A 72,089-nucleotide genomic window follows, 5' to 3' on the forward strand; every position below is an offset into this window, starting at 1 on the left:
AATGTTTCTCTTCCTCTCTCTCTCCCAGCCCCTCTCTCTAAAAATAAATAAATAAAGTTAAAAAAAAAGAAGAGCAATGCCTTGCACTTGGGAAATACTCAATAAAGCATATTTTGATGAGTAATTGCTTACTAAAATATTTTAATAATAGTAAAATTTGAAGGCCATTAGCATTCATAAATAGATTAGATTAATAAAATGCAGTATATTCACATGGAATATTAAAAAGCCAGTAATATGAATGAACCATACTTATACATCTCAATATCAAGAGATCTTCTAAAACAAAACATTGAGTGAAAAAAATCAAGCTGAAAAATAATGTGCAGTGTTAGATTTCCTTTATATAAGACATACATGCTAGGCAAACCACTATGATGCATGTTTTATGAGTGTGAATGTGCCCATAATCTGCTACATATAAAACTCCTGAAGTTAATGATCAAATGGGACTTCAGCTTTACCTGTAAAGTTTTTGGCTTTGTTTTTAAAGAATACACTTATGTGTTACTGACCACAGGATGTAGTTGCAAATTAAAACATATCTTGAAGACAAAAAGACACCTCTGGCTTGTGTATGAGAAATAAATTTAAGTGAGAGTGAGATGGGACAAAAGTTAATGTGACTTCATGACTTTCTCTTTTCTGCAGCCTGGAAAATGACCTGAGGGTATTAAATTCAAAGGGGGAGGAGACAGATACCACTGCCCTCAAAGTGAAAGGCACCTGAGTCAGAGCAGATATGTGGTCAGTCACACATTAGTGGATCCTTCTCCAACTTTTCCTGCCCATACTGATCACTTCCCCTTCGAGATTCCTGAACATACTGTAGATCTCTCTTTTTTTTTTTTTCAAACGAGTGGCTTTATTTATTACAACAGAGAACACCAACAGGTTTAGTGCAATGCAAAGTCACCGTCAATAAATACTGTTGCTCAGACAGTTTCAAGTTTGTACAGAAACCGGGGGCCAGACTAGACCTTGGTGCGGGGGGCGCTGGGCCCTGTGGGCAGTCACGAATCTGAGGGCTTCATCGATCATTTTGTTGGGGTTATCACTGCTTTTTACACGAACGCCATGTAAACAGGTTGCAGTTTTCTCTCGGGGACGTGTACCAGTTGTGTGTGGCCCCTGGCCGGCCCGGTGTTACCGCGCGGCGCCCATTTCCGAGGTTCGCGGTCACTGCCAGATGGGCCGCTGGGAACCCACGAGGAGACCACCTTCTCAGCAGCTGGTGGAGGACGCGCGGGGACAGGTGACCAGGTGCTGCCACTGAGGACGCAGGGGGAGGGGGCAGGCCAGCAAGGCTGTGGACGTGGCGTGGCCTTAGCAACGGGCGCTGCAGAGCCCAGCACTTCAGCCAGCGTCACTTGCTGCCTGGGTTGTGTCTTAGGAGCTTCTGGGACCCGACTTCTCCCCGCCCCCGCCCATCACTGCTCCTTGGCAGGCCGCGGTGTCACAGATGCCGGGGGTCCCCTGCGCGCCAACAGCTCCGGGAAGGCCCGCGTCTCCGGGCGGCCCGGGCTCGCCGTGGGCCCCGTCTTGGCCATCTTTGCCAACGCCAGGCACGCCTTGCGGTCCTTGCAGGCCCTGGTCTCCGTCAGGCCCGTCCAGACCCACACCGACCGCGCCCTTGTCTCCTCTGTCCCCCGGGTTTCCTCTGGGTCCGGGCTCTCCCAGCTCACCGGTGGGGCCGCGGAAGCCAGGGGGCCCCCGAGCGCCAGGGTGACCGATGGAACCAGGGGGCCCGGGGCGCCCGTGGGGGGCCAGCAGGGCCAGGCCGCCCGATGGCTCCCGGCGCTAACGGCTTCCGCAGGTGAGCAGCCAACTGCGCGATTTGTTCACTGATCATGCCCCCACACAGCTCCCTGATGTGCTGCTCACTGGCTTCTTTTCCCGGGACCCCGGGTTTTCCGGTGATGCCAGGCACGCCCTGCACGCCCTGTAAGCCCACAGGCCCGGGGGGGGGGGGGCCTGGCACACCCTCCACGCCGCTGGTGCCGTTGGGACCCTGGATGCCTCTCGGGCCCAGTTCCCCTCGACTGCCAGGCTCTCCTTTGGGTCCAACGGGGCCGCGGGGTCCCGGCTCGCCTTTGTCCCCGGGAAGACCATCGGAACCGGCGATGCCCTGGTCTCCCTTGGGACCCGTGGCTCCTTCCGGGCCCCGGTCGCCCCCGCCGCCTCGGAGGCCCTGGGGGCCTGGCAGGCCAGTGTCCCCGATGCTGCCCTTCGGGCCCTGGAAGCCTCGGATACCAGGGGCCCCAGGAGGGCCTTGCGGACCGAGCGCCCCCGCTGAGCCTCTGTGGCCCGCCTCGCCGCGCTCGCCCGGCACGCCCATGTCCCCTGGGACCCCGGGCTCTCCCAAGGGGCCGGCCTCACCCAGCTCTCCAGCTTTGCCCAGCTCTCCTTTCTCACCCTTGGACCCTGCTCGTCCAGGCAGGCCCGGCAGCCCGTTGGGACCCTTCTCTCCTGGGGCGCCAGTGCGACCCGCCTCTCCCTTCTCACCATCCAGTCCTAGCAAGCCGTCCCGGCCGTCCTTGCCCGGCATGCCCGGCTCTCCAAGTGGCCCGGCCACTCTGGGGGCTCCTTTGGGACCCGGTTTGCCCAGGTCGCCCTTGGGGCCCCGGAACCCGTCTGGGCCCCCCTCGCCTCTGTCACCCGCTTTCCCGGGGGCTCCTGGGATCCCGAGGGGTCCTCGGAAGCCAATGGGACCCCGATCCCCGGGAGGCCCAAGCGGCCCTGGCAGTCCTCGCAGCCCCCGCGGGCCCTGCAGCCCCACGGTGCCGGGGAGACCGGGGGGGGGGCCCAGGCGGGCCGGGGTCACCCTTCTCGCCGTCCTTGCCGACCTCTCCTTGCTCCCCTTTGTAGCCAGTGGGTCCCTTGAAGCCCGGCATTCCTGGGGGGCCGGGGGGCCCTGGCGGACAGACGGCCGGGCACTGAAGGTCAGCCGCGCCTTCGGGAAGGACTCCTGGGTGACCAGGGGGTCCAGGAGGTCCGGGAGGGCCAGGCAGGCCCGGGAGTCCAGAGGGTCCCGGGGGACCCCGGAGGCCGAGTCCGCCTGGGAGCCCACTGACCCCTGCTTCTCCGGGGGGTCCGGGGAGTCCTTTGCCCCCAAGCCCAGGTGGCCCCGGGGGGCCCAGACTTCCCCGTTCTCCGGGAGTGCCCTTGAGTCCAGGCGGTCCTTCTCTCCCGGTCAGGCCGTCCACGCCGGGCAGCCCTGGCAGCCCGGCCTCTCCTGGCTTCCCTGGCTTCCCCGAAGCCCCTTTCAGTCCCGGGGGCCCAGGCAGACCCGGAGGACCAGCTTCTCCATCGATGCCGTCCTTGCCCGGCTTCCCAGGGGGCCCTGGGGGGCCAGGGGGGCCTCGAGGCCCCATTTTCTGCGCCTCGGTCACCAGCGCCACGGCCAGGAGCTGCCCGAGCAGGAGCGGGAGCAGGGTCCGGGCTCCGGCCATGGCTGCGCGCGCTCTGAGCGGCGCTGGCGGCGGCGGCCGGGCTGGGGCTCGGGGCTCGGTAGATCTCTTTTTGTGTATCCCCATAATATCCAGCATCTTGTTGAATACACGTTAAAAATTCTGTACAGATAAGATTGGGTGTGTTCAGGGTGGTAAAAAAATAAAATAAAACAAGAAAGAAAGAAAAAGAAAAGAAAAGAAAGAAAGAAATACCCTTGGAAAATACTTTGCATTTACACTTTATTATATTTGTGTTTTTATAACATATTTAAATAGGTGTTACACTCTACATATTTAAAAATGTAGCTCCCCCCACATAATTATCAACTAGATGTGTTAAATTAACACTAGTTATTTATACCCTCCTCTTACCTCGGGTCTTTTCAAGAACATGTCTATTATCTGTTTTACGGTAGGGTTGATGGTTAAAGATACAAATTCATAAATTTCTTCAAACAAGAAAGGGACAGAGACACTGAAAAAGAGATCAGAAGGAAGATTGAGGTGACAGGAAGAGGGAAGAGAATCTGAAGGGTTTCAAAGAAAGAGGAAAAGGGTCAGGGGTTAGAGGGAACAAATTTTAAAGATTTGTTGTGTTATCTATTATGTAACTCTTCTCTTAGCTGCCCCACAAAACCAGAAGTAAAACTCGGTTTTTGGTCAGAAAAAAACTCTGTGCAGTAAATGCTTGTTAAAAAGAGAGACAGTGAGGATGGAAGATGGAATGTGTGGAAGAAAAAGAAGAGAAGAAAAAGAAATCAGTTTAAGCTAACACATCCCCTACTCTAGTCTCTGTACAGTTGTGAATACCTAGTGCTTTTTTTCCCCTCTAAGTAATAAAATCCCATCATTTATGTTGGCAAAGGAGCTCAAACAAATATTAAAATTTAGATGTATCAAACTAAAGGCAATTAGATTCTTGACAGGCATGGGAATGTTATTTGTACATCTTAAGTATCCTTCAAGCTTCTCTTCCTCCCATTTGGAATTTATTTTATATAGAACTGACAGGTTACTCTTCCTAATTATTGCTATCTTTGGGCCACTGCCACCTTTCTGCACAAGGACTTTATAGCATTAATTCTCTACTTCTACTTCTGAATTTATGGTCTACTCTTTAGTCTAACAATATCTTAACAATAATCTAAACTTACTCCCAAATAATATTTTTTCTACAGCTCCCTTAATAAATATCCACTTTGTTCAGAGAGTTTTAACTTTGTCCCTTGTTCTGTTTATGTCTACAGGCTCAGGATAATGCTGCTTTATCTTCCCATAATGCATTATCCCCTCACCCCACCCCCCCACTTAAATCTATACTAGTGTAAGGACTTTTCCTTCTTAGTGACTATTGGCCTTTGCAGTGGTGGGATAAATAAAGACAAGGCAGAGATAGGTTTGGTTTCTAGGATTTCAGTAATGTAGTTGTTCTCATGATGACTGTCACCGTCAAGTGCTGTTGTAATGCATTTGGTGCTAGGGCCTAACTATAGCTCAAATACACCCTTATAAGATACATAAAATTAATTTTTCCTCATTGCCATTACAAGTGACACAAGTGAGCCCTCTGTAATTGCCACCAGCATGTCTCATCTATTACAGAGTCAGCATTAGTCATTCAAAGCATTTATATTCATCGACATATTTTATATGTCAGGTGATCTTCAAGGTACAAAGATTTAATGGTAATCAAGATAAACTTGATTCCTGCCCTTTTAGAGCATAAATTTCAGTGGAAAGAAACAAAAAAACCAATACATAAAGAAGATAATTTCAAGGCTATAAGTGCTATCACATAAACAGAATGATATGGCAGTAAATTGTAAAAAAAAGAAACAACTATAGATTGAGTCATCAGGGCAGATTTTCTGATGTTGTGCGATGTGAATTAAACCCTGATAAAGGTGCAGTATTTCAAGAGCGTGGGAAAGAGTATTCCAGGTAGTGGGATCAACAGAAACAAGTTTGGAAGGACATTGGTATCTGGATAATCAGAGGGTTCAGTGAGGTTGCAGTGTAGTGAGGAAGGGGGAAAATGGTACAAGTTGATGTAGAAAAGAAGACAGAAACCAATCATTCAGGACCCCGTGGATCAAGGTATGGAATTTTCATTCTATTGAAAGTAAAATAGGAGGCCATTGGAGGATTTTAGTAGGGGCTTAACATCTGATTTCCATGCCAAGACTGATCTTTTTTCTCAATGGAAAAGGAAGAAGGAAGAAGATGGCATATCAATTCCACTGTTGCTCCTACTTCAGAGATAGGTTCTGGAAAAACATTATGCATTCTGGATAAAGGGGCTTGTAGTATCTGCTAATAATCATTAAAATGATTCTAGGTAGACCTCTGTTCCCCTGACATATTACCACTAAAGGTCTTGCCTGCAGAGTATTCCACATCTGACATCAGTAGATCAAATGACTACCAAACATTCCAAAGTTCTACAAAACAGTAGGTAAAGCTGAAAGGAAAAAAATCTAAGATAGAGGAAGTTCCAATTACTACTGGGTGAACCAGCTTACTGAACAAGACAATAAAAAGGCTAAGAAAAGTAAAAAAGGCCTAAAAGCCTGATTAAAAAGATACTAACCAGAGCAACTCTGTATTTAAGTAGAGAAATTAGCATAGCTTCCCCAATTCTGATTTACCCTCTTTCAATAATAGAGATCTCCTTTGTTCTTTAAGATTAAAGTTAAGTTCCACATCTTATATGAATATTTATCTTATGTTTACCAACACTTTCATAGAGTGTAATGTTGTGTTATTCTTAAAGTGTGTTGCACTATTGCTAAAAACTATAGCTATTGCAATAACTGAGGAAGTAAAATTGATCATTTTGACAATTTATTTTTGGAAACTATTTGCTCATATAATGTACTTCTACCAAAAGCTTATAGCATTCAATAAAAGAAGTGAGTGAGGTTCCATTCAATCTGTTCAAATATTTTCAGAAAGTTACATAATCCTAAGTAGGTTATAAATTGAAAATACTGAATGGCTGTATTTGGCAAGCTCTGAGCACAAGAAAGGAGAAAGTTCTGATAAGAAGAGTATGTCAGAAATATGTACAATAAGTACTAATGCAAATGGGAGGAGGGGTAAATTAAAAAGAGGCAGGGAAAATATCCTCTACCATCAATCATTATTAAACTCAGCTGAAAGGAATATAGGTCAACCCAATGACCACCCTTGATGGAGCCCATAGCAGATGTCTGACATTGTTTTTGTTGCTGTTGTTGTTAGCACCCAAGTTCCTACTTCCTATTAGCATCTTATCTCCCTGTTGTTAAAATTCCCTTTCTATGTATTGTTTATGAAAGGTAATGCCCAGCTCCATAAATATCAAAGGGGAGGGTGTTTCTCATTCCATATCTGCATAGACAGGAGATAACATATAACATGGAAATGGCCAGTTGACATTGTGGCTCCTGAGACTGAATTTTGATGATGTCATTCACTAGTTAGAGTCGGTATTCTCTGAAGTGGCAGACTGGACCAGCCTCTTATTGCTACATAAACATTGTCATACATTAACTAACCTTCCAGAGCAGACTTGGTTTTTCCCAATTTTTCAAATCAAATTCTCCAGGCTATCATGAATTTTGTAAGGTTCCAGTAAAATTGCTTTTTTGGCTTAGGAGAGCCAGAGCTTGATTCTAATGCTTGAGAGGAATAAATGTGGTTAGTACTGACCCAGGCATTGTTTAATCATTTTTTTTCCCCCTCGGTGTCCAAACTCCCTCCAAGCCAACACTGCCTAATTCTACTTCCCCATTTAGCGAAACTATCTTCTATGTTCCCAGTGTGCGTTCCTCCCCCAACCACAGCCCCAAGAACCGCAATGCCTTATGTCTCTGTTTTTCCAACTGAGAACCTACCCCTAAAATACAAAAATTATTAGGAGAAAATTTAAGCCAAAGCTAGAGCAGCTATTCTTTTTTTATTTTTAATGAAGGCTTTTTAATTTTTTAAAAGATTTTATTTATTCATTTTTAGATAGAGTAGAAGGGAGGGACAAAGAAAGGGATAGAAACATCAATATGTGAGAGAGCCAACTGGTTGCCTCTCACAGGCCCCCAGCTGGAGACCTGGCCCACAACCTAGCCATGTGCCCTGACTGGGAATCAAACCAGTGACCTTTCAGTTCACAGGCCGACACTCAACCCACTGAGCCACTCCAGTCAGGGCTAGAGCAGCTATTCTTAAACTTAGTATCCTTAGAGTCTGAAATGGTATATGTTAAAAGTGTGGTCTCAGAGACCACACTAGGTCAAAATTAAAGCATGAGAGAAGCCTAGAAATTAGCATTTTTTACAAACTAAATAGATTTCTGCTCAACAGGATCAAGGAACCATTGGACTATGAAGGAAAAGAGCCATATATGAATGGGTCTCTGTCTCATAATGTATGTCATATTTCATTCATATTTACCTCACCCATTGATTTCTTCAGCAATATGAGATTTCTTTGGCATTCAATATACAGTTTGCTCTGATTTGCCCGTGCTTTCTGGTGAATTTCTTGTTACTATTTAAAGCTTGTTTATTTATTTTGTCAACAGGTCTAGCTTCTTATAATCAACTTTAGAGCATTTTGCAAAGGTCAGTTTCTCTACAGAGACAACTTAAATTCTGCCCCTCAAAGGAATCCTTCCTCTAAGCATGGGAAATGGTAAACATTTGTCATTAGCAACCACTTGCCAAGGAATCCTAAGATAAGCTGAAAATAAATGCTTACTGCTTCAGCATCTCAGAGAACACATAAACCTGTGTTTCCTTTTAATATATCAAAAATAAAGATTACTGGGAGTGAAAATTTTTCATACCAAATTGAAATCAAATTAAATTTTTCTCTTTTGAAAATTATTATATATTTACTATTCTGAGAATAATTTCTGTGTAGAAGGTGAAAAAACCAAAACATTTTTTCTAAACTCTATATAGTTTTAATTATAGCTATATAATAAAAATAATTCTGGTTGGAAGTTGAAAACACAAGTTTTAATCTCAAATCTGACTTTTAAAAATCTTATAATTTCTTATTTTATTTTTTTATATATTAAATTGATATAATTCTACCTCTCTTGATTATAGTATTACAAGACAGGATTAAGTCTGTAAACTATAAAAGCATTTCACAAACAGGAAATACTGGAAATACTAAGTTAATATTGTCACAGAATAAGTAATTTAATTTAAATAGTATTGAAAAAATTGGTCTGTGGGGTTCACTTTAAAACTGGTTTCTCTTTTCTATCCTAATGGCTTGGACAGAAGGAGCCCAGAGGTCGGGGGTGGGGCGGGGCGGGGGCACCTAAACTATTTCCCTCAGCCCCAACTAAGTATAATGGGCAAAAGGGTTTTGGACAGGTGAGACGTGCCTGGCACACCTTCCTCCAAAGAAGCCCTTCTTTTCCCTAATGTGGGACATTGAAAAATTAATACCTGCCTTTTTTCTTCTAGTGGTTATGGACTGAATGATGTCTTTTAACCCCGTTGCCAAATCTGTTGCCCCAGAATACAACAAGGATGCCAGCCTGTTAAACCAAGCACGCTGCTGTCCAGGGACAGCCAACTGACCTGGAGTCTGCACAGTCCTTCCCCGTGTGGGAAGGCAACCCTCCCCTCCACACCCCCACTCTTATTAGGGATTTCTGGACCCAAGGGTAGGTAGGACAACAACCATGCCCAGCCTGAAGCATCTAGAGGAGCTCAAGACCTTTGCTCATTGTCCTTTATAAGGTTATAAAGGGTCTTAAGTCTGAGAGGGAGGGATTGTTATTTTTTATTGTTAAAATAATTAATTAATTATTTTAAAAAAAGAAGAATATATGAAAGGGTGAAGCAGGAGAGCTTTGTATGTATGACCCATGGGCATGAACTTGAGGGGGGGGGATTGCTGGAGGAGGGGTGGTTCTGGGCGGAGGGGAGCAAAGGGGAAAAAATTGGAACTATTGTAACAATAAAATCAATAAAATATACTTTAAAATAAATAAATAAATAAATAGTATTAAAAAATAACAGCAATAGTTTATATAGTTTTATGTGTTTGGGACTATTCTAAACAGTGTGTGTGGGGGGGGAGAGAAAGAGATTGAGAAAAGGGGGGAGAGCCTCAATTAATACTCAAAAAACCCTATGATATCATGATCCCATGTCTCAGATGAAAAAGCTGAGTCACGGAGAAGTTAAATAACATGTCAAAGACCCCATAGTATTTCACAGGCACTTTGCATAAATGCATCAAGAACAAAATATTTTTTTAATATTCATACCAATATCCACAAATATTTTGGAATTCATCCTAGAATCTTGATAGTTCCATGACATAAATATACATTTTTTCTCCTTATGAAGCTTAACAAAATAAATGCATTATATTTAATTAAGAGGAGTTTGTACTGTGCTCACTTCCCTTCCAAATCCTGTGTCTCTAAGATGATTGCCTGCTTTTACACAGATAGCAAAAATAGCCAACGGGAATGCCATGTAATTGCTGGAATTTTAATTGCCTGGGAGAGAGGAGCATAAAATAGTATTACAGTCAGAGCCAGGGTGAACTTAAAGTTAGTGACTATTCAAGTTTGTGATTTATGAGGCTCCTCTGCAATGTATGCTCATTCCTCAGAATCTTCACCAGAGAACGAGTCCTATATATTTTCTTACATAATCTAAATTCCCATCCCTAATATCACTTCTATGTACATCACTTCATTTATTTATCAAATATATTCTGATAAAAGACATAGAAGTCATTATGCTCATTGTGCAACACTATGAATTTGATCAATAGTAACCATGAACTTACAATACCAAAGATTTTATGCCAAATGAGATACCATTGCTCACTAGATCATGACGCATACTTAGCAGTTTCAAGAAAAAAAGTTAAAAGTATAAAATTTGATTTATCAGATTCATTTGCTTCTTAAAATTAGAAAAATTTACCACTATTGGATAATTCAAGTAATTCTCAAGTTCAATGGGATAGTTTTACATTCCCAGTATAGATGTAGACTGTTTGGAATGGGGAAAGAAGAGATTCTTGTTATTTCTCTCTTTAGTGAAAAGACATCTACAGTTATTGCTTTACCTATTTTATAAGTTTTCACTCATGGAAGCATGGAGAAGCTGGCCTCAAGATCATGAGATTCAATAGGTTGGTACACAAGTTAACAGAACAGAAAATGGGATTTAGGCAGTAACCTAAGGGTCAGCTGGGCATAGAATGAAGACCTCTGGGTCTTGATTCAGCCCAGGGGCACAATGTGAGAAAGGAGGGCCAGATGCTGGAAAATGCACTGAATGGGATGTGTTAGGAAAACCAAATAATTGTCACTTTTTGGTAACTATATATAAGACATTTATTTTATGCCAGATTTTTGTTAAGGACCTCATTTTTCTGACCTATCTTTCAATGTGGAAGCATTTTTGTTGGAGTAGCCCTCCTAATTTCCTTCTACCCATTAGATAAGCATAGCTTATATGATTAGTGAGTTTATGAGGAAGACATGTTCATCCCATAATACAAGAGGTGCCCGCGGGAGGAGCGGCTCACGGCTGCGGGCTCCGGGCGGGGGGCGTCGAGGGGCGCGGAGGGCGGGGTGCCGGAGCCCGAAGGCCCGGGGCGGGGCGCGGGGCGGGGTGGGGCGGGGCGCGGGGCGGGGCGGGGCTCGGCGCGTGGCGGAGCGGGCGCGGCGCGGGGCGGAGCAGGGCGCGGTCAGGCCCGCGGCGGAGAAGGCGGCGGCCATTGTCTGGGGCGCCATCCGGGGCCTGCTCGGCGCCGCTCGCTCGCTTGTCCGCCCTCCCTGAAGGCAGCAGCATGGCGGAGGTGAGTGTGGCCGGCGGGAGGTGGCCGAGCGGCCCGGCGTCCCCTCCGGCCCGGGCGTCCCGGTCCTCCCGCGTCTCCGGCTGCGGCAGCGGGCGCGCGCGGGCCCCCGGCGGGACCAGGCCGCAGCGGGCGGGCGGCGAGCCCCGGGACGGGAACGGCGCCGAGTCGGGGCCGCGGGCGGACTGCGGTGCGGCGTCGGGGCCACGACGGTGCCCGCGGGAGGAGCGGCTCCCGGCTGCGGGGTCCGGGCGGCGGGCGCCGAGGGGCGCGGAAGCCCTAAGGCCCGTGGCGTGGCGCCGGGCGCGGCGGGGCTCGGCGCGGGGCCGAGCGGGCGCGGCGCGGGGCGGAGCAAGGCGCGGTCAGGCCCACGGCGGAGAAGGCGGCGGGCATTGTCTGGGGCGCCATCCGGGGCCTGCTCGGCGCCGCTCGCTCGCTCGTCCGGCCGACCTGAAGGCAGCAGGATGGCGGAGGTGAGCGTGGTCGGCGGGAGGTGGCCGTGCGGCCCGGCGTCCCCTCCGGCCTGGTTTTCCTGGGCGTCCCGGGCCTCCCGCGTCTCCGGCTGCGGCAGCGGGCGTGCGCGTGCCCCCGGCGGGACCAGGCCGTAGCGGGCAGGCGGCGAGCGCCGGGCCGGGGACGGCGCCGAGTCGGGGACGCCGGCGGACTGCGGAGCGGCGGCGGGGCCACGACGGTGCCCGCGGGAGGAGCGGCTCCCGCCTGCGGGGTCCGGGCGGCGGGCGCCCGAAGGCCCGGGGCGGGGCGCGGGGCGGGCCGGGGCTCGGCTCGTGGCGTAGCTGGCGCGGCGCGGGGCGAAGCAGGGCGCGGTCAGGCCCGCGGCGGAGAAGGCGGCGGCCATTGGCTGGGGCGCCATCCGGGGCTTGCTCGGCGCCGCTCGCACGCTTGTCCGCCCGCCCTGCAGGCAGCAGCATGGCGGAGGTGAGTGTGGCCGGCGGGAGGTGGCCGAGCGGCCAGGCGTCCCCTCCGACCTGGTCTTCCTGGGCGTCCCGGGCCTCCCGCGTCTCCGGCTGTGGCAGCGGGCGCGCGCGGGCCCCCGGCGGGACCAGGCCGCAGCGGGCGGGTGGCGAGCCCCGGGCCGGGGATGGCGCCGAGTCGGGGCCGCGGGCGGACTGCGGTGCGGCGGCGGGGCCACGACGGTGCCCGCGGGAGGAGCTGCTCCCGTCTGCGGGGTCCGGGCGACGGGCGCCGAGGGGCGCGGAGGGCCGGGTGCGGGAGCCCCAAGGCACGGGGCTTGGCGCCGGGCGTGGCGGGGCTCGGCGCGTGGCGGAGCAGGGCGCGGTCAGGCCCACGGCGGAGAAGGCGGCGGCCATTGGCTGGGGCGCCATCCGGGACCTGCTCGGCGCCGCTCGCTCGTTCGTTCGGCCGACCTGAAGGCAGCAGGATGGCGGAGGTGAGCGTGGTCGGCGGGTGGTGGCCGTGCGGCCCGGCGTCCCCTCCGGCCTGGTTTTCCTGGGCGTCCCGGGCCTTCCGCGTCTCCGGCTTCGTCAGCGTGCGCGCGCGGGCCCCCGGCGGGACCAGGCCGCAGCGTGCGGGCGGCGAGCTCCGGGCCGGGGACGGCGCTGAGTCAGCGCCGTGGGCGGACTGCGGTGCGGCGTCGGGGCCACGACGGTTCCGCGGGAGGAGCGGCTCCCTCCTGCGGGGTCCGGGCGGCGGGCGCCCGAAGGCCCGGGCGTGGCGCGAGGCGGGCCGTGGCTCGGCTCGTGACGTAGCGGGCGCGGCGCGGGGCAAAGCAGGGCGCGGTCAGGCCCGCGGCGGAGAAGGCGGCGGCCATTGGCTGGGGCGCCATCCGGGGCCTGCTTGGCGCCGCTCGCTCGCTTGTCCGCCCTCCCTGAAGGCAGCAGCATGGCGGAGGTGAGTGTGGCCGGCGGGAGGTGGCCGAGCGGCCCGGCGTCCCCTCCGACCTGGTCTTCCTGGGCGTCCCGGGCCTCCCGCGTCTCCGGCTGTGGCAGCGGGCGCGCGCGGGCCCCCAGCGTGACCAGGCCGCAGCGGGCGGGTGCGAGCCCCGGGCCGGGGACGGCGCCGAGTCGGGGCCGCGGGCGGACTGCGGTGCGGCGGCGGGGCCACGACGGTGCCCGCGGGAGGAGCGGCTCCCGGCTGCGGGGTCCGGGCGGCGGGCGCCGAGGGGCGCGGTTGGCGGGGTGCGGGAGCCCGAAGGCGCGGGGCGGGCGGACACTCTGCACGCTGCGCCCCGTGGCCCTGGGCGGCCCTGTCCCCCGGTACCCGTGAGCCCCGGTGAGCCGCGGTGGGGGGCGTCGGGTCGGGACGGGACGCGCGGGAGTGACCAGCGTCTCGGCACTCCGCTCGGGGGATGCGTTCGCTCCTGTCTGGGAAGACGGGCTAGCTGCGCTCTGGCCTCCGCTCGGCCCGGACGTGGGACCCGGGCGCGGGGTGCGCAGGTGCTGGGGGACGAGCGAGGACCATACAGGGGAGCCGGGGGTTCGGGGCCCTGAGATGCAGGGTGGCGCCGGGGTTGCGGACCCCCCTGCTCCGGCGGTGATTCCTTGAGCGCCCTGGCCGGCAGCACCCGCCTGTTCTGATTATGTTATCTTATTTTTAGAGAAGGGGAAGGGAGGGACCGCAATGTGAGAGAGAGACATTGATCAACTGCTCTTCATAGGCACCCTGACTGGGGGCTCAACCCACAGTCCAGGCATGTGCCCTGACTGGGAATCGAACTAACGACCCTTCGGTTTGCAAAAACAGGCCCAACCAACTGAACCACCCAGTCTTATATGCCTCATATGAGTTTAATCATACAGTAGTTGTCCTTTTGTGACTGGCATATTTCACTTATGATGTTCTCAAGGTTCATTCATGTGGTAGGATGTAACAGGATTTCCTTTTTTAAGGTCGCATAATATTCCATTGTATGTATATACCACCTTTTCTATATCCATTCATCTGTTGATGGAGTTTGGGTTGCTTCTACCTCTTGGCTGATGCTATAATGAACATGGGTGTGCAGATATCTTTTGGGGATCCTGCTTTGAATTTTTTTTTTTTTTTTTAGATTTTACTTACTTTTAGAGAGAAAGGAAGGGAGGGAGAAAGAGAGGGAGGGAGGGAAACATTGATGTATGAGAGAAACAGCAATCGGTTGCCTTTTGCACAGCCCCAACTGGGGACCTGGCTCACAACCTAGGCATGTGCCCTGACTGGGAATCGAACTGGTGACCTTTCGGTTCACAGACCAGTGCTTAGTCCACTGAGCCGCACCAACCAGGGCCTGCTTTGAATTCTTTTGCACGTATACTCAGCAGTGAGATTTGTGGATTATAGATGTATCCTAGGAGTTTTTGAGTTTCACGAATTTGTATATCCACTACTATTCTCAGATATTGGGAAGCTTTTGGCCATTATTTTTTCAATTAGGCTCTCTCTTCTTCCTCTGCCTCCTCCTCCTCCTCCTCCTCCTCCTCACCCTTCTGTAGTACATATGTTGTTCGGCTTGATGGTGTCTCACAAATTCCTTAGTTGTCTTCATTTTTCTTCAGTCATTTTGCTTGTTCCTCTGCCTCAGGTACTTGGAAGTACTGTATTTGAGTTCACTGAATCTTCTTCCTAGTCAGATTTGATATTGAGTCCTTCTAGTGAATTTTTTAGTTCAGTTATTGTTGTTTTCATTTCAGAATTTCTGTTTGGTTCTTCTTTATAGTTTCTGTCTCTTTATTGATATTCTTATTTTGGTCATGTATTGTTTTCCTAATTGTGTTTAGTTGTCTGTACTCTTTTTAATTCATTAACCATCCTTATGATGGCTATTTTGAATTTTTGGTCTGGCAACTCATATGTCTCTTGCTTTAGGGCTGGTTTCAGGAGATTTAAATGGGTCATCTTTGCTTGTTTGTATGTTTTGTTATCTTTTATTGAGATTACAGCATTTGAAAAATCAGCCACGTCTCCCAGACTTTGCAATCCCGTTTCATACAGGGATGACATTCTCTATTCAGCCCTGCTGGAGATTCTGGAGACCTCTCAAACCTACGCTGGGGATGAGTCCTGCCTGGGCGTGTGTGGACTATCCTAATGGAATAGGTTTTGCGATTTGTACCGTGGCGCCGCTGCTGTTACCGTGTGCCATGGTCCTGGAGACCCAGCTAGTGCCTGTCTGTGGTACTGCAGATTCTCGTGCACGTGGCTTGCTTTTGTTCACCGAGACCAAGCTCCCAACCTGGCTCCTGGTTCTTGGCAGTACTTAGTTAGATTCAGGCCAGATTGATACCCACCCCACTGGGCAGCCTACCTAAAAGTCGGAATGTTGGATGTACATTCCTCCGCAGGGAGAAGACGGGGATTGGGTGTTTCCCACAGTCGCACCACACGGAGCCAGGGAGAGGGGCTCTGGAGAGAGAGAACCACGAGTTTTCCTGCCAGGCTGTGATGGGTTTGGTTTTGCGTTAGCCTGGAGTATAAGCACCTCTTAACTGGGTTCCAGATTTTTCACAGAGGCAGTTGGTCCATATATTGCTATTAAATCCAAGTGTCCATGGGGAAAGGAGGGTTGAGGGTTTCCTATTCTTTATTCTTGCACCTCGCTGATATCACCTCCAATAGCTCTAGTTTGAATGAGCTTTGGCTCTGCGTCAGACAATGACTTACCGCTTTACATCTATTACTACTTTAATCTTCACAACACTGACTTAGGTACTGTCATGATCCTCATTTTCTAAGTGAGGAAACCAAAATCTAGAACTAGATTATGGGTTTGGAGTTGTTTGTTTGTTTTTGCTTATCAGCGTTTTCTGCAATACACATGCATTACCATTGTAACACATGTAGCTCCCATTTTTCCTTATACACATGTAATTTGTGGGATAAAGCATAATAGGATAGAGCGTAACCATTTTAGATGGCAAAGACTTAATTTGGGCAGAATTCTTGACTTAAGTGAAATTCATTCCCCTAGGAATCCAGAAGTACTCAAGAAAGATACAGAGCTCTTACCCCTCTGCCCCTGAGCTTCCGGCTCCTTCTCCCTCACTCAGCTAGGGAAGAGTGCAGAAACAAGAGCAGACGTTCTTCCCGCTGGCTCGTGGTAGCTGCTTCGCTCTGCTCCCTTCCAGGGCCATCCTTTCAGTTCTGCCTTTTCCACTTTTATTTCCAGCACTTTAAAAAGGAAGAGTTGAAAGCCTTGCAAATATGAGGGAATCTTCCAAGAAGGATGCTTTAAAGAATGAAATGGGTATATGAGACATTTTACTTGCCCCAAATATTAGTTTATGTTGATAATTATTATTGAAGAAGAAACTGCAATAGTACTCATGAAAGGCTGATTAATATAACAAGATACCACTTGATGCCTATTAAATGGGCAAAAATTAAAATCCAACAATAACAGACATTGAAGTTATAATGTAGAGACTTGTGAGCTGTTGCTAGGAGTGTGGGTTGGTGTGAGCATGTAAGAGAGCCATCTGGCAACATCTAGCAACGTCAAAGATGCACACCCTTACAGCCTAGCAGCTCCGCTCCTCCGCAGAACCCTCGCTCTTCAAAGTGTGGTCGTGGGACCAGCAGCGGCAACGCCACCTGTGAGCTGAATACAAACGCAGACCCTCAGGCCCCGTTTCAGACCTACTGAATCATAGACTGCATTTTAACAAGATCCACCGGATGACTGTACATGAACACAGGGGTGCGCAAAAGGAGGATTACAGTTGGGAGTACGAGAAAGAGTTCATTCTTGTTTGTTTATTATTGTATTACTTACTATTACTGTTAGCCTACTTTTGCCCACCCCTGTATATGAGAAACTGTTGCATTTGGAAGAAAGAGACCAGTATAAAACTACATAGTATTGTTTGTAATAGCATTTCTCACAGCCTCTCACTGGCTCTGATCAGGGCTGCGTACCCATCCTGGATCAGTCACGGAATACGCAAAGCCTCTTCTGATATCCTGACCAAACTGATTCAAAGAGCTACCTCCTTTTAACAGCTGTGTAGTATTCCATTGTACCAATGTATCGTAATTTACCTAACCTCTCCTTTGCTGACGGTCATTCAGGTTTCCCCAGCGATTTACTAACACAACCGGTGCAGGATGCCCTTTTTTGGACCTTGCCCACCACACACCCACACACAGTTCTTTCTTTACCAACCTCAACGAGCACATGACTGCTGAATTGTGCCTTTTGTGTTTTTAAGGAACTTTCCATCTCACCACCAACATGTCACATTGAATATCCCTGTGACTGCTTTGAGGAAGAGGAGTGGGGAGGGGACTGGAGGCTGCAATGTCTAGACTTTTTCTTCATTGTCTTCTGTTCACCCAATGCAGTCCACCTGTCACTAGAGAGGCTCTATGAAACTTCCCCTAAATTAGGGGGAAAGCTTCAGATGTCCATGGAGGCCCCACTTGCCTACTAATTTCTCTGGATCTCCTGGGGACAGGGGCACCTGTCCCCTAACCTCTTCTGCCTGTAGCTTCCGCTTTCACCACAACAGTGCAGAACTGGTAAAAACCTTGCCGTTTCCAATTGCCCTTCTCTTGCTATTGTCTAAGGGCCACTATAACTCAGGCCACGAAGAAAGCTACTTCCACAGCCCACAACCTCTACCCTCAAAGAGGTGATGTTACCCCAGGCCAATGCCTGGCTCCTCAGTCCTTGTCTCAGTCCTCTGGCTTTGTGGTGGTCTTGCCTCTCCCACAATGCCCTTATCCTGCCAACCCATCACCCTGAAGCCATGAATCTGCACTTCAGACAAACTGCAGCATCTCTCAGAAGTATGTCCTATGTCCTTTCTGCTTCTGGTGTCTGATTTGTTTTTTTTTTTTTTTTTTTTTTTTTTTATATCACTTTACAATTGTCTCTGGGCTAGCCTCAGTTTTGAAGTCCTAGAACTTAGCTCTAACATGGTCCAGATCTTGACTTAATACCCAATAACATTTCCCATCCTTGTTTTATTGCTGGTAAACAAGCTCTCTCTCCCTTGGCCTGGCAGAAATTTTATTTTTCTCTTTCGCCTTCACATGCTCAGTTGTGCCATAGTAAAACAACACCAATCCCATTTTTAACCCTTACAACAGAGGCCTTCCTCCTCCTCCTCTTCCTCCTCCTCCCTGCCCCCCACGACCAGCACAGGGTGAAAAGAAACTGAAATATTCTCTCTCCAGCCCCTTTTGGATGGGATCCCCACCCTCTCCATCACCATTCTTAGTTCCACAGGGGTCCCCAGTGAAACTCCCAGCCCACTTTGGAATACAGTCTTCCCTCAGACCACAACATTTGCTGATCTTTTAGAAAAAAAAAAAAACATTCCTTTACTGGCACTTGATAAACTGAATGAACTTATAACTTCAGCATTGCTTCTAAAGGACTTTGTAAATGCTGTACTATTGGCATTAGTAAACGTAATTGTTTTAGAGACTCCGTTTTACCAGCAGCAGCCTCGAAACAGAAGCAAGAATGGCCTACAAGTTATACTCATACACCCTAACCTTCTGATTATTTTGGTTCTCCAAAACCTAATTTTTTCCCTAGATGTGTGTACATTATTAATCCTTTATCCTGTGACAGTAGCACTTTATTTCAGCACAGCTCCCTAAATCCCATTTAAGCAAGCGATTTAGATGAAAGCAGTGCACAAGGAAACTTGAAGCAAAATTACTAAGTAATGTTTGAAGCAGAAGAGACACCAGCTGGCCTCCTTACCAAATTTAGAAGGTGGAACTGATATACAAGAGTCTGCTGATTGCATTGATTTGGGGGGGTCAATTACATTTATGGCATTCAATGACAGGAATGACAGAAGCCAGGAAGACCCTGCTCTCGCTCATGCTGGTGAAAGCATCATGGTGGTTCATCACAGTTCAGTCATGGGATGTCTAATCCTCACCCATTCTTCTTCCTGCAATATTTCAAATAATGTGCCACAGGCGAAGTAAGTTAACTTAGTGGCTGGCTTTCTGGGCTCCCTGTTTCCTGCATAATTGGTGGACTAGTTATGTTTCATTTGGGTATCAGAGAAGACTGTAGGACATTTATCTGCTCAGTAGACAGTGAGTTGATTTGGATTTGTTTCCCTGTCAAGAAAGCCGGTAGTTAATGGGCGTCCCGAAAGGGGCTGGGCACAGCCCAGCCCACGGTCTCCTTCTGCCATTTTCTCCTGCGTGTGAGGCGCTGGGCTGGTGTCTGATGAGCGAACAAAGGCAGAAGGGGCTTGGTTCTGGTGTTGCCAAGCAACGAGTTTCAGGTAGAACTTAACGTGTCAAAGCTACAGTGTCTGTGAGTGGCAGTGGTTGGGAGACTTGCTGTAGGGCGACCCAGACGCCGCCTTGCTTTTGTACACTCCTATGAGTAGTTGTTTTTTTGGCCCTTGACTCAAATATAATTTTTACTCAACGTTGCTTCCAGGGAGAGGCTAGCAACCAGGGTCCGAGTCAGGGCTCCTAATTCTGGGGAAGTCGCGAACTTCTTTGGAAATATAGTAAAAGCGTACAGAGCCATTGCTCAGACGCACATGTTCCTAAAATTTGGGGTAAAATTGGGAGGATAGGATACCCAATGAAGACCTCTGGGCGCCGAGGGAACGGGGCGTGGAAGGGCACGTCGACTTGCTCCCCGGGCCTAAGCCCTTTCCGAAGGGTTCAGAATATTTCATTAAATCAGTTATGGATGGTGCGAAAAGCGCTGTCTTCGAAGAAAGGTAAGACACGAAAACACAATACAAGACTTTAAAGGTAAGATGTATTTTTCTTTTCTTAGAATTGGAACTTGGTCCTGAAAGGTGTCGCAGGATGCTGGCTCCCCCCGACGCACTCTCCCGCCCTTTCAGCCTTGGGATAGTCGCATTGTGGCTTTCACACCTGCTGCCTCTTCTTGAGGACAGTCTGTGTGCATTACCACAATAGGTCTAATGAAATATCCCAAACCAAAAATGAGGGCTCGGGGTCGGGTAAATGTGAATGGACTTCCACTAACCACGGGATGTCATAGTTGACATTCTGTGGAGACTCACTAAATGTAGTGATTAGAAAATAAACGATGAGTGGATAGGTTAATTGAGGGAAAAATGTGTAATGAACTGTGTCAAAGAAACAGTTATTTAGCTACCTGCAGCAAGTGAATGCTTCTGGCATTAATAAGTGTGAAGGCCCAAAGCTGTCTTCAAAAGATGACTTGAATTTCTTGAGCTGTGTCATTCCCCAACGGATTTAAAGCTTTAGAATAAGAGAATGCTATTAATCCCTACTTGAGGGATCTGGTTCAGCTATCTGCTGCCTTTTCTCTTTGGTTTTATTAAGTAGTTTTAGAGTTGGGAGATCAGTTTTCATAAGGAGTATATTTCCCATCACTCCACTTGTTATTACACTTAATGGAATATCTCCAATTCAGTGAGAAACAAGGTGAATTATCTTAGACCCCACTAGAAAATGATGAGTAGTTGAGACAGTTCAAGTGATAACTGGAGACAGAAAGGATAGTCTTGTTGGCTCATTTTGGTGGTTATGAAACATTAGTAATATGCTCGTAATAGAGAAACTCAAATGCATTATTCCCATGTGAATTCCCTTTATAATCTCCCCCTGAAAGATCCATGGGTATGTGTTTTCCGAAAGGGAAGACTGAAATAGATTTCAGCATCTATTCAAGGACAGGAGGTGGAATCTAATTGTTTATGCTCAACAGACTTTTTCATACACTCCCCATCTTTCAGAGGTTATTACTATATCGGGCCCAGTGGGAAAGCCAAGACTGAGAAAGAGAGCTTTTGATCCTGAAGGAATTCATGATTTAGGATATATGCCTTCCATCCACTCCACCATCAAGCAGTTATTCACTTAATAAGCCTATGTCAGCTGAACTTAGCAACACATCATTATTTTTCTAGAGCTAACAGTCCCCTCCATCTTGTTAAACAGAAATGCAGTTAGGCCATTATGCGATCTGTTGATATTACACTGAACTATGTAAGTCAGAATGAAGAGTTTTGTGACTTTCCGTAAGTGGAAGTGTTGGATCTTTGCATAATGTGTGTATGGAATAAGCAAAATATAATGATGTTTTCAGAGGTTTAAAAGATGAATTGCCGGTAAAATCGTTTTGTTTTATTGTTTATTCCAGGTCGTGCCAGACGTGGGCGCAATGCCTCGAGCCAGAGAGACTCATCCAGCTTGTCCCAATCTACAGGGTGCGCGGGCCGCCGAGAGCAAGGGAAGTCATCTTCCGGTTCTTCCGATTCCGGAGCTTCAACTGACGGGAACGGGGCATTTGGAGCACCTCAGAACCCATTTGCTTCTTCACCCAGCTCTTACGCACCGAAAGACGAAAACGAATTCCTGTAAGTGAAAGCCCTCAGAAAAGTTACCCATTCGCTTGCTTTTCGAAAAGAAGTAATACATTACCTAAAAATCGGAATAAGCAGAAAGTACCCATGATCCTATCCCTCAGAGGTAACCACGTTTTGCGCGCATATATACATGTAATATAATGGGTATAATACATATCGTACTAGATCTTATTTCGCTTAAAAATGCGTCATCTTTCCGTATCAGTACAGTGTCTTCTCAGAGCTCAGTGTGCTTTTTCCACTTTGTTGATAACGCTGTATTGTGAATAGCTTTGTAAGGTAGTCCTGCTTAATTAAATCTGTTGTAAGTTATGAGACCTTTAAAAAGGATGAGGTAATTTAAAGCAACTTGTGATCTTAGAGGTCACATATCATCTCCTATTTTTCTTTCTAAAACTTTTACTTCATTTGCCTCATTCAAATTGGTTGCATTTGGTTTCCTTCGTTATTGTAGAGTAAATTCCTTATCATTTCTCGAGAACATCTGTAGTAGAATTTGTGACTGGTACCAAAACGGTGCCTGGCTCTCTGTAACTACCCTCGGCTCCTGGCTTCTAGGACAGAACATCAATATAGGTATTTGTTGGTCTTTTACTTCCATAAATTAGAAGTCGGTCAGTAGTAAACATTTTGAGCCATGTACCATAAACTACTGACGTTTCAAAAGAAGAAAAGAAACAAATGAACCCGTTCTTCCTATATTTGATGTTACAGAGACCCTAAATTGAGTATAGATTCTCTGTAGTATCTGTGATTTTATTAATCATAGCATTCTGGACGGCATAGGAGGGGATTGAATTTAGAGCAGATACTATCCACAGCTTTGCCAACCAATGAACTGCATGGCTGTGGGTCTCTTCACCCGTTTGCAAAATGTGAGAATTAGACAAAATGTTCTCTAAAAATGTGATGTTTCTATATTACGGAGTGCTTCCTGTCTTTCCCAGTTAAATACTCATTGATGTGGATGGTAATGAACAAAAACCATTAAAGTTGTGTTGTGTATTTTATTATATCTTAGTTCTTTAATCTATGTATGACACAGTTGTTCTCAATGAAATGAATTAGCGAATGGTTCCGTGTACTGCAAAAGCAAAATTATGAACTTCTTTAATATTGTATCTATCACATGAAATGTAGTTTATAGTTCTGTAACTTCTGCTTTAAAGGACACTTGAGAAAACATAACGAGAAACCTAAAATTATATATTTACTACAATTTAACATTTCAATCATTGAAAATGAGAAAAAGATAAATTTTAATAAGCAGATGAAAACTATTTTCTTTTTCTTTGTCAGGGACGAAATGGGAAAAGATGTGGTCGTTTGGGAGTCCTCTGGTCAGTGGCCGTTCTCCGTTTATTCACCAGAGGGAAACGTATCTTGCCTTTCAGGTAACTGAGAAATTGTACATTTTTAAACTACGTTTTACAACTCTCATTCTCTAAAAGCGAGACCCTGCCAAATAAAGAAATGAACCACGAACTTAGCTGTAGTTAGGAGAGGTTGGACATTCTTTAAAGTGCCTGAGCATTGCAGCAGAACTTCATGATTCGGAGATTGAGGTTGAAAGGTATAGTTCTTTTAAGATATGTGGTTCTCATGAGAAAATAGTAACATCAGGACCCACCACAGTTCTAATTCTGTAAGCCCAAGCAGAGGCTCTACTCTCTTGGCTCTCCATAGGTACCCCTTCAGAACCTCTTGGCTGCCTGCGGTGAATAGAAGAGTCATATCCTGCCTGCCACGAAGGCCTTAGCTGTCTGATTCTGCTTGCTCTTTCTTCCCTGTCTTTCCTTTTAAGGGTAGTTGTTTTTCATAAAGCATGTGAAGGCCTATCCTGGAGATAATGTTTGAAGGTCAGGAGCTTTAGCTGGGCTGCAGGGATAACACTTCTGTAGAATACTCCTTCCCTTCCCATTTTCTTTTGTCTAGAGTTTCTAAAGCTCCTTCTGGGCTGCAACCTAAACTGCCACACTGCTAAGCCCACCTGGCTGGTCCTGAGTGAATAGCAGGCTCCTAGCGGATGACAGTCCTTGCACTCCCTCAGAACTCTGGCATCTGTACTCTGTCTCAGCTCTGCCTGCTCATTCTCTGCAAGCATTTGCATCACACCACTCCTCAGTTGCTTCGGTACTCATTCAACAGATCCTCACCGAATTTCTTTAGTGCCAGGCCCTATTCTAAGTGCTGGGGATATGTTGGTGAGCAAGATAGGCAAGATCCCTCCCTTATGAAGCTTATGTTCTTGAGGGAAGGAGACAATAAGTAAAACAAGGAAATAAGAGAACTCCAGCTGGTGATTTTTCTGTAAAGAAAATAAAGAAGTATTAGCCTTGTACAATCAGTTCAGCATTGAACCTAATACCTGTCGAATGCCCTAAAGCAGTTCCTCCCAAGTGTGGGACGTAGATCCCTATGTCGGGTTGCCGGATAAAATATGGGGTGCCCAGTGAAGCTTCAATTTTAGGTAAACAAAGAATAATGTTTTAGCATATGAATAACCCATGTAACATTGGTGACATATTTATGCTACAAGTGTGTGTGTCTGAAATTCAAATTGAACTGGGCATCCTGTATTATTATTTGCTCAATTTGGCAACCCTGTTCCTGAGACCCTTGCAGGAGCTGTACGAGTTCAAAAATCTTTTCATAATAATCCTAATGCACGAGTTGCCATTTTCACTGTGTTGACATTTGCACAGTTGAAGCAAAAAAATCGATGAGTAAAGCCCCTTATATCTTAGTGTAAATCAAGCTAGAAACAATAAACCGTAGTCACAAAGTCTAACAGTAGTCAATGAAAAAGGTTAATGTCCTTTTGGCTTAAGATTATGTCCGAAATGAAATGGTAGAAGTTTTTAATTTTATGAGATCTTGACCTCTGAGTGCAAACCATTTTTACTATACTGTGTGACCAAATGGGAAGCACACACAGAGTTGTTTCTGCCACATACTCAAGCGTGATGGGTATTTGAAGGGAAAGTCCTGGTGTGCTCGTTTGACTTGGGAGCTGAACCAGCCACTTTTTTCCCCCACAGAACAGTGGCTAATGAAAGAATAAGTGGCAACTACGGTTATTTTGACTTAAGTATTTGGTGACGCTTTCTTTAAAAATAAATGAAGGGAGCCCGTTACTTCATAGAGAACAACTGACAATGATAAAATGCAAGCTTTCAAGTGAATATTAGATGATGGAGAAATTTTTTTCTCATGTGAGCTTGATAACTTCTCGATACATAAAGTCTCTTCTGATGAGATGGATAGTGACATTAACAAATATGAATATTTTGATATTGTAAAAGACCATTTGGCCGTGTTTGGGAGTTCTCGATAACTCAGTGAACCAGTATTTTCCAAATATTTAATCTGTAATGTTGCAAAATTATACATACCTAAAAAGTCCATTCGAAGTGCAAAATTATCCAGTGAATTGAATGTGATAGTACAAAAAGTTTGAGTCGACATTGGAGCTAAACTTTTAGAAACTACCACCTGTCAAGTTCTGGTGTGACGTCAAAGAAGAATATTCCAAACTATCTGAAAAGGCCGTTAACATCATTCTTTTCCAGCTCCATATCTGTGCAAGAACAGGTTTTCGTCCTATACTACACCCAGGCGGTATATTGCAACAGACTCAATGCATCTGATTATTTCCTGAGGTTAAATCCTAGCAATGCTATTAAGATCAGAAGGTGTGAACATTTCTGTGGCAATTGATGCTTAATGACAATTTTCCTCCTGTAAGAGTTGTACATTTTTAGTCCCCTCAATGGCAGTTTAGGAGACTGTCCACTTCACCACATTTTTTCTTTTATTTTATTAAAAGATTTCTTGTATTTATTTTTTGGGGGGTGGGCGGATAGAAGAGGGAAACATCAATGTGTGAGAGAAATATCAATTGGCTGCCTCTCACACATGCCCCAACTGGGGACCAGGCCTGTAGTCCAGGCATGTTCCCCGATTGGGAATCGAACTGGCGACCTTTCACTCTGTGGGACAATGCCCGACAAGCTGAGCCACGCTGGTCAGAGCCACTTAACCAAATTCTTTTTCTTTTTTTTTTTTTAATTATTTCTTTGTTTGTTTATTTATTTACTTTTGGAGAAAGAGAGGGAGAGAAACATCACTGTGTGGTTGCCTCTCACTCGCGCCCCCAACTGGGGACCTGACATGCAACCTAGTCATGTGCCCTGAGTGGGAATCCAACCAGCAACACTTGGTTCGCAGGCCAATGCTCAGTCCCACCGAGCTTCGCCAAATTCTTAAAGCCAATAAATAATATTCACTTTTAATTTTTGCCAGTCTGATGAGTAAAGGCTTTTATCTTGATTTTCAGTTGTATTTTTAAATTGCACTTTTTTACTTCATTTATTTATTGGCTATTTGAAAATTTTGTGAGTTGGCTGTTTGTTGTTTTTGCTCATATTAACTTATTCTTCTCAGTGATTTGTAAGAACTCTTAATATGTTAACATTAGTTCTTCTCCTGTCATGTCGCCATTCTGGTTTTCCCAGCTTATCATCTGCGTTTTAATTTTGCTTATTATAGTTTGACATAGAGAGTATTTTTCTACATAGAAATTTGAATGTATACGTAGTCAACTTTCTTTTTCTGTTAGTTCTTCCTCTCCATTTATATTTAGAAAAAGAATTTCCCCTTCAAAGATAATAACCAACTACATTTTATTCTAATTTTTTCCTTATGATTATGAAAATTTTCTAATATCAACATTAGTGCACTTTCTTGTCTCGCCCCTTTAGCTTTACTATTCTATCAAAAATATTGGCATTTATTTTAAAGATTCCAATTGATTTCTCACTTCAGGTTTCACTGACATTTCACCAGAGGAGCTGAGACTTGAATACCATAACTGCTTAGCCAGCAACAACTTACAACATTATGTAAGTTTGTTTCCTATTCATCTACCTCAATAACAGATTAGCTGTGAATTACTACCTTCTCCATATTTAGAGGCTTGCCTGTTTTGGTAAAGTGGGTGAGGTCTACAGTTTTTTCAAGACAAGGCTATTTTTATTTTCTAAATTACTTTATTTGAAATTGATTGGTTATCTAAAATGGTGATAATATATTTTGACTGTACTAACTAGGAATGATTATCCAACAATCAGTCCCAGAAATCAAACCCTTTCATCAGTTGGCAAACATTTATAGAGCATCTCTTAGGTGCAGATACTGTGGTGAATGTTAGAAAAATAAAGTTAAATAAAGCAGTCGATTATATAGATTAACATTCTCACATTTCAAATATCAAAAATTAAAAAGCTCAGCTTGAGGAAGTTTGTGCTAAAGGAAATGACAAACTCTTTTGTTGTTGTCTACAGTCATGATCATGCGTTTTAACTGGCACCCACGCTCTTCTCCCACCCAAATACAACTAACTGTGTGCCGCCAGGTACTTGTGCTTCTGAACCGGGTGATTCAAGGAGCTGGAGAACAGGCAGAGGGGACTAGAGCTGGAATATCTTTGGCAAACAGGGGCGGGTCAATGCGAACTTTACAAGTGATGGGCCGTAAAAATGTTTCATAAACTTTCTGTAATTTTGGCAAAGATGTGAAGTTGTTTGAGAGATGAAAATAAACACTCGATATTGACTCATCATTTTTCTGTCTTCTCTCTCCAGCTAAATTCCATCCAACAGTTAATAAATCAGTGGAGGAATAGGGTAAATGAACTGAAAAGTCTAAGCACAGCACCTAAAACAGGTTTGGTGAGTACCTGAAAGTTTGCTGAAGGGAAGTGTCTCTCTTATGTATTGCTTTTTTTGCAAGAATTTTACTTTCAAGTTGGAAAGCAAACTTAAAATTTTCTGTCAAGCCCTGGCTGGTATGGATGTTTCTCTCCCTCTCTTTCTCCCTCCGTTCCTCTCTCTCTATTTATTTAAAAATAAATAAAATCTTTAAGAAAAAATGTATATCGGCCTATAGATACTGAAATGTATTATTAAAAATTATTTTTCTCATTTTAATATGTATTCATTGAAATTTAGAAAACAAAAATTTTTAAAGATTTTATTTACTTTTTAGAGAGAGGAGAAGGGAGAGAAACATCAGTGTGCAAGAGAGAGATTGGTCAGTTGCCTCTTACATGCCCCCTACCTGGGTATCTGGCCCACAATCGAGGCACGTGCCCTGACCAGGAATCGAACCGGCAACCATTTGGTTTTCAGGCTGGCACTCAATCCACTGAGCCACACTAGCCAGGGCTAGGAAAAATTTAAAAGCATAACTAAAATTAAAACCATAATTCATCAGCAATTGACTCTTAATCTTTGAGGTTGGTGTACTTTTTTCTGTCTGTATTCATATTGTGGGCATTTTTCTATGTTAAACATTTCACGTTTTTAAGCACATATTTTAAATTTTAAATTTGGCTCTAAAGTACATATATAGAAAGGTACTTGAGAATTATTCATCAAGTACTTTATTATTTGCCCTTTCTTATAGCTCTCTGATATAAAGAATGGAATAAATCAAGCAACCTCTACGTTTGGATTTGGGAGTAGGCAAACAGCAGCATTTGGGCCACCAGGTAAGTGATAAAGTAATGCAGGACTTCACTGATTTTGAAAAATAGGATTTTATAGGTTTCAAGTTGTAAAACCTGAAGGTATGTTAAGCACCATTTTAAGTCAGCCTTGCAAATTCTACAGCCTTCCATAATGGAGCTTGAGAGAATTTGATTCATCAAGCCTTAGTGAAAGGGGGGCCAGAATGGGCTGGGCTGTTCTTTGAAAGGCCCTATGGCTCAAGCTTTAGAAGTATATTTTAGGAGTGGCTTTTCAAGACTTTTATAGCTGTGGTAGCAGCACCTTTGAGGACTTTCTTGTCACTGTATAACAGCATAGTGTCCTCCGCAAGTGACAGCTCCAGTGAGATGGGGGGCGGGGCATGGACAAGCCAGAAGTGTAAGAGCACTCGCTAATCCCTGAGGCTTTTCAAAGCCGCCTCATTGAGTGAAGGTAAATCACGGGGCAAGTGAGGTCGGTGTAGCAGGAAGACAGTGGGTTTGTTCTAGCTTCTCGTTTTTACTTTTCTCCCTTGTAATCTCTTTCCAACATCCAAACATGGCGGGAATAAGGGGAAAATGAGGGGGGAAAAAGTGGGGATTAACATGGCCACATTTCTGACTGTAATAGGTTTTTTTTTCTTTTTCTGGTTTATTTGTAGGTTTTCCAGTGAATAACAGCATGAGTGATAATGCTCAAAATTTTAGTTTTAAAACAAGCTCTGGATTTGCCAGTGCCCCTTCTGGAAGCCCTTCTGTGTTCGGGAACACGCCCGCATTTGGAGCTGTTCCCTTTCCCGGTCCTGCCGTCACTACTTCTACTCCGGTGCCTGGATTTGGGAAACCTGAAATCACATCTGCTGCTTCGTTTTCATTCAAAACCCCAGCAGCTGCAGGTTTTGGCTCGCCTGGGTTTCCAGGCTTCCCAGCTCCCATGGCAGCAGGCCCTGCTGGAGCTGCGGGGGCCCCAGCCGTCACAAACAGCAGGTCGGTGGCTGGCTTTGGAAATCCAGGCTCACAATCTCACACTACTGTTTCCAAGTCATTCAGTGACAGTTTTGCAAATAGCAGCACATCTACCTCTCTTCCTGTCTCAAATAGTAGCATGACAACAGTTAACGAATTATTCACGCCCAAGCATCAACTAACGGCAGAAGAACTAGAGCAGTTTCAGTCCAAGAAATTTACTCTGGGGAAAATTCCACTGAAGCCACCACCTATGGAATTTCTGAATATCTGAAAGAACAATTTTAAATAAAGAATGACTTATGAAATTATTTTGAGTGGTTCATATAAAAGAGCAGATACATACACGTGTGTATCATATATACATATTTATTTATAAGGAATAGAGCTTTCAATAAACTGAGGAGTTTGAAATCCATCATTTTTTCTTGAGCTTGACTATTTTTTTTTTCCTGTGGCCTAAAGTTTAATAATTATTTTTAACACACCTACTCCCTGGCGCAGGGGGAGGGACAAGAAGCAGGGGTGCCAAAAACATTTACTTTATCCTTACACAAATGCACCCCACCACACAGAGGCACAGAGGCTTCCCAGCCCGTGGCCGGCGGGCGGGCGCCTCGTTTGGGTGCCTCCACCCGCAGTCCTGGCGGGCGCTCCAGGCACCCACGGCCCAGCCTGCCTCCGTCTGCGGCCGCGTTTCTTATTCTTTCTCTTTGGCAGAAACCAAAACAGTCGTAGCAGCTACAGGACACTGGAGAGAGATGCAGAGGGCACGGGGTGTCGGAGGGCCCCCCGCAGGGAGCTTATCCAGACTGGGGGCGGCGGAGTGGGGGGCGCTTGCCCTGGCTGGACACAAAGCTTTTCTCGCCGCAGGGCTCCTCCCACCCACATGCGGCGTGCTGGCGCCTGAGCCCAGGGTCTGGCCCCGAGTGCCCACTCCGTGCACTGGGCTTCTCTGCGTTCCGTCTCGGGGCACAGGTAAGGGGCGGGTCATTCCCAGGGAGGCTACAGGCCCGGGCATCAAAGAGCCAAAATGCCCAAAGTGAGGGTGTCCAGGGAGAGAAGAAGACCCCACAGTGGGGCGTGGGGGCTCCGTCCACCGAGCTGGGCTGAGAGCTTTGGCCCCCTCTGTACACCTCTGTGCTCTGTCGGAAACCCCTCTTTATAGAGGAGGAAACGGGCCCAGAGGAGGAGTTGCCAGCCGGGTGAGGCCAGACTTGAACCCAGGTCTCAGAGGGTCCTGGGCTGCGCCCAACCTGATGCTTCACGCAGCAGAGTGAGGCCCCGGGGGATGCCAGTGCTGGGCAGACCCAGGACACCGCTCCCAGGCTGGGCAGCAGGGACCTAGAATAGCTGGGGGACAGTGGGAGCCCCCCCTACAGAGCCTCATCCTTGTAGCAGCTACAGACACCCAGTTTTCAAGGCCAGCTCAAGTGTCACCTCCTCCTTGAAGCCCTCTGCAGTCACTCTGCAGTCACCCTACCCCCAGGAATCCAAACAAGGGCATCTGAGGACAAGCACCAGCCCCAAACACGGGGACAGCGAACACCACAGCTGCTCCAGTTCCTACTGGTCCAGCTGGGAACTCCTGGGCGGGGGGGTGGGGGGGGTGCGGAAGCAGCGGAGAGAAGCCTTCCAGCAGGCGACCGGACCCGGGTCACCCTCTGAGACAGAGGCAGGGCTACCGCCTGCCGCCCTTGGCTCTCCACTCCTTGGCCAATGGCCATCCATGCTCCATCCTCCCTCACCGACCACAGCGTCCCAGGGGCAAAAGGGAAAATGCACAGTGGGAGGGGCTGGGGCAGGAGGGAGGGCCCCTCCGTGTGCTGGCAGCCACCCTGTCTTGCTCAGGGCACCGCTGGGCAGCCAGGACAGGGGCGGCTGCTGCCCCCGTGCCAGGGCACTTGGAGCCCGTGAGACTGGAGGAGAAAGCCTTGCTCTTCCTATTTCCTGCGGGAGGAGCAGCGCTGGATACAAATGGAGACACAGTTACAGACCAGACTGGGATGGTGTCTGGGAGGGACCCAGGGGACCAGCACACCTTCCAGGCCTCCTAAGGCCCACTGCTGGCTCTGCGTAGCTCACAGGCTGAGAGGTTTTCACATATTTAAATGTGAAATGAGAACGAGGGTCCGACTATGAAACTCCAACGGATCAGTCGTACAGAGATCCATTCAGAGTTCTAGATAGAACAATGGATATGATGACGCAAAGCGAGAAATGCTGATTGAAACGGTTTTAGATTCCACACTGTATCTAGCTTCTAAGAAACTACCTCTTATTGAATTTTGTAAAAAACAAATTTATTCACAGATATAATCCCCATATATACTATCAAAACATTCCAGGTGTATAGTTCAGTGGCTTTCAGTACATCCACAGACATGTGAAACCACATCCACAGTCAGTTTTATCACATTTTAATCACCACAAATAGAAATCTTGTACTCTTCAGCTATCATTTTTCTCTTCTCCCATACAGTCCAGCAACCACTTCTTAGTGTCTATAAATTTGCCTACTGTGACATTTCACACAAATGGAACCATGCAATATGTGACCTTTTGTATCTGGCGTTTTAAACTTATTACACTGTTTCTAAAATTCATTTATGTTGTATCATGTGTCAGTACTTCATTTCCTTTTATGGTCAAATAATATCCCATTGTGTGGACATACCACATTTTGTTTATCCATTCCCACATTTAATGGGTATCTGGGTTGTTCCTCACTTTCAGTAATGAATAATGCTGCTACAAACATTCATGTATAAGTTTTGTGTGGACAAGTCTTTTCATTTCTCTTGTGTATATCCCTAGAAGTGGAATTGCTAGATCATGTGTTAGCTCTTAGTATGATTATTTTAGGAACTGCCAGACTGCTTTCCAAAAGTGGCTGCCTCATTTCAGATTCCCACAGTTTCTGAGGGTTCCAATATCTTTACAGGCTCACTGACACTTGGTAAGAGTCTTTTGGGATTATAGCTATCCAAATGGATATGAACTAGTATCTTGTAATTTTGAATTAATTTCCCTGATGACTAATGACGTCAATATTTTTTTCAGGTGTTTTCTGGCCATTTCTATATCTTATTTGGAGACATGTCCTTTTGGGTATTTTGTTCATTTTTAATTTTTGTTAGTTTTTATGATTTAGTTGTAAGAGTTATATAGTGTAGACACAAGTCCCTTATCAGATAGATGATCTGCAAAATTTTTCTCCCATTTTGGGGGTTGTCTTTTCACTTTATTGCTAGTGTCCTTTGAAGCAAAAAAAAAAAAAAAAAAAAAAGTTTTAATTTTGGTGAAATTTGATTTTTTGTTTTTCTTGTGTTGCTAAGCCTTTGCTATCATATATAAAAATCTATACAAACCCAAAGATATGCAGCATTATCCCTATTTTTTTCTCTAAGAATATTATGCTGTTTATTTTACATTAGGTCTTTGATTCATTTTGAGTTAATTTTTATATGATATGAGGTAGGGTCCAATTTCATTCCTTTGCATGTGGCTGTTCACTTGTCTCGGCACTATTTGTTGAAAAGGCCCTTCTTTCTTTTACCGACTGATCTTGGCATTCTTGTTAAATATCAGTTGATCATAAACACATGGGTTTATTTCTGAACTCTCAATTCTATTCCATTGATCTATATATCTACCTTATAGTAGTACCACAGTCTTTACGTCTGTTGCTTTGCAGTAAGTTTTGAACTCAGAGAGTGTGAGTCTTCCAACTCCGTTTTGCTTTTTCAAGATTGTTTTGGCTATTTTGGATCCTTTATAATTTCATATGAATATTAGAAACAGTTTGTTGATTTTTTTTACAAAGAAACCATCTGTGATTCTTACAGGAATTGAGTTGAATTTGGAGAGTATTGTCATCTTAAAATTCTAAGTTTTCCAAATCTGTCCTCTTTCCAAACATTATTTTTATTGAATTTTAAAATAGAATTTTCCTTTTCCTCCAAATGTTATAGGAAAAGAACTAAATTGGAAGTATTAACAACAGTGAATCAGTGATCTGGACAATTCAAAAATAACGTAAAGGGAAAGAGCAACAAGGCAAGCGAATGAATAGAGTTTTAGAAAGGAAAACAGGCTTCTATGCCTCTGTTCTCACCCATAAGAGATTTCTCCCTCTATACATTTTAAAAATCTGCATGTTAATGAGGAACAGAGGTTACTCCAACATTTCATTTATCAAAATTAGAAATATAAGAATGGAGTTCCCCAGAGTTTAGGCCCTAACTCTTCATTGATTGGGATAAAATATGAATTACAAGATCCCTTTTCAAAAGAGTATAGTAGAGGAAATTTTGCTAAAAAAAAAACTTTCAGGAAAAAGATTCCAGAGGAATAAAGAAGAGATAAGAAAGCAACTTGAAAGAGATGAAAAGAAACAAAAGGGTATTATGTTTTATCCTTTCATAGTTTGTAGATTTTAGACCATAAGCTAGAGAGAGAAATAATTCTTAAAAGCTAGCTTGACATTAAAGTAAGGCAAAATAAAGAATAGAGACTAACCTACATAAAATTATTTCAGGTATAGTAGGAGCTCTCCTGAAAACAGTTCACTTATAATGTCTGCAATGTTTTTTAATAGGAAAAACAAGCACTATTCATTTCATAATTACTTAGAGGCAAATATAATGCTCATACCCCTTGGGAAGCATGAATATTGAATAAAATTCATACAAGTTTTAATGAAGTAATATCTTTTGATAATTGCAGAGAGATGAAAGATAAGCTCTGCAGTGGAAGGGGGTTCCTGGGCTGAAAGATGAACAGAGGGATCACAGCAGAGTATGAGGTCAGAGGAGTAAACTGGTGAAACACAAACCTCTAGGACATATCCTACAGAAAACCCTCAGGTTCCTCAAGATACCAAGCGCCATCAAGAAAGAAGTGAACAGCTTCTTTCTGTTTTAATCTCTTATACTTGATTGCAATGTTTGAAAATAACAGAAGAAATGTAAATGGAGATAGTATATGAAGGGTCTCCCTATATACCTTCTCATCTCTTCTCTTACTCACAGAACACACACCGTGTGGCCTCTTGTCATGGAACACATGCAACTACCTTAAGAAAAGGCTGTAAAGTAAACAGGACCTAGGGAAGGAACAAGGGTTTTAAGTTCCTTATTGCCAATAATTTTATATCCGGATCCTTACTAAAGTCCAGCAACAGATGATACATTTTATCACTGGCTTTCAGGAGGAATACTGCTGAGAAAGGAGCTTAACATATGCTCTTTGCCTCAGTAATATGTGAGGGACTCGCTTGCTGAAATACAGGAAGTATGCTTTAAAGCAATGTTTCCCAACCTTTATTGTCTTTACCTTTATATAAGTTTTTCCCTTACTACGTCCCATTAGACTTAAACATCACACATATGCTATGTATTTGTTGATGTACTGTATGCTTATCTGTGATTTAAATACAAAAAGAGAGATTTTCTCTCCCCCAAGAACCAATCAATTTTTGCCCCACTGAGGGAGATATTTCTTCCACTGAAAATGCTTGTTTCAAAGATTTATCATTGGCTGTTATTGCACAATGCGGCTTACATTCCCTTTATCCTAATTTGTGCAACTAGAATAGACTGTTAAAATTTGTTTTTATCCTTAAGAAAAAGGCTTAGCATCATATTTTTGAAACTACTGTGGAGAAATCGTTCAGATTAAGCGATTAAACACAATGAGTCAACTGGAGTTTTTCTGGCATGAAGTCAACTGCCAGTATGCTTTCACATCCTTCCCACTACTGCAATTTGAAAGAAAATGTGTGATGCCTTAGAAATAACTTACATAGAATTACTAAGTCATTTGTGTTGCAAATATTTCATACTCTTCATATATCTTGTTTAGAATAAAGAGTTGAAATTTCATAGAATCATAGTAAACCAAAAAGACTACCTCAAGGATAGAATTACATCACATTTGTATTTTAATCAAATTTACTTAATTGTTCTTCATTGTTATATTTACTTTCCTACATATTTTGAAAATAATTTTAAGACTATATTTTATACAACTTCTTGTGTTGTATTTGAATGCACACACACAAAACACAGACACACAGAAATTTTCCTTCTCTCTCAGTAAATCATTTTATTCTTCTTACAACCAATCAGAACAGCAAGAAGAAAAGAATCCAAAAGAATGAGGATAGTGTAAGAAGCCTCAGCATACTAACATTCACATCATGGGGGTGCCAAAAGGAGAAGAGAGAGAGAAAGAAATTGGAAACGCATTTGAAAAAGTAATGCAGAAATTTTCCCTAACTTGGTGAAGGAAATAAACATAGAAGTCCAGGAAGTGCAGAGTCCCAAATAAGATGAACCCAAAGGGGTCCATGCCAAGACATATCATAATCAAAATGCCAAGGTTTAAATACAAAGAGAGAATCTCCCAAGCAGTAAGAGAAGAGAGTTACTTACAAAGGTGCTCCCATAAGGCAGTCAGCTGATTTCCCAGAAGGAACTTTACAGGCTGGAAGAGACTGGCAAGAAGTATTCAAAGTGATGAAAAGCAAGGACATACAACCAAGATTACTCTATCCAGGAAAGCCATAATTTAGAATCAAAGAACAGATAAGTAGCTTCCCAGACAAGAGAAAGCTAAAGTAATTTATCACCCTCAAACCAGTATTACATGAAATGTTAAAGGTTCTTCATGAGAAGAAGGAGAAGGAGAAGGAGAAGGAGAAGGAGAAGGAGAAGGAGAAGGAGAAGGAGAAGGAGAAGGAGAAGGAGAAGGAGAAGGAGAAGGAGAAGGAGAAGGAGAAGGAGAAGGAGAAGGAGAAGGAGAAGGGGAAGGGGAAGAGGAAGAAGAAGGAAAAATATGAACAATAAAATGGCAATAAAGACATATTCATTAACAATTGAATCTGAAAAACAAAATAAACAAATAGAACAGGAACAGAATTATAGATACAAAATATATGCAAGACCCGTAGACACGGACAAAAAGTGTGGGGATTGCCTGAGGGAATGGAGGAGGGCGCTGAGTAGAAGGGGAAAAAAGGGAAAACATTGAGACAACCGTAATAGCATAAACAATAAAATGTAATTTAAAAAAAAAAGAAAAGAAATAATAGCCCTTGCTTTCAGTACAATATATAAACTATGCCCTTTACCGTGTATAATAACAAGTTGTTACCCACAGCTTTTCTTTGAAAGGGAAGAAGTAGGAAGCCAGCAATTTCTGTTCAACACTGCTCACCCTATTCATTTAGAATGTGTCTCTCACTGGCTTCAGGGTCAAAGTACACAGCTTTATGCCTTCATGGTGTATTTCTTCATGTTTTTTGAAAATACTAGAAATAAACTGGATAGGAACCATCAATACGAATAAAACTGTACAAAATCCATATCTAAAACTTGAAAGAGAAAAAACCTCGAATACACACCAATGAAATTATCAATTTTTTAAATTGCCATCTACGATAGAATCAAAGCAGGCACTCAGGTATAAAATAAGAGCTTGGGATTTTGTCAAGCATGGCTGGAACTCCAGCCCTTCTACTCACTAGCTATGTGACCTTGGAGAAGTTTACTTAACTTTTCTAGCCTTGATGCAAATTATATACCACTGAGTTACTAATAACACTGGCCTCAAATGGTGGCTTTGAGGACTGCAGAGCATAAGTGGCCAGAAAAGTGTCCAGCATATTTCAAGCATCCATAAAGGATTAATCTTGTTAATCTATTTCTCCTGGTCGTCTTTGTTTTTCCCCAACAGCACCTAACACAGAGCTTGTACGTTAGTACAACAGTAAATAGGAAATACATGTGTTAATGAATTAATGAATGTAATTATGATAAAACTATATGCAACTCCTTAGAATATGTATAGCTAAATGAAATATTTTCTTCTTTCTTTAATGTTCATTATTGACTACTCTATATGGTGCTGAAAATCTCAAAGTTTGATGGTGATTATCAAAAATGAAAATGATCTAGAGCTCAGATGGCAATTCATGTTTTCAACTAAAATTAAAGTATTGGAATGAGAGTGGAGAAAATTCACAAATAATATAGGTTTCTGTTATGACATTCTACAATTTTAATTTTTGTAAGTGTCATAATCCAGGAAACTGATAAATCAATTGGTTAGTTTTATGTCTTCCTGAAAATAAACAACAGGATCTAAAATGATAATTCAAATAATAATGGACAGATGCATTACTAGGGACCTTTGTGTGGACCCTAAAAGGACCTAAAAGGTAGATCTTAAATTACGTGTCTCTGGTATGGGGGCCTGAGATTCCGCGGATATGGATTCAGTGATGACGATGCTGTCTGCAAACTACAGTTTGAAAAATAAAAACTTACAATCTTGGGATATTCCACATTACTAAGTTGAGAGATAAATAAAATCGTTTTGAGCCACTGAAAAGATATGTTATAATAAGTAATGCAATGTTATCATCCATTTGCTCTTCAGGGTAAATTTTTAGCTCTTTCTATCTCTATCATTAACTGTAAAAAAGGGATGCTAAACAAATGGAGATTATAACAGATAAGTAGAGACAAGTGACAACTAACTGTGACTTGCAGATTTAGTTTAGCTTTCAACAACAAGTCTGGTAAAAACCAAAAAGGTGTATTTGAAAAAGATTACTCAAATGTCAGTTTTTGACAAAAACTACAAAAAAGCGGGAAAAATAGGAAAGGGTTGAATATTTAAAAGCATAATACTATAGGCAAATGAAAAAGTGGGAAATTACTTGCAATGTATATAATGAACAATAGGTTAGTTTTCTTAATATATAAAGAGGTCTTAGACACAACAAGTTTTTAGATATAAAGAAGTCCAATTTAAAAAATGGGAAAAGGATTTAAACTTGCCATCAAGAGAAGAATAAATGTATATACATTTTCAAAATATAACCATGCTAGTAATCAAGGGATTACAAATGTAAAATATACCATTTATCAACTGTTAAACTGCGAGACTAAAAATGGTTATTTCCAATGTTATCAAAGATACAGTGAAATAGATACTCTTAACAAAATGTGCTTTGATAATGTTTTAAAACCATTCAGTAATCTGTATCAAGGTCTTTAAAATACTTGTACACTAGGTGTCCACTCAGGAGCATAAAATATTTTCCATTCAAAAGTAGAAAGTTTCTCTTCTTATTTCTTCCTAGACACAAAGAGACTAATTCCTAGCCTTGATATTTTATATAATCTTCTATACTCATGCCTTCTTTGATTTTACTGAAAGCAAAATAGCATTCCCAAAGACTATTGCCTTGAAGAGTCAAGGGATCAGATGATTTGTATGCCTTACTTCATATCCTCTCAGTTCAACATTTTGCTCTGGCCATTGCTCCAGCCACCAGTTGCTTGCGGATGTAAGCTGACAACACTGCTTCCTAGCTCTCTGAATGTCTTCTTTTCTGACCTGGAGCTTTTCTGCCACCACCATGTGAAAGGCATCCACTCAGTCTTTCTGAGGCCTGTGCAAGTTTGGATACATGAGAAAATTAACTTCCCATAGGATAACCCTAGGTGAAGGGGTAACAAAAGTACAAATTTTCCACCAAAGCTTCTGAACTACCCACTTCCAGTGTGGAATTCCCAATCTGCCAGCAACAGAAACCCATGCCAATCCCTGCACATAGTCATGCCCTTAGTGGAGTCCAGCCACACTCTTTATGGCAGATTGCTTACGTCGGTCATCTTTACCCTGGATGAGGCAGCAATTTTCTCTTGACAGAATTGAAATTATTTCTATAATCATGTTGCATCTGGGGGGTGGGGGGTGGAATGGGTACTAAAAAGAAATTATTACTTTTTACTACAAATCCTTCATATTTCCTGGATTTTTATACCATATACATGTATAAATTAATTTTAAATGGTCACATAAAACTCAATTATTTTCATCATTACTCTGACTTCAGCTATCTATTTACTTCATTTTAAAATACTTCTTAGAATTTTATCATAAATAAACAATTTATTCAATCATTTCTCTATTGTTGCACATTTTTTCCTAATCATTGATATTATAGATTTCATACACTTGTACATATTTCTCTTCCATACACATGTTCTAGCCAAGCTGGTCTGCTCACTAACACACTCTGCATATTCTTATCTATAATCTTTTCTTTTCCATTAACCTGACTTGCCTTTCCCTATCTCTTCTCAACAGCATTTAGTCTAATCCATCTTATAGCCTATTTCCCTTTCAAACCCTGACCCTAAATTTTCTCATTCTTTTATTTCCTATATATTTATTACTTCTCTGTACCTATTTTGCTTCATTGATGAAATAGAAACACCGTCATCAAACCCAGAGACTATTTGTGAACATTAAGTCAAGTTAATATGAGGAAACATGTATAAATGATTAAACATTACACAAATATAAATTATACCATCCATATTATTATGTAATATATGGTTACATTTAATTATGATTATCTCTTTGTTATTTGTTGCATTAGTCTCACCGTTATATTTATCATATTGTGCATCTTCTGCCTTTTTACTAGATTATCAATGTTCTTAAGAAGAATGTACTGTCATCGATGTCTCTTCCACTAGTACATACAGCTGGCACTTAGCACATGAGAGATCATCAAAAGATGTTGTTGATAGGGCAATAAATGCCATTACATGATTGATTCTAATATTTGGATTTGGAGTTATAAACCTTATTATAAAGAATTTTAAAATTGAGAGATCAGAGTATAAATGAGAGTCCATAACTTGTAGATGAGCTGCATTAAGAGAAATGCACAACCAAAGGGGACATCCCCCTTGCCTGAGTATGCCCCAGTCCACCAAACTCGTATAAATACACATCTTGAAGGAGGCTGTTGAATCAAATACAAAATGCAGTTCAGAGCACAACTTCTCTTTAAATAACCTATAAAGCTCTTAGACACAGTTAATCACATTCTCTGCGACTTATTTCTGTGGCATCTACTTCATTCACAAACTTTGCTTCACCTATTCTTTTGCATATAATTGTTCATTTACATAGTCTTTTCCATGGTTATATGCTGACTCTTTGAGGGCATGATTTTTCATCCTCATATTCCCAGTTCCTGATACAATATCTGTATATTTTATATAATATCATACTAATAGTTGTGGTAAAGTTAGTAATAACAGTACATAAAGATAATATACTACTAAGTATAGAGTTGAAAAAAAAGAATTGCATAGTATCTGCTAAATATACATCAACCAATATCTGTCTGAGGTACCCTTAGTTACTACCTAATTACTACCTACCGGCTAGTATTCAACCATGATGTATTCATGTATTCAATTGATAGATTGTATTCCTGATGATGCTTTTATTTTTCTGTCTAATGGTGTATTAACATAGCTAATGTTGGCTGTTGAGATTAGAATCAATTAGCACATTAGAACATTGTTTATTGAGCATGGCAAATGTTTGCCTTAACTTCTTTGCTTACTTATCTTAAAAAAAATTTTTTTAAATGATATTCTAAGGAAGCCTAATAAGAAAAGAAAATTAAATAATTTTGGTCAGAGCAGGAGCATCCTCTGCCCCAATCTCTTGATGTTCAGCTAACTAGTGGGCTTTTATATATACAAACCTTCTTAGATAAAATCGTGGTATGTTCATATGTAGAATTTATTAAAATGCACTTTTTAATAAAATATATAGTTATATGTATAATTTATATCTTCACATATAAATATATATCTGAATTAAGATATTTATGTTAGTAAAAAATACTAGCTAAGAAAATACCATAATTAGGAGGTATAGACTATACTAATAAGCACATTAATTTTGGCTAACATAAGAAGTTTGGCTCTAAGTTCTAAGTTCATAATCAATTAAACACTGTATTGTGTGCATTAAGGCAGGATATTGGCAAACTAGTCCTTAAAAGTAGTTTGATGTGGTGCTTTTCCTCTGCTAACTTTCCTTTTAGGCTCTGCTCTAAAATACTTCAGTGAATTGCATTCCTGGGCTCACCCACTCTCTGGCTTATGATTGTATCTGGCCCCCCCAAAAAAGGCACTGGCAAGAGATGGAAGAAAGGAAGGAGACAGAATCCAGAGAATATATTCACTTGTCCTGGGATACTGTTTGGTTATGCCTGCACTTTTTTTTTTTTTATGGTCCAGTATCTGTCAGAAACTTTATTTCTTTGGCTATTTCCCCAATCAAGTTCTAACACCACCATGCCACTCCTAGTTTCGAGATAATAATACACTGAACGTACACACCAAAATTTCTGGCTCGTATTCAAAATATATTGTAGTTTATCAGTTTAAAACAAATATTGTATCAAGTTTAGAAAAATAAATATTAATACATAGTTATATTGAAAGGAAGAGATGGGATTAAATTGTTCTTATATCAGAAAAGCAATGAACAAAGGCTGTCACTACTGCTAGAGCTAAACTGATGACGTCACCAAAAAGGTGTTACACTGAAGGCCATGGTGTCAGCAGTTGTCATAACTGAGGACATAGGATCAACATATGACTAAGAATCATCATCATCTGAGAAACACCAGAAGAGGAAGCAACACATTCATGAGTCAAAGAATTTATACCCATAACATAGAGATAATATGGAAACAAAAAGGAGTTGAAATAAGTATAGTTACTACCTACAAAGAAATAAATAAAAGTAATACACCCATGACACAAAAAAGTAAATAGTTATAAAACAAAATTTTATAGTTGTGGAAAAAGAAATTAGTGATCATAGGAAAACCAATTCATTGAAATCAATTAAAAAAACCTAATCATAGTCTGGTTGAATAACAAAATGAACCTAGCTAAAAAACAAAATAGTTCTCACATATAAAATGTATGCATTCCTCTTGGGGACAATTGCTTAATATTTGCAAATTCAATTCTTGCAGACACTTTATAGGATATAACTATGAAGAACAATGAGTCGGCTCTCTAAAGTACCAAAGAGAAGTGAAGAAGCACAAAGTAAAAATCCAAAAGTTTAAGTTTTTATTTAAATGGAATTTCATAATAAAGTAATAGAAAAAAATTAAGCCAATATTTGAAGTAATAATAGCATGATTTTGCATACTGTAAAAGTTAATGCAAACAAAATTAAAACAAATACACAATAAAAGAACAAATAAAACTTCACAGTTGAACATGTTGTGGGTAGCTTCCACATGTTAAGGATAAAGAGACAGTTCGAAAGCTATCAGAGAATAAAACAACACAATAAAGTGAAAAAAATCAGTTTTCATCACTATTTTATCAGGTTCAGTAGATGCATCACATCCATAAATTTTGTCCATTTTCAAAATACTAAGGGGGAGTTCTGCATTAAAATTGCATGCTAACTTGCTTCAAACCAACCTTGCCACCAAGGAAGACTAAGACATGGACAAAATTTAAAGTGGGAAAAAAATACATGTGTTTGAAAATGTGCAGTAAGGCATTAATCATCAGGCTTAGAGTGTGCAAAGCTTTCACATTCAAATGAAAGGGCTGTTCCTTAAAAATCCATCTTTTCAAAACATCTTGCATACATGAGGTCTTGGGGCATGCCACATCAGTGTGGTTTATGGTGGAGAACCAGGGCCAAATTGTATTAGTTTGACCTCTGGAATTGCTGGAAACTAAGTAAGTATAAATTCAGCCCCATGGGCAATCAGCTATGCCTACTTGACTGACCCCCAATAAAAGCCTCAAAACCAAGCACAGGTGAGATCACTCTTTGGCAATACTTCATACATTTTGCCATAGGTTGGTGAGAAAGTAAGTCCAATCAATGACTCCAGGGGAAAGAACAACTGGAAGCTAGTGCCTATTTCTCCTTGACTCTGCCCTTTGCGCCTTTTGCCTTATCCTTTCAGTGTAATAAACCATAACCATGAGTATAGCAGGTTTTTTCAGTTCTCTGAGTCCTTCTAGCAAATCATCAAACCTGAAGGTGGTCTTGGGAACCCTCAACACAGAAGATATCAGAGAGCTTGAAGGTAGTAAAGACAAACCATAGAAAATTCTGAAGGAGATCATGCATAAGTGGGAATTCGATGTATTCTGGAAGTTATATAACAAATCAGTGATTGGAACGATTAACTATTTAATATGTCTGTCTCTCCACATGGCCAAATATATATAATATAAATAGAATATATGTGTAAGCATTTTTGCTATTCATTACCTCAAACACAAATTTCAGTTGGAGAAGAGACCTAAGTAAAACAGAAATATCATTTTTTAATAAAGAAAACTGTCTCTAGAATATTAAGGTAAGGAAGTCTTTTTAATAGACTCATTTTGAAAGGTAAATTTGGTAAAAGAAAACATTACCAAATGGTGTGACTATTTCAAAAAGACTAATACTCATTTGACAAAAGAGAGCATAAACGAAGTTAACAAGAAGGAGAGAAATTGGGAGAAAAACATATATAAATACAAATAAAATATTATATATCGATAACACAAAACAAGGGAGTATACAACATAAAGAACATTAACAAGGCAACAAGAAAAGTACAGACAACTATACAAAAACTGGAGAAAAACAGATAATTCTTCAAAAAATGAAACTCAGTCGACTTGAAAATTTATTTTTAAATTATCCAATTGCACTAAATAAGCAAGTGAAATTTGGAAGAACAGTAAGATACCATTCTTTTCTTTTGTCAAATTAGGAAAACAATTGAAATTAATTTCAATGTTGGTTACGTTTCTGGAAACAAACTCTCATAGAGTGATATTATCTACATCGGGGCAGCCAGTTTTCAGGGCAATCTGAGAATGTCTATTAAAGTATGAATGGTGCAGACTCTGTAACTTAGTATTTCCGTTTCTAAACACTTCTAGGTTGTTCTCCCTTCATATAACTTGCTCATTCCTCATTCTCCATTGTTGTTTTCTCACTTTTCTGGCCCTGTCAGTTCAGAGTATCCCCAAGCTCAGACTTTGAGCTTCTCCAACTACATTCATTTTCTTAGTTATGTAAAATGTGTGGCTTTAAATGGCATCTGTAGGCAGATGACTTCAAGATAGACCAGCTCACTCTCCTAAACTACAACCTCACACATCCAGTGGCCTGCTCATCAACTACTGTTTTATTAGACAAAAGCCTTCTGTGCCTCTTCAAATTCCTTTGACCACCTTTTTCTTTAGAGATGCTTTCTAACTTAGGGGCCACACTGCTGCTGTCTTTGCCAGCGCCCTTGCCAAGTTTCCTGAGCTCACTGGAAGGCTTCTCCACCCTCGTGTGCCACAAACCAAGCCCCATCTACTTCTGAACTGCAATGAAAAGAATGAGGTGTGGAATCTCTTTTGCTCATTGACCAACAAGGAACTACCTAATAGCATCCAGAAAAGCATTGCGATTGTATTCCCTTGACTAATGGAAAACGAGAGATGGGAGGAAACCGACCAGGTAAATTTTGTCTTTCTTCTGAACTATTCTGAAGTGCAGTTTTTCTTTGAAAACCTTTCTTAGAAGTCTAAACTTCTGAATAAACACATGTGTTTACTACCTACTGCATCTCTTCCTGGCTCTGAATGATGCAGCCCTTTTAGTAAGCTATTACTTAGTTTGATTTTCATCTGGCTTTACCTCACTTGCTTTCTCCTTCTTATCCTCACGGCCTTGGTCTTGCACTTCCCAAGTCAGCAATTTAATTCTCATCTCGGATTCTGGTTTCCAAATGAGCAGATGCTCCAAACCTGCTCCTCTTTCAGCCTTCTTTATTCCAGTAAATGACAACTTTCAGTTATTTAGCCCCAAGTTCTTAAAGTCATCATTAACTCGTCCCTTTTTTTATGCCTCAACTAATCAATTAGCAAATCCTTTTGGTACTACTTTAAGAATATATCCAGACTCGCACATACTTCACACCTGCACTTCTATTTTCCTGGTCCAGGATACCATTAACTATTGCCTGAATTACTTCAAAACCCTCCTAAGTAAATGAGTGGATAAAAAAAAAAAAACCCAAAAACTGTGGTACATTTATACAATGAAATACTGTGTAGCAGAAAGAAAGAGGGAACTCCTACCTTTTGCGACAACATGGATGGAACTGGAGAGTATTATACTTAGTGAAATAAGCCAAACAGTGAAAGACAAATACCATATGATATCACCTATTACAGTAAACTAATGAACAATGCAAGCAAATGAGCAAGATAGAACCAGAGGCATTTAAACAAGGAACAGACTGACAGCGACCAGGAGGGAGCGGGGAGGGAGAAAAGGGGGAATGTAGGGGAAGGGTCTAGTCAAGGAACTAATATGAATGACCCATGGACATGGACAACAGAATGAAGATTGAATGTGGGAAGCGAGGTAGGCAGGGTAGAGGGGAGCAATGGGGGAAATAATGGGACAACTATAATAGAAAAACAATAAAAATGAGTCAGTATGTAAAAAAAAAAAAAAAAAAAAAAAGAACCCTCCTAAGCTCTTCTGCTTTTGCCTTCCTACGATCTATTCCATAAGTGGTAGCTAGTATAATACTCTAAGTACTTGCTGCTTAAAACATTCAGTACCTTTCCATTTCATTCAGAGTAAATGGCAAAATCTTTATAATGGCCTATGTGGTCACATACACACTGTGTCCTTCACCCTTCCCTCCACCTCTTCTTCTACTACTTTCTCCTTCCATTTCTCCATTTCAATCACCTTGCCCTTCTTGATGTTCTTGAAACACATGGGAAATTCTATTGCTTTAAGGTCTTTGTATTCCCTTCCTATAACCATTTACTCCAAAATAGCTTCTTGGCTAATTCCTTATTGCCGACAATATTTTTTTCAAATATAATATTCTCAAAGAGTCCTACCTTGACCACTCTATTTAATACAGAAACTCAAACTCTCACTTTAGTGCTTTTATCCTGTTTACATTATACTGATTTTCTTTGTTTCATAACTTATATTCTCTTCTATTTTTAATTGTTTATTATTTATTGTCAAACTTGTTATAATGCAAACAACATTAAAGTAGAGATTTCTGTCTGTTTCATTCACTGACATATTCTAAGCATTCAGAACAATGTCTTGCAACCCTGACAGGTGTGGCTCAGTGAGTCGGACATAATCCTGCCAAGCAAAAGGTCTCAGGATTGATTCCCAGTCAAGACACATACATGCCTGGGTTGCAGGTTTGGCCTCAACTGGGGATTCATTTTTCAGGGTATATGAGGCAATGAATCAATGTTTCTCTTCCTCTCTCTCTCCCAGCCCCTCTCTCTAAAAATAAATAAATAAAGTTAAAAAAAAAGAAGAGCAATGCCTTGCACTTGGGAAATACTCAATAAAGCATATTTTGATGAGTAATTGCTTACTAAAATATTTTAATAATAGTAAAATTTGAAGGCCATTAGCATTCATAAATAGATTAGATTAATAAAATGCAGTATATTCACATGGAATATTAAAAAGCCAGTAATATGAATGAACCATACTTATACATCTCAATATCAAGAGATCTTCTAAAACAAAACATTGAGTGAAAAAAATCAAGCTGAAAAATAATGTGCAGTGTTAGATTTCCTTTATATAAGACATACATGCTAGGCAAACCACTATGATGAATGTTTTATGAGTGTGAATGTGCCCATAATCTGCTACATATAAAACTCCTGAAGTTAATGATCAAATGGGACTTCAGCTTTACCTGTAAAGTTTTTGGCTTTGTTTTTAAAGAATACACTTATGTGTTACTGACCACAGGATGTAGTTGCAAATTAAAACATATCTTGAAGACAAAAAGACACCTCTGGCTTGTGTATGAGAAATAAATTTAAGTGAGAGTGAGATGGGACAAAAGTTAATGTGACTTCATGACTTTCTCTTTTCTGCAGCCTGGAAAATGACCTGAGGGTATTAAATTCAAAGGGGGAGGAGACAGATACCACTGCCCTCAAAGTGAAAGGCACCTGAGTCAGAGCAGATATGTGGTCAGTCACACATTAGTGGATCCTTCTCCAACTTTTCCTGCCCATACTGATCACTTCCCCTTCGAGATTCCTGAACATACTGTAGATCTCTTTTTTTTTTTTTTTTCAAACGAGTGGCTTTATTTATTACAACAGAGAACACCAACAGGTTTAGTGCAATGCAAAGTCACCGTCAATAAATACTGTTGCTCAGACAGTTTCAAGTTTGTACAGAAACCGGGGGCCAGACTAGACCTTGGTGCGGGGGGCGCTGGGCCCTGTGGGCAGTCACGAATCTGAGGGCTTCATCGATCATTTTGTTGGGGTTATCACTGCTTTTTACACGAACGCCATGTAAACAGGTTGCAGTTTTCTCTCGGGGACGTGTACCAGTTGTGTGTGGCCCCTGGCCGGCCCGGTGTTACCGCGCGGCGCCCATTTCCGAGGTTCGCGGTCACTGCCAGATGGGCCGCTGGGAACCCACGAGGAGACCACCTTCTCAGCAGCTGGTGGAGGACGCGCGGGGACAGGTGACCAGGTGCTGCCACTGAGGACGCAGGGGGAGGGGGCAGGCCAGCAAGGCTGTGGACGTGGCGTGGCCTTAGCAACGGGCGCTGCAGAGCCCAGCACTTCAGCCAGCGTCACTTGCTGCCTGGGTTGTGTCTTAGGAGCTTCTGGGACCCGACTTCTCCCCGCCCCCGCCCATCACTGCTCCTTGGCAGGCCGCGGTGTCACAGATGCCGGGGGTCCCCTGCGCGCCAACAGCTCCGGGAAGGCCCGCGTCTCCGGGCGGCCCGGGCTCGCCGTGGGCCCCGTCTTGGCCATCTTTGCCAACGCCAGGCACGCCTTGCGGTCCTTGCAGGCCCTGGTCTCCATCAGGCCCGTCCAGACCCACACCGACCGCGCCCTTGTCTCCTCTGTCCCCCGGGTTTCCTCTGGGTCCGGGCTCTCCCAGCTCACCGGTGGGGCCGCGGAAGCCAGGGGGCCCCCGAGCGCCAGGGTGACCGATGGAACCAGGGGGCCCGGGGCGCCCGTGGGGGGCCAGCAGGGCCAGGCCGCCCGATGGCTCCCGGCGCTAACGGCTTCCGCAGGTGAGCAGCCAACTGCGCGATTTGTTCACTGATCATGCCCCCACACAGCTCCCTGATGTGCTGCTCACTGGCTTCTTTTCCCGGGACCCCGGGTTTTCCGGTGATGCCAGGCACGCCCTGCACGCCCTGTAAGCCCACAGGCCCGGGGGGGGGGGTGGGGGGGGTGGGGCTGGCACACGCTCCACGCCGCTGGTGCCGTTGGGACCCTGGATGCCTCTCGGGCCCAGTTCCTCTCGACTGCCAGGCTCTCCTTTGGGTCCAACGGGGCCGCGGGGTCCCGGCTCGCCTTTGTCCCCGGGAAGACCATCGGAACCGGCGATGCCCTGGTCTCCCTTGGGACCCGTGGCTCCTTCCGGGCCCCGGTCGCCCCCGCCGCCTCGGAGGCCCTGGGGGCCTGGCAGGCCAGTGTCCCCGATGCTGCCCTTCGGGCCCTGGAAGCCTCGGATACCAGGGGCCCCAGGAGGGCCTTGCGGACCGAGCGCCCCCGCTGAGCCTCTGTGGCCCGCCTCGCCGCGCTCGCCCGGCACGCCCATGTCCCCTGGGACCCCGGGCTCTCCCAAGGGGCCGGCCTCACCCAGCTCTCCAGCTTTGCCCAGCTCTCCTTTCTCACCCTTGGACCCTGCTCGTCCAGGCAGGCCCGGCAGCCCGTTGGGACCCTTCTCTCCTGGGGCGCCAGTGCGACCCGCCTCTCCCTTCTCACCATCCAGTCCTAGCAAGCCGTCCCGGCCGTCCTTGCCCGGCATGCCCGGCTCCCCAAGTGGCCCGGCCACTCCGGGGGCTCCTTTGGGACCCGGTTTGCCCAGGTCGCCCTTGGGGCCCCGGAACCCGTCTGGGCCCCCCTCGCCTCTGTCACCCGCTTTCCCGGGGGCTCCTGGGATCCCGAGGGGTCCTCGGAAGCCAATGGGACCCCGATCCCCGGGAGGCCCAAGCGGCCCTGGCAGTCCTCGCAGCCCCCGCGGGCCCTGCAGCCCCACGGTGCCGGGGAGACCGGGGGGCCCAGGCGGGCCGGGGTCACCCTTCTCGCCGTCCTTGCCGACCTCTCCTTGCTCCCCTTTGTAGCCAGTGGGTCCCTTGAAGCCCGGCATTCCTGGGGGGCCGGGGGGCCCTGGCGGACAGACGGCCGGGCACTGAAGGTCAGCCGCGCCTTCGGGAAGGACTCCTGGGTGACCAGGGGGTCCAGGAGGTCCGGGAGGGCCAGGCAGGCCCGGGAGTCCAGAGGGTCCCGGGGGACCCCGGAGGCCGAGTCCGCCTGGGAGCCCACTGACCCCTGCTTCTCCGGGGGGTCCGGGGAGTCCTTTGCCCCCAAGCCCAGGTGGCCCCGGGGGGCCCAGACTTCCCCGTTCTCCGGGAGTGCCCTTGAGTCCAGGCGGTCCTTCTCTCCCGGTCAGGCCGTCCACGCCGGGCAGCCCTGGCAGCCCGGCCTCTCCTGGCTTCCCTGGCTTCCCCGAAGCCCCTTTCAGTCCCGGGGGCCCAGGCAGACCCGGAGGACCAGCTTCTCCATCGATGCCGTCCTTGCCCGGCTTCCCAGGGGGCCCTGGGGGGCCAGGGGGGCCTCGAGGCCCCATTTTCTGCGCCTCGGTCACCAGCGCCACGGCCAGGAGCTGCCCGAGCAGGAGCGGGAGCAGGGTCCGGGCTCCGGCCATGGCTGCGCGCGCTCTGAGCGGCGCTGGCGGCGGCGGCCGGGCTGGGGCTCGGGGCTCGGTAGATCTCTTTTTGTGTATCCCCATAATATCCAGCATCTTGTTGAATACACGTTAAAAATTCTGTACAGATAAGATTGGGTGTGTTCAGGGTGGTAAAAAAATAAAATAAAACAAGAAAGAAAGAAAAAGAAAAGAAAAGAAAGAAAGAAAGAAATACCCTTGGAAAATACTTTGCATTTACACTTTATTATATTTGTGTTTTTATAACATATTTAAATAGGTGTTACACTCTACATATTTAAAAATGTAGCTCCCCCCACATAATTATCAACTAGATGTGTTAAATTAACACTAGTTATTTATACCCTCCTCTTACCTCGGGTCTTTTCAAGAACATGTCTATTATCTGTTTTACGGTAGGGTTGATGGTTAAAGATACAAATTCATAAATTTCTTCAAACAAGAAAGGGACAGAGACACTGAAAAAGAGATCAGAAGGAAGATTGAGGTGACAGGAAGAGGGAAGAGAATCTGAAGGGTTTCAAAGAAAGAGGAAAAGGGTCAGGGGTTAGAGGGAACAAATTTTAAAGATTTGTTGTGTTATCTATTATGTAACTCTTCTCTTAGCTGCCCCACAAAACCAGAAGTAAAACTCGGTTTTTGGTCAGAAAAAAACTCTGTACAGTAAATGCTTGTTAAAAAGAGAGACAGTGAGGATGGAAGATGGAATGTGTGGAAGAAAAAGAAGAGAAGAAAAAGAAATCAGTTTAAGCTAACACATCCCCTACTCTAGTCTCTGTACAGTTGTGAATACCTAGTGCTTTTTTTCCCCTCTAAGTAATAAAATCCCATCATTTATGTTGGCAAAGGAGCTCAAACAAATATTAAAATTTAGATGTATCAAACTAAAGGCAATTAGATTCTTGACAGGCATGGGAATGTTATTTGTACATCTTAAGTATCCTTCAAGCTTCTCTTCCTCCCATTTGGAATTTATTTTATGTAGAACTGACAGGTTACTCTTCCTAATTATTGCTATCTTTGGGCCACTGCCACCTTTCTGCACAAGGACTTTATAGCATTAATTCTCTACTTCTACTTCTGAATTTATGGTCTACTCTTTAGTCTAACAATATCTTAACAATAATCTAAACTTACTCCCAAATAATATTTTTTCTACAGCTCCCTTAATAAATATCCACTTTGTTCAGAGAGTTTTAACTTTGTCCCTTGTTCTGTTTATGTCTACAGGCTCAGGATAATGCTGCTTTATCTTCCCATAATGCATTATCCCCTCACCCCACCCCCCCACTTAAATCTATACTAGTGTAAGGACTTTTCCTTCTTAGTGACTATTGGCCTTTGCAGTGGTGGGATAAATAAAGACAAGGCAGAGATAGGTTTGGTTTCTAGGATTTCAGTAATGTAGTTGTTCTCATGATGACTGTCACCGTCAAGTGCTGTTGTAAGGCATTTGGTGCTAGGGCCTAACTATAGCTCAAATACACCCTTATAAGATACATAAAATTAATTTTTCCTCATTGCCATTACAAGTGACACAAGTGAGCCCTCTGTAATTGCCACCAGCATGTCTCATCTATTACAGAGTCAGCATTAGTCATTCAAAGCATTTATATTCATCGACATATTTTATATGTCAGGTGATCTTCAAGGTACAAAGATTTAATGGTAATCAAGATAAACTTGATTCCTGCCCTTTTAGAGCATAAATTTCAGTGGAAAGAAACAAAAAAACCAATACATAAAGAAGATAATTTCAAGGCTATAAGTGCTATCACATAAACAGAATGATATGGCAGTAAATTGTAAAAAAAAGAAACAACTATAGATTGAGTCATCAGGGCAGATTTTCTGATGTTGTGCGATGTGAATTAAACCCTGATAAAGGTGCAGTATTTCAAGAGCGTGGGAAAGAGTATTCCAGGTAGTGGGATCAACAGAAACAAGAATCCTGAGTTTGGAAGGACATTGGTATCTGGATAATCAGAGGGTTCAGTGAGGTTGCAGTGTAGTGAGGAAGGGGGAAAATGGTACAAGTTGATGTAGAAAAGAAGACAGAAACCAATCATTCAGGACCCCGTGGATCAAGGTATGGAATTTTCATTCTATTGAAAGTAAAATAGGAGGCCATTGGAGGATTTTAGTAGGGGCTTAACATCTGATTTCCATGCCAAGACTGATCTTTTTTCTCAATGGAAAAGGAAGAAGGAAGAAGATGGCATATCAATTCCACTGTTGCTCCTACTTCAGAGATAGGTTCTGGAAAAACATTATGCATTCTGGATAAAGGGGCTTGTAGTATCTGCTAATAATCATTAAAATGATTCTAGGTAGACCTCTGTTCCCCTGACATATTACCACTAAAGGTCTTGCCTGCAGAGTATTCCACATCTGACATCAGTAAATCAAATGACTACCAAACATTCCAAAGTTCTACAAAAAAGTAGGTAAAGCTGAAAGGAAAAAAATCTAAGATAGAGGAAGTTCCAATTACTACTGGGTGAACCAGCTTACTGAACAAGACAATAAAAAGGCTAAGAAAAGTAAAAAAGGCCTAAAAGCCTGATTAAAAAGATACTAACCAGAGCAACTCTGTATTTAAGTAGAGAAATTAGCATAGCTTCCCCAATTCTGATTTACCCTCTTTCAATAATAGAGATCTCCTTTGTTCTTTAAGATTAAAGTTAAGTTCCACATCTTATATGAATATTTATCTTATGTTTGCCAACACTTTCATAGAGTGTAATGTTGTGTTATTCTTAAAGTGTGTTGCACTATTGCTAAAAACTATAGCTATTGCAATAACTGAGGAAGTAAAATTGATCATTTTGACAATTTATTTTTGGAAACTATTTGCTCATATAATGTACTTCTACCAAAAGCTTATAGCATTCAATAAAAGAAGTGAGTGAGGTTCCATTCAATCTGTTCAAATATTTTCAGAAAGTTACATAATCCTAAGTAGGTTATAAATTGAAAATACTGAATGGCTGTATTTGGCAAGCTCTGAGCACAAGAAAGGAGAAAGTTCTGATAAGAAGAGTATGTCAGAAATATGTACAATAAGTACTAATGCAAATGGGAGGAGGGGTAAATTAAAAAGAGGCAGGGAAAATATCCTCTACCATCAATCATTATTAAACTCAGCTGAAAGGAATATAGGTCAACCCAATGACCACCCTTGATGGAGCCCATAGCAGATGTCTGACATTGTTTTTGTTGCTGTTGTTGTTAGCACCCAAGTTCCTACTTCCTATTAGCATCTTATCTCCCTGTTGTTAAAATTCCCTTTCTATGTATTGTTTATGAAAGGTAATGCCCAGCTCCATAAATATCAAAGGGGAGGGTGTTTCTCATTCCATATCTGCATAGACAGGAGATAACATATAACATGGAAATGGCCAGTTGACATTGTGGCTCCTGAGACTGAATTTTGATGATGTCATTCACTAGTTAGAGTCGGTATTCTCTGAAGTGGCAGACTGGACCAGCCTCTTATTGCTACATAAACATTGTCATACATTAACTAACCTTCCAGAGCAGACTTGGTTTTTCCCAATTTTTCAAATCAAATTCTCCAGGCTATCATGAATTTTGTAAGGTTCCAGTAAAATTGCTTTTTTGGCTTAGGAGAGCCAGAGCTTGATTCTAATGCTTGAGAGGAATAAATGTGGTTAGTACTGACCCAGGCATTGTTTAATCATTTTTTTTCCCCCTCGGTGTCCAAACTCCCTCCAAGCCAACACTGCCTAATTCTACTTCTCCATTTAGCGAAACTATCTTCTATGTTCCCAGTGTGCGTTCCTCCCCCAACCACAGCCCCAAGAACCGCAATGCCTTATGTCTCTGTTTTTCCAACTGAGAACCTACCCCTAAAATACAAAAATTATTAGGAGAAAATTTAAGCCAAAGCTAGAGCAGCTATTCTTTTTTTATTTTTAATGAAGGCTTTTTAATTTTTTAAAAGATTTTATTTATTCATTTTTAGATAGAGTAGAAGGGAGGGACAAAGAAAGGGATAGAAACATCAATATGTGAGAGAACCAACTGGTTGCCTCTCACAGGCCCCCAGCTGGAGACCTGGCCCACAACCTAGCCATGTGCCCTGACTGGGAATCAAACCAGTGACCTTTCAGTTCACAGGCCGACACTCAACCCACTGAGCCACTCCAGTCAGGGCTAGAGCAGCTATTCTTAAACTTAGTATCCTTAGAGTTTGAAATGGTATATGTTAAAAGTGTGGTCTCAGAGACCACACTAGGTCAAAATTAAAGCATGAGAGAAGCCTAGAAATTAGCATTTTTTACAAACTAAATAGATTTCTGCTCAACAGGATCAAGGAACCATTGGACTATGAAGGAAAAGAGCCATATATGAATGGGTCTCTGTCTCATAATGTATGTCATATTTCATTCATATTTACCTCACCCATTGATTTCTTCAGCAATATGAGATTTCTTTGGCATTCAATATACAGTTTGCTCTGATTTGCCCGTGCTTTCTGGTGAATTTCTTGTTACTATTTAAAGCTTGTTTATTTATTTTGTCAACAGGTCTAGCTTCTTATAATCAACTTTAGAGCATTTTGCAAAGGTCAGTTTCTCTACAGAGACAACTTAAATTCTGCCCCTCAAAGGAATCCTTCCTCTAAGCATGGGAAATGGTAAACATTTGTCATTAGCAACCACTTGCCAAGGAATCCTAAGATAAGCTGAAAATAAATGCTTACTGCTTCAGCATCTCAGAGAACACATAAACCTGTGTTTCCTTTTAATATATCAAAAATAAAGATTACTGGGAGTGAAAATTTTTCATACCAAATTGAAATCAAATTAAATTTTTCTCTTTTGAAAATTATTATATATTTACTATTCTGAGAATAATTTCTGTGTAGAAGGTGAAAAAACCAAAACATTTTTTCTAAACTCTATATAGTTTTAATTATAGCTATATAATAAAAATAATTCTGGTTGGAAGTTGAAAACACAAGTTTTAATCTCAAATCTGACTTTTAAAAATCTTATAATTTCTTATTTTATTTTTTTATATATTAAATTGATATAATTCTACCTCTCTTGATTATAGTATTACAAGACAGGATTAAGTCTGTAAACTATAAAAGCATTTCACAAACAGGAAATACTGGAAATACTAAGTTAATATTGTCACAGAATAAGTAATTTAATTTAAATAGTATTGAAAAAATTGGTCTGTGGGGTTCACTTTAAAACTGGTTTCTCTTTTCTATCCTAATGGCTTGGACAGAAGGAGCCCAGAGGTCGGGGGTGGGGCGGGGCGGGGGCACCTAAACTATTTCCCTCAGCCCCAACTAAGTATAATGGGCAAAAGGGTTTTGGACAGGTGAGACGTGCCTGGCACACCTTCCTCCAAAGAAGCCCTTCTTTTCCCTAATGTGGGACATTGAAAAATTAATACCTGCCTTTTTTCTTCTAGTGGTTATGGACTGAATGATGTCTTTTAACCCCGTTGCCAAATCTGTTGCCCCAGAATACAACAAGGATGCCAGCCTGTTAAACCAAGCACGCTGCTGTCCAGGGACAGCCAACTGACCTGGAGTCTGCACAGTCCTTCCCCGTGTGGGAAGGCAACCCTCCCCTCCACACCCCCACTCTTATTAGGGATTTCTGGACCCAAGGGTAGGTAGGACAACAACCATGCCCAGCCTGAAGCATCTAGAGGAGCTCAAGACCTTTGCTCATTGTCCTTTATAAGGTTATAAAGGGTCTTAAGTCTGAGAGGGAGGGATTGTTATTTTTTATTGTTAAAATAATTAATTAATTATTTTAAAAAAAGAAGAATATATGAAAGGGTGAAGCAGGAGAGCTTTGTATGTATGACCCATGGGCATGAACTTGAGGGGGGGGGGATTGCTGGAGGAGGGGTGGTTCTGGGCGGAGGGGAGCAAAGGGGAAAAAATTGGAACTATTGTAACAATAAAATCAATAAAATATACTTTAAAATAAATAAATAAATAAATAGTATTAAAAAATAACAGCAATAGTTTATATAGTTTTATGTGTTTGGGACTATTCTAAACAGTGTGTGTGGGGGGGGAGAGAAAGAGATTGAGAAAAGGGGGGAGAGCCTCAATTAATACTCAAAAAACCCTATGATATCATGATCCCATGTCTCAGATGAAAAAGCTGAGTCACGGAGAAGTTAAATAACATGTCAAAGACCCCATAGTATTTCACAGGCACTTTGCATAAATGCATCAAGAACAAAATATTTTTTTAATATTCATACCAATATCCACAAATATTTTGGAATTCATCCTAGAATCTTGATAGTTCCATGACATAAATATACATTTTTTCTCCTTATGAAGCTTAACAAAATAAATGCATTATATTTAATTAAGAGGAGTTTGTACTGTGCTCACTTCCCTTCCAAATCCTGTGTCTCTAAGATGATTGCCTGCTTTTACACAGATAGCAAAAATAGCCAATGGGAATGCCATGTAATTGCTGGAATTTTAATTGCCTGGGAGAGAGGAGCATAAAATAGTATTACAGTCAGAGCCAGGGTGAACTTAAAGTTAGTGACTATTCAAGTTTGTGATTTATGAGGCTCCTCTGCAATGTATGCTCATTCCTCAGAATCTTCACCAGAGAACGAGTCCTATATATTTTCTTACATAATCTAAATTCCCATCCCTAATATCACTTCTATGTACATCACTTCATTTATTTATCAAATATATTCTGATAAAAGACATAGAAGTCATTATGCTCATTGTGCAACACTATGAATTTGATCAATAGTAACCATGAACTTACAATACCAAAGATTTTATGCCAAATGAGATACCATTGCTCACTAGATCATGACGCATACTTAGCAGTTTCAAGAAAAAAAGTTAAAAGTATAAAATTTGATTTATCAGATTCATTTGCTTCTTAAAATTAGAAAAATTTACCACTATTGGATAATTCAAGTAATTCTCAAGTTCAATGGGATAGTTTTACATTCCCAGTATAGATGTAGACTGTTTGGAATGGGGAAAGAAGAGATTCTTGTTATTTCTCTCTTTAGTGAAAAGACATCTACAGTTATTGCTTTACCTATTTTATAAGTTTTCACTCATGGAAGCATGGAGAAGCTGGCCTCAAGATCATGAGATTCAATAGGTTGGTACACAAGTTAACAGAACAGAAAATGGGATTTAGGCAGTGACCTAAGGGTCAGCTGGGCATAGAATGAAGACCTCTGGGTCTTGATTCAGCCCAGGGGCACAATGTGAGAAAGGAGGGCCAGATGCTGGAAAATGCACTGGATGGGATGTGTTAGGAAAACCAAATAATTGTCACTTTTTGGTAACTATATATAAGACATTTATTTTATGCCAGATTTTTGTTAAGGACCTCATTTTTCTGACCTATCTTTCAATGTGGAAGCATTTTTGTTGGAGTAGCCCTCCTAATTTCCTTCTACCCATTAGATAAGCATAGCTTATATGATTAGTGAGTTTATGAGGAAGACATGTTCATCCCATAATACAAGAGGTGCCCGCGGGAGGAGCGGCTCACGGCTGCGGGCTCCGGGCGGGGGGCGTCGAGGGGCGCGGAGGGCGGGGTGCCGGAGACCGAAGGCCCGGGGCGGGGCGGGGCGGGGCGGGGCTCGGCGCGTGGCGGAGCGGGCGCGGCGCGGGGCGGAGCAGAGCGCGGTCAGGCCCGCGGCGGAGAAGGCGGCGGCCATTGTCTGGGGCGCCATCCGGGGCCTGCTCGGCGCCGCTCGCTCGCTTGTCCGCCCTCCCTGAAGGCAGCAGCATGGCGCAGGTGAGTGTGGCCGGCGGGAGGTGGCCGAGCGGCCCGGCGTCCCCTCCGGCCCGGGCGTCCCGTGCCTCCCGCGTCTCCGGCGGCGGCCATTGGCTGGGGGGCCATCCGGGGCCTGCTCGGAGCCGCTCGCTCGCCCGCCCTGAAGGCAGCAACATGTGGAAGGTGAGCGGGGCCGGCGGGAGGTGGCTGAGCGGCCCGGCGTCCCCTCCGGCCTGGTCTTCCTGGGTGTCCCGGGCCTCCCGCGTCTCCGGCTGCGGCAGCGGGCGCGCGCGGGCCCCCGGCGGGACCAGGCCGCAGCGGGCGGGCGGCGAGCCCCGGGCCGGGGCCGGCGCCGAGTCGGGGCCGCGGGCGGACTGCGGGGCGGCGGCGGGACCACGACGGTGCCCGCGTGAGGAGCAGCTCCCGGCTGCGGGGTCCGGGCGGCGGGCGCCGAGGGGCGCGGAGGGCGGGGTGCGGGAGCCCGAAAGCCCGGGGCGGGGCTCGGCGCGTGGCGTAGCGGGCGCGGCGCGGGGCGGAGCAGGGCGCGGTCAGGCCCGGGGCGGAGAAGGCGGTGTCCATTGGCTGGGGCGCCATCCGGGGCCTGCTCGGCGCCTCTCGCTCGCTTGTCCGCCCTCCCTGAAAGCAGCAGCATGGCGGAGGTGAGCGGGGCCGGCGGGAGGTGGCCGAGCGGCCCGGCGTCCCCTCCGTCCCGGGCGTCCCGTGCCTCCCGCGTCTCCGGCGGCGGCCATTGGCTGCGGGGCCATCCGGGGCCTGCTCGGAGCCGCTCGCTCGCCCGCCCTGAAGGCAGCAACATGTGGAAGGTGAGCGGGGCGGGCGGGAGGTGGTCGAGCGGCCCGGCGTCCCCTCCGGCCTGGTCGTCCTGGGCTTCCCGGGCCTCCCGCGTCTCCGGCTGCGGCAGCGGGCGCACGCGGGCCCCCGGCGGTACCAGGCCGCAGCGGGCGGGTGCGAGCCCAGGGCCGGGTCCGGCGCCGAGTCGTGGCCGCGGGCGGACTGCGGAGCGGCGGCGGGGCCACGACGGTGCCCGCGGGATGAGCGGCTCCCGGCTGGGGGTCCGGGCGGCGTGCGCCGAGGGGCGCGGAGTGCGTGGTGCGGGAGCCCGAATGCGCGGGGCGGGCGGACACTCTGCGCGCTGCGCCCCGGGGCCCTGTGCGGCCCTGTCCCCCGGTACCGGTGAATCCCGGTGAACCGCGGTGGGGGCGTCGGGGCGGGACGGGAGGCGCGGGACGGACCAGCGTCTCGGCACTCCGCTCGGGGGATGCGTTCGCTCCTGTCTGGGAAGACGGGCTAGCTGCGCTCTGGCCTCCGCTCGCCCCGGACGGGGGACCCGGGCGCGTGGTGCGCAGGTGCTGGGGGATGAGCGAGGACCATACAGGGGAGCCGGGGGTTCGGGGCCCTGAGATGCAGGGTGGCGCCGGGGTTGCGGACCCCCCTGCTCCGGCGGTGATTCCTTGAGCGCCCTGGCCGGCAGCACCCGCCTGTTCTGATTATGTTATCTTATTTTTAGAGAAGGGGAAGGGAGGGACCGCAATGTGAGAGAGAGACATTGATCAACTGCTCTTCATAGGCACCCTGACTGGGGGCTCAACCCACAGTCCAGGCATGTGCCCTGACTGGGAATCGAACTAACGACCCTTCGGTTTGCAAAAACAGGCCCAACCAACTGAACCACCCAGTCTTATATGCCTCATATGAGTTTAATCATACAGTAGTTGTCCTTTTGTGACTGGCATATTTCACTTATGATGTTCTCAAGGTTCATTCATGTGGTAGGATGTAACAGGATTTCCTTTTTTAAGGTCGCATAATATTCCATTGTGTGTATATACCACCTTTTCTATATCCATTCATCTGTTGATGGAGTTTGGGTTGCTTCTACCTCTTGGCTAATGCTATAATGAACATGGGTGTGCAGATATCTTTTGGGGATCCTGCTTTGAATTTTTTTTTTTTTTTTTAGATTTTATTTACTTTTAGAGAGAAGGGAAGGGAGGGAGAAAGAGAGGGAGGGAAACATTGATGTATGAGAGAAACAGCAATCGGTTGCCTTTTGCACAGCCCCAACTGGGGACCTGGCTCACAACCTAGGCGTGTGCCCTGACTGGGAATCGAACTGGTGACCTTTCGGTTCACAGACCAGTGCTTAGTCCACTGAGCCGCACCAACCAGGGCCTGCTTTGAATTCTTTTGCACGTATACTCAGCAGTGAGATTTATGGATTATAGATGTATCCTAGGAGTTTTTGAGTTTCACGAATTTGTATATCCACTACTATTCTCAGATATTGGGAAGCTTTTGGCCATTATTTTATCAATTAGGCTCTCTCTTCTTCCTCTGCCTCCTCCTCCTCCTCCTCCTCCTCCTCCTCACCCTTCTGTAGTACATATGTTGTTCGGCTTGATGGTGTCTCACAAATTCCTTAGTTGTCTTCATTTTTCTTCAGTCATTTTGCTTGTTCCTCTGCCTCAGGTACTTGGAAGTACTATATTTGAGTTCACTGAATCTTCTTCCTAGTCAGATTTGATATTGAGTCCTTCTAGTGAATTTTTTAGTTCAGTTATTGTTGTTTTCATTTCAGAATTTCTGTTTGGTTCTTCTTTATAGTTTCTGTCTCTTTATTGATATTCTTATTTTGGTCATGTATTGTTTTCCTAATTGTGTTTAGTTGTCTGTACTCTTTTTAATTCATTAACCATCCTTATGATGGCTATTTTGAATTCTTGGTCTGGCAACTCATATGTCTCTTGCTTTAGGGCCGGTTTCAGGAGATTTAAATGGGTCATCTTTGCTTGTTTGTATGTTTTGTTATCTTTTATTGAGATTACAGCATTTGAAAAATCAGCCATGTCTCCCAGACTTTGCAATCCCGTTTCATACAGGGATGACATTCTCTATTCAGCCCTGCTGGAGATTCTGGAGACCTCTCAAACCTACGCTGGGGATGAGTCCTGCCTGGGCGTGTGTGGACTATCCTAATGGAATAGGTTTTGCGATTTGTACCGTGGCGCCGCTGCTGTTACCGTGTGCCATGGTCCTGGAGACCCAGCTAGTGCCTGTCTGTGGTACTGCAGATTCTCGTGCACGTGGCTTGCTTTTGTTCACCGAGACCAAGCTCCCAACCTGGCTCCTGGTTCTTGGCAGTACTTAGTTAGATTCAGGCCAGATTGATACCCACCCCGCTGGGCAGCCTACCTAAAAGTCGGAATGTTGGATGTACATTCCTCCGCAGGGAGAAGACGGGGATTGGGTGTTTCCCACAGTCGCACCACACGGAGCCAGGGAGAGGGGCTCTGGAGAGAGAGAACCACGAGTTTTCCTGCCAGGCTGTGATGGGTTTGGTTTTGCGTTAGCCTGGAGTATAAGCACCTCTTAACTGGGTTCCAGATTCTTCACAGAGGCAGTTGGTCCATATATTGCTATTAAATCCAAGTGTCCATAGGGAAAGGAGGGTTCAGGGTTTCCTATTCTTTATTCTTGCACCTCGCTGATATCACCTCCAATAGCTCTAGTTTGAATGAGCTTTGGCTCTGCCTCAGACAATGACTTACCGCTTTACATCTATTACTACTTTAATCTTCACAACACTGACTTAGGTACTATCATGATCCTCATTTTCTAAGTGAGGAAACCAAAATCTAGAACTAGATTATGGGTTTGGAGTTGTTTGTTTGTTTTTGCTTATCAGCGTTTTCTACAATACACATGCATTACCATTGTAACACATGTAGCTCCCATTTTTCCTTATACACATGTAATTTGTGGGATAAAGCATAATAGGATAGAGCGTAACCATTTTAGATGGCAAAGACTTAATTTGGGTAGAACTCTTGACTTAAGTGCAATTCATTCCCCTAGGAATCCAGATGAAGTACTCAAGAAAGATACAGAGCTCTTACCCCTCTGCCCCTAAGCTTCCGGCTCCTTCTCCCTCACTCAGCTAGGGAAGAGTGCAGAAACAAGAGCAGACGTTCTTCCCGCTGGCTCGTGGTAGCTGCTTCGCTCTGCTCCCTTCCAGGGCCATCCTTTCAGTTCTGCCTTTTCCACTTTTATTTCCAGCACTTTAAAAAGGAAGACTTGAAAGCCTTGCAAATATGAGGGAATCTTCCAAGAAGGATGCTTTAAAGAATGAAATGGGTATATGAGACATTTTACTTGCCCCAAATATTAGTTTATGTTGATAATTATTATTGAAGAAGAAACTGCAATAGTACTCATGAAAGGCTGATTAATATAACAAGATACCACTTGATGCCTATTAAATGGGCAAAAATTAAAATCCAACAATAACAGACATTGAAGTTATAATGTAGAGACTTGTGAGCTGTTGCTAGGAGTGTGGGTTGGTGTGAGCATGTAAGAGAGCCATCTGGCAACATCTAGCAACGTCAAAGATGCACACCCTTACAGCCTAGCAGCTCCGCTCCTCCGCAGAACCCTCGCTCTTCAAAGTGTGGTCGTGGGACCAGCAGCGGCAACGCCACCTGTGAGCTGAATACAAACGCAGACCCTCAGGCCCCGTTTCAGACCTACTGAATCATAGACTGCATTTTAACAAGATCCACCGGATGACTGTACATGAACACAGGGGTGCGCAAAAGGAGGATTACAGTTGGGAGTACGAGAAAGAGTTCATTCTTGTTTGTTTATTATTGTATTACTTACTATTACTGTTAGCCTACTTTTGCCCATCCCTGTATATGAGAAACTGTTGCATTTGGAAGAAAGAGACCAGTATAAAACTACATAGTATTGTTTGTAATAGCATTTCCCACAGCCTCTCACTGGCTCTGATCGGGGCTGCGTACCCATCCTGGATCAGTCACGGAATACGCAAAGCCTCTTCTGATATCCTGACCAAACTGATTCAAAGAGCTACCTCCTTTTAACAGCTGTGTAGTATTCCATTGTACCAATGTATCATAATTTACCTAACCTCTCCTTTGCTGACGGTCATTCAGGTTTCCCCAGCGATTTACTAACACAACCGGTGCAGGATGCCCTTTTTTGGACCTTGCCCACCACATACACACACACAGTTCTTTCTTTACCAACCTCAACGAGCACATGACTGCTGAATTGTGCCTTTTGTGTTTTTAAGGAACTTTCCATCTCACCACCAACATGTCACATTGAATATCCCTGTGACTGCTTTGAGGAAGAGGAGTGGGGAGGGGACTGTGGAGGCTGCAATGTCTAGACTTTTTCTTCATTGTCTTCTGTTCACCCAATGCAGTCCACCTGTCACTAGAGAGGCTCTATGAAACTTCCCCTAAATTAGGGGGAAAGCTTCAGATGTCCATGGAGGCCCCACTTGCCTACTAATTTCTCTGGATCTCCTGGGGACGGGGGCACCTGTCCCCTCACCTCTTCTGCCTTGTAGCTTCCGCTTTCACCACAACAGTGCAGAACTGGTAAAAACCTTGCCGTTTCCAATTGCCCTTCTCTTGCTATTGTCTAAGGGCCACTATAACTCAGGCCACGAAGAAAGCTACTTCCACAGCCCACAACCTCTACCCTCAAAGAGGTGATGTTACCCCAGGCCAATGCCTGGCTCCTCAGTCCTTGTCTCAGTCCTCTGGCTTTGTGGTGGTCTTGCCTCTCCCACAATGCCCTTATCCTGCCAACCCATCACCCTGAAGCCATGAATCTGCACTTCAGACAAACTGCAGCATCTCTCAGAAGTATGTCCTAAGTCCTTTCTGCTTCTGGTGTCTGATTTTTTTTTTTTTTTTTTAATCACTTTACAATTGTCTCTGGGCTAGCCTCAGTTTTGAAGTCCCAGAACTTAGCTCTAACATGGTCCAGATCTTGACTTAATACCCAATAACCTTTCCCATCCTTGTTTTATTGCTGGTAAACAAGCTCTCTCTCCTTTGGCCTGGCAGAAATTTTATTTTTCTCTTTCGCCTTCACATGCTCAGTTGTGCCATAGTAAAACAACACCAATCCCATTTTTAACCCTTACAACAGAGGCCTTCCTCCTCCTCCTCCTCCTCTTCCTCCTCCTCCTGCCCCCCACGACCAGCACAGGGTGAAAAGAGACTGAAATATTCTCTCTCCAGCCCCTTTTGGATGGGATCCCCACCCTCTCCATCACCATTCTTAGTTCCACAGGGGTCCCCAGTGAAACTCCCAGCCCACTTTGGAATACAGTCTTCCCTCAGACCACAACATTTGCTGATCTTTTAGAAAAAAAAAAAAACACAACATTCCTTTACTGGCACTTGATAAACTGAATGAACTTATAACTTCAGCATTGCTTCTAAAGGACTTTGTAAATGCTGTACTATTGGCATTAGTAAACGTAATTGTTTTAGAGACTCCGTTTTACCAGCAGCAGCCTCGAAACAGAAGCAAGAATGGCCTACAAGTTATACTCATACACCCTAACCTTCTGATTATTTTGGTTCTCCAAAACCTAATTTTTTCCCTAGATGTGTGTACATTATTTATCCTTTATCCTGTGACAGTAGCACTTTATTTCAGCACAGCTCCCTAAATCCCATTTAAGCAAGCGATTTAGACGAAAGCAGTGCACAAGGAAACTTGAAGCAAAATTACTAAGTAATGTTTGAAGCAGAAGAGACACCAGCTGGCCTCCTTACCAAATTTAGAAGGTGGAACTGATATACAAGAGTCTGCTGATTGCATTGATTTGGGGGGTCAATTACATTTATGGCATTCAATGACAGGAATGACAGAAGCCAGGAAGACCCTGCTCTCGCTCATGCTGGTGAAAGCATCATGGTGGTTCATCACAGTTCAGTCATGGGATGTCTAATCCTCACCCATTCTTCTTCCTGCAATATTTCAAATAATGTGCCACAGGCGAAGTAAGTTAACTTAGTGGCTGGCTTTCTGGGCTCCCTGTTTCCTGCATAATTGGTGGACTAATTATGTTGCATTTGGGTATCAGAGAAGACCGTAGGACATTTATCTGCTCAGTGGACAGTGAGTTGATTTGGATTTGTTTCCCTGTCAAGAAAGCCGGTAGTTAATGGGCGTCCCGAAAGGGGCTGGGCACAGCCCAGCCCACGGTCTCCTTCTGCCATTTTCTCCTGCGTGTGAGGCGCTGGGCTGGTGTCTGATGAGCGAACAAAGGCAGAAGGGGCTTGGTTCTGGTGTTGCCAAGCAACGAGTTTCAGGTAGAACTTAACGTGTCAAAGCTACAGTGTCTGTGAGTGGCAGTGGTTGGGAGACTTGCCGTAGGGCGACCCAGACGCCGCCTTGCTTTTGTACACTCCTATGAGTAGTTGTTTTTTTGGCCCTTGACTCAAATATAATTTTTACTCAACGTTGCTTCCAGGGAGAGGCTAGCAACCAGGGTCCGAGTCAGGGCTCCTAATTCTGGGGAAGTCGCGAACTTCTTTGGAAATATAGTAAAAGCGTACAGAGCCATTGCTCAGACGCACATGTTCCTAAAATTTGGGGTAAAATTGGGAGGATAGGATACCCAATGAAGACCTCTGGGAGCCGAGGGAATGGGGCGTGGAAGGGCACGTCGACTTGCTCCCCGGGCCTAAGCCCTTTCCGAAGGGTTCAGAATATTTCATTAAATCAGTTACGGATGGTGCGAAAAGCGCTGTCTTCGAAGAAAGGTAAGACACGAAAACACAATACAACACAAGACTTTAAAGGTAAGATGTATTTTTCTTTTCTTAGAATTGGAACTTTGTCCTGAAAGGTGTCGCAGGATGCTGGCTCCCCCCGACGCACTCTCCCGCCCTTTCAGCCTTGGGATAGTCGCATTGTGGCTTTCACACCTGTTGCCTCTTCTTGAGGACAGTCTGTGTGCATTACCACAATAGGTCTAATGAAATATCCCAAACCAAAAATGAGGGCTCGGGGTCGCGTAAATGTGAATGGACTTCCACTAACCATGGGATGTCATAGTTGACATTCTGTGGAGACTCTCTAAATGTAGTGATTAGAAAATAAGCGAAGAGTGGATAGGTTAATTGAGGGAAAATGTGTAATGAACTGTGTCAAAGAAACAGTTATTTAGCTACCTGCAGCAAGTGAATGCTTCTGGCACTAATAAGTGTGAAGGCCCAAAGCTGTCTTCAAAAGATGACTTGAATTTCTTGAGCTGTGTCATTCCCCAACGGATTTAAAGCTTTAGAATAAGAGAATGCCATTAATCCCTACTTGAGGGATCTGGTTCAGCTATCTGCTGCCTTTTCTCTTTGGTTTTAGTAAGTAGTTTTAGAGTTGGGAGATCAATTTTCATAAGGAGTATATTTCCCATCACTCCACTTGTTATTACACTTAATGGAATATCTCCAATTCAGTGAGAAACAAGGTGAATTATCTTAGACCCCACTAGAAAATGATGAGTAGTTGAGACAGTTCAAGTGATAACTGGAGACAGAAAGGATAGTCTTGTTGGCTCATTTTGGTGGTTATGAAACATTAGTAATATGCTCGTAATAGAGAAACTCAAATGCATTATTCACATGTGAATTCCCTTTATAATCTCCCCCTGAAAGATCCATGGGTATGTGTTTTCCGAAAGGGAAGACTGAAATAGATTTCAGCATCTATTCAAGGACAGAAGGTGGAATCTAATTGTTTATGCTCAACAGACTTTTTCATACACTCCCCATCTTTCAGAGGTTATTACTATATCGGGCCCAGTGGGAAAGCCAAGACTGAGAAAGAGAGCTTTTGATCCTGAAGGAATTCATGATTTAGGATATATGCCTTCCATCCACTCCGCCATCAAGCAGTTATTCACTTAATAAGCCTATGTCAGCTGAACTTAGCAACACATCATTATTTTTCTAGAGCTAACAGTCCCCTCAATCTTGTTAAACAGAAATGCAGTTAGGCCATTATGCGATCTGTTGATATTACACTGAACTATGTAAGTCAGAATGAAGAGTTTTTGTGACTTTCCGTAAGTGGAAGTGCTGGATCTTTGCATAATGTCTGTATGGAATAAGCAAAATATAATGATGTTTTCAGAGGTTTAAAAGATGAATTGCCGGTAAAATTGTTTTGTTTTATTGTTTGTTCCAGGTCGTGCCAGACGTGGGCGCAATGCCACGAGCCAGAGATACTCCAGTAGTATCAAAGCATCCAGCTTGTCCCAATCTACAGGGTGCGCGGGCAGCCGAGAGCAAGGGAAGTCATCTTCCGGTTCTTCCGATTCCGGAGCTTCAACTGACGGGAACGGGGCATTTGGAGCACCTCAGAACCCATTTGCTTCTTCATCCAGCTCTTACGCACCGAAAGACGAAAACGAATTCCTGTAAGTGAAAGCCCTCAGAAAAGTTACCAATTCGCTTGCTTTTCGAAAAGAAGTAATACATTATCTAAAAATCGGAATAAGCAGAAAGTACCCGTGATCCTATCCCTCAGAGATAACCACGTTTTGCGCGCATATATACACGTAATATAATGGGTGTAATACATATCGTACTAGATCTTATTTCGCTTAAAAATGCGTCATCTTTCCGTATCAGTACAGTGTCTTCTCAGAGCTCAGTGTGCTTTTTCCACTGTGTTGATAACGCTGTATTGTGAATAGCTTTGTAAGGTAGTCCTGCTTAATTAAATCTGTTGTAAGTTATGAGACCTTTAAAAAGGATGAGGTAATTTAAAGCAACTTGTGATCTTAGAGGTCACATATCATCTCCTATTTTTCTTTCTAAAACTTTTACTTCATTTGCCTCATTCAAATTGGTTTCATTTGGTTTCCTTCGTTATTGTAGAGTAAATTCCTTATCATTTCTCGAGAACATCTGTAGTAGAATTTGTGACTGGTACCAAAACGGTGCCTGGCTCTCTGTAACTTCCCTCGGCTCCTGGCTTCTAGGACAGAACATCAATATAGGTATTTGTTGGTCTTTTACTTCCATAAGTTAGAAGTCGGTCAGTAGTAAACATTTTGAGCCATGTACCATATACTACTGACGTTTCAAAAGAAGAAAAGAAACAAATGAACCCGTTCTTCCTATATTTGATGTTACAGAAACCCTAAATTGAGTATAGATTCTCTGTAGTATCTGTGATTTTATTAATCATAGCATTCTGGACGGCATAGGAGGGGATTTAGTTTAGAGCAGATACTATCCACAGCTTTGCCAACCAATGAACTGCATGGCTGTGGATCTCTTCACCCGTTTGCAAAATGTGAGAATTAGACAAAATGTTCTCTAAAAATGTTATGTTTCTATATTACGGAGTGCTTCCTGTCTTTCCCAGTTAAATACTCATTGATGTGGATGGTAATGAACAAAAACCATTAAAGTTGTGTTGTGTATTTTATTATATCTTAGTTCTTTAATATATGTATGACACAGTTGTTCTCAATGAAATGAATTAGCGAATGGTTCCGTGTACTGCAAAAGCAAAATTATGAACTTCTTTAATATTGTATCTATCACATGAAATGTAGTTTATAGTTCTGTAACTTCTGCTTTAAAGGACACTTGAGAAAACATAACGAGAAACCTAAAATTATATATTTACTACAATTTAACATTTCAATCGTTGAAAATGAGAAAAAGATAAATTTTAATAAGCAGATGAAAACTATTTTCTTTTTCTTTGTCAGGGACGAAATGGGAAAAGATGTGGCCGTTTGGGAGTCCTCTGGTCAGTGGCCGTTCTCCGTTTATTCACCAGGGGGAAACGTATCTTGCATTTCAGGTAACTGAGAAATTGTACATTTTCAAACTACGTTTTACAACTCTCATTCTCTAAAAGCGAGACCCTGCCAGATAAAGAAATGAACCACGAACTTAGCTGTAGTTAGGAGAGGTTGGACATTCTTTAAAGTGCCTGAGCATTGCAGCAGAACTTCATGATTCGGAGATTGAGGTTGAAAGGTATAGTTCTTTTAAGATATGTGGTTCTCATGAGAAAATAGTAACATCAGGACCCACCACAGTTCTAATTCTGTAAGCCCAAGCAGAGGCTCTACTCTCTTGGCTCTCCATAGGTACCCCTTCAGAACCTCTTGGCTGCCTGCGGTGAATAGAAGAGTCATATCCTGCCTGCCACGAAGGCCTTAGCTGTCTGATTCTGCTTGCTCTTTCTTCCCTGTCTTTCCTTTTAAGGGTAGTTGTTTTTCATAAAGCATGTGAAGGCCTATCCTGGAGATAATGTTTGAAGGTCAGGAGCTTTAGCTGGGCTGCAGGGATAACACTTCTGTAGAATTACTCCTTCCCTTCCCATTTTCTTTTGTCTAGAGTTTCTAAAGCTCCTTCTGGGCTGCAACCTTAACTGCCACACTGCTAAGCCCACCTGGCTGGTCCTGAGTGAATAGCAGGCTCCTAGCGGATGACAGTCCTTGCACTCCCTCAGAACTCTGGCATCTGTACTCTGTCTCAGCTCTGCCTGCTCATTCTCTGCAAGCATTTGCATCACACCGCTCCTCAGTTGCTTCGGTACTCCTCACCGAATTTCTTTAGTGCCAGGCCCTATTCTAAGTGCTGGGGATATGTTGGTGAGCAAGATAGGCAAGATCCCTCCCTTATGACGCTTATGTTCTTGAGGGAAGGAGACAATAAGTAAAACAAGGAAATAAGAGAACTCCAGCTGGTGATTTTTCTGTAAAGAAAATAAAGACGTATTAGCCTTGTAAAATCAGTTCAGCATTGTACCTAATGCCTGTCGAATGCCCTAAAGCAGTTCCTCCCAAGTGTGGGATGTAGATCCCTATGTCGGGTTGCCGGATAAAATATGTGGTGCCCAGTGAAGCTTCAATTTTAGGTAAACAAAGAATAATGTTTTAGCATATGAATAACCCATGTAACATTGGTGACATATTTATACTACAAGTGTGTGTGTCTGAAATTCAAATTGAACTGGGCATCCTGTATTATTATTTGCTCAATTTGGCAACCCTGTTCCTGAGACCCTTGCAGGAGCTGTACGAGTTCAAAAATCTTTTCATAATAATCCTAATGCACGAGTTGCCATTTTCACTGTGTTGACATTTGCGCAGTTGAAGCAAAAAAATCGATGAGTAAAGCCCCTTATATCTTAGTGTAAATCAAGCTAGAAACAATAAACCGTAGTCACAAAGTCTAACAGTAGTCAATGAAAAAGATTAATGTCATTTTGGCTTAAGATTATGTCCGAAATGAAATGGTAGAAGTTTTTAATTTCATGAGATCTTGACCTCTGAGTGCAAACCTTTTTTACTATACTGTGTGACCAAATGGGAAGCACACACAAAGTTGTTTCTGCCACATGAACTCAAGTGCGATGGGTATTGGAAGGGAAAGTCCTGGTGTGCTCGTTTGACTTGGGAGCTGAACCAGCCACTTTTTTCCCCCACAGAACAATGGCTAATGAAAGAATAAGTGGCAACTACGGTTATTTTGACTTAAGTATTTGGTGACGTTTTCTTTACAAATAAATGAAGGGAGCCCGTTACTTCATAGAGAACAACTGACAATGATAAAATGCAAGCTTTCAAGTGAATATTAGATGATGGAGAAATTTTTTTCTCATGTGAGCTTGATAACTTCTCGATACATAAAGTCTCTTCTGATGAGATGGATAGTGACATTAACAAATATGAATATTTTGATATTGTAAAAGACCATTTGGCCGTGTTTGGGAGTTCTCGATAACTCAGTGAACCAGTATTTTCCAAATATTTAATCTGTAACGTTGCAAAATTATACATACCTAAAAAGTCCATTCGAAGTGCAAAATTATCCAGTGAATTGAATGTGATAGTACAAAAAGTTTGAGTCGACATTGGAGCTAAACTTTTAGAAACTACCACCTGTCAAGTTCTGGTGTGACGTCAAGGAAGAATATTCCAAACTATCTGAAAAGGCCGTTAACATCATTCTTTTCCAGCTACATATCTGTGCGAGAACAGGTTTTCGTCCTCTACTACACCCAGGCGGTATATTGCAACAGACTCAATGCATCTGATTATTTCCTGAGGTTAAATCCTAGCAATGCTATTAAGATCAGAAGGTGTGAACATTTCTGTGGCAATTGATGCTTAATGACAATTTTCTTCCTGTAAGAGTTGTACATTTTTAGTCCCCTCAATGGCAGTTTAGGAGACTGTCCACTTCACCACATTTTTTCTTTTATTTTATTAAAAGATTTCTTGTATTGATTTTTTGGGGGGTGGGCGGATAGAAGAGGGAAACATCAATGTGTGAGAGAAATATCAATTGGCTGCCTCTCACACATGCCCCAACTGGGGACCAGGCCTGTAGTCCAGGCATGTTCCCCGATTGGGAATCGAACTGGCGACCTTTCACTGTGTGGGACAATGCCCGACAAGCTGAGCCACGCTGGTCAGAGCCACTTAACCAAATTCTTTTTTTTTTTTTTTTTAATTATTTCTTTGTTTGTTTGTTTATTTACTTTTGGAGAAAGAGAGGGAGAGAAACATCACTGTGTGGTTGCCTCTCACTCGCGCCCCCAACTGGGGACCTGACGTGCAACCTAGTCATGTGCCCTGAGTGGGAATCCAACCAGCAACACTTGGTTCGCAGGCCAATGCTCAGTCCCACCGAGCTTCGCCAAATTCTTAAAGCCAATAAATAATATTCACTTTTAATTTTTGCCAGTCTGATAAGTAAAGGCTTTTATCTTAATTTTCAGTTGTATTTTTAAATTGAACTTTTTTACTTCCCTTATTTATTGGCTATTTGAAATTTTTGTGAGTTGGCTGTTTGTTGTTTTTGCTCATATTAACTTATTCTTCTCAGTGATTTGTAAGAACTCTTAATATGTTAACATTAGTTCTTCTCCTGTCATGTCGCCATTCTGGTTTTCCCAGCTTATCATCTGCGTTTTAATTTTGCTTATTATAGTTTGACATAGAGAGTATTTTTCTACATAGAAATTTGAATGTATACGTAGTCAACTTTCTTTTTCTGTTAGTTCTTCCTCTCCATTTATATTTAGAAAAAGAATTTCCCCTTCAAAGATAATAACCAACTACATTTTATTCTAATTTTTTCCTTATGATTATGAAAATTTTCTAATATCAACATTAGTGCACTTTCTTGTCTCGCCCCTTTAGCTTTACTATTCTATCAAAAATATTGGCATTTATTTTAAAGATTCCAATTGATTTCTCCCTTCAGGTTTCACTGACATTTCACCAGAGGAGCTGAGACTTGAATACCATAACTGCTTAGCCAGCAACAACTTACAACGTTATGTAAGTTTGTTTCCTATTCATCTACCTCAATAACAGATTAGCTGTGAATTACTATCTTCTCCATATTTAGAGGCTTGCTTGTTTTGGTAAAGTGGGTGAGGGCTACAGTTATTTTCAAGACAAGGCTATTTTTATTTTCTAAATTACTTTATTGGAAATTGATTGGTTATCCAAAATGGTGATAATGTACTTTGACCGTAGTAACTAGGAATGTCACTATTTCATTACGAACTCTCCCAACAATCGGTCCCGGAAATCAAACCCTTTCATCAGTTGGCAAACACTTAGAGAGCATCTCTTAGGTGCAGACACTGTGATGAATGTTAGAAAAACAAAGTTAAACAAAGCAGTCGATTATATAGATTAACATTCTCACATGTCAAATATCAAAAATTAAAAAGCTCAGCT

At 43.7% G+C, this 72,089-nt stretch overlaps 3 protein-coding genes across 3 annotated transcripts; 1 reads left to right on the forward strand and 2 right to left on the reverse strand.

Moving 5' to 3' along the window:
- Nucleotides 1-1,086: 1,086 nt before the first annotated feature.
- LOC150001434 (uncharacterized) lies at nt 1,087-3,464 on the reverse strand. The gene is given in 3 exon segments (XM_090287173.1): nt 1,087-1,758; nt 1,760-2,800; nt 2,802-3,464. Coding segments are annotated over 3 exon segments (2,061 nt in total). The 5' UTR covers nt 3,453-3,464; the 3' UTR covers nt 1,087-1,389.
- A 16,339-nt stretch (nt 3,465-19,803) lies between these two features.
- Nucleotides 19,804-29,358, forward strand: LOC150001435 (nucleoporin NUP42-like). The gene is made up of 4 exons (XM_090286863.1): nt 19,804-19,945; nt 22,889-22,983; nt 28,058-28,142; nt 28,781-29,358. Exons 1-4 carry the CDS (start codon nt 19,804-19,806, stop codon nt 29,356-29,358), a joined length of 900 nt encoding a protein of 299 aa, XP_090142989.1.
- Nucleotides 29,359-47,336: 17,978 nt separating this feature from the next.
- On the reverse strand, nt 47,337-49,721 carry LOC150001436 (uncharacterized). Its single transcript, XM_090287168.1, is given in 3 exon segments — nt 47,337-48,008; nt 48,010-48,216; nt 48,219-49,721. Coding segments are annotated over 3 exon segments (2,067 nt in total). The 5' UTR covers nt 49,710-49,721; the 3' UTR covers nt 47,337-47,639.
- Between the last annotated feature and the right edge of the window lie 22,368 nt (nt 49,722-72,089).

This window comes from Furipterus horrens, unplaced genomic scaffold (assembly GCF_987537825.1).
Source record: "Furipterus horrens unplaced genomic scaffold, mFurHor1.1.pri manual_scaffold_9, whole genome shotgun sequence".
NCBI lineage: Eukaryota > Metazoa > Chordata > Mammalia > Chiroptera > Furipteridae > Furipterus > Furipterus horrens.

Bases quoted from the DNA above. Each gene is read 5' to 3' on its own strand.
- LOC150001435 (XM_090286863.1), top strand. From the start codon at position 19,804: ATGAAGACCTCTGGGCGCCGAGGGAACGGGGCGTGGAAGGGCACGTCG. The intron at 22,984-28,057 runs GTAACTGAGAAA...CCTTTCTTATAG, and splicing joins AAACGTATCTTGCCTTTCAG to CTCTCTGATATAAAGAATGG. The intron at 28,143-28,780 runs GTAAGTGATAAA...GTTTATTTGTAG, and splicing joins AGCAGCATTTGGGCCACCAG to GTTTTCCAGTGAATAACAGC.